At 28.9% G+C, this 72089-nt stretch overlaps 2 protein-coding genes and 1 non-coding gene across 3 annotated transcripts; 1 reads left to right on the top strand and 2 right to left on the bottom strand.

Moving 5' to 3' along the window:
- Positions 1 to 15391: 15391 nt before the first annotated feature.
- Positions 15392 to 22306, bottom strand: LOC107443624 (uncharacterized). Its single transcript, XM_016057559.4, has 3 exons — positions 22182 to 22306; positions 19665 to 19736; positions 15392 to 15799 (listed from the first exon to the last, which is right to left on the bottom strand). Exons 1-3 carry the CDS (start codon positions 22222 to 22224, stop codon positions 15636 to 15638), a joined length of 279 nt encoding a protein of 92 aa, XP_015913045.1. The 5' UTR covers positions 22225 to 22306; the 3' UTR covers positions 15392 to 15635.
- A 9483-nt stretch (positions 22307 to 31789) lies between these two features.
- On the top strand, positions 31790 to 45582 carry LOC110282427 (nucleoside diphosphate kinase). Its single transcript, XM_021145765.3, has 4 exons — positions 31790 to 32107; positions 40123 to 40224; positions 41969 to 42081; positions 45068 to 45582. Exons 1-4 carry the CDS (start codon positions 31841 to 31843, stop codon positions 45189 to 45191), a joined length of 606 nt encoding a protein of 201 aa, XP_021001424.2. The 5' UTR covers positions 31790 to 31840; the 3' UTR covers positions 45192 to 45582.
- Positions 45583 to 61834: 16252 nt separating this feature from the next.
- TRNAH-GUG (transfer RNA histidin (anticodon GUG)) lies at positions 61835 to 61906 on the bottom strand. Its single transcript has one exon. It is a non-coding gene; the product is annotated as a tRNA-His (tRNA).
- Between the last annotated feature and the right edge of the window lie 10183 nt (positions 61907 to 72089).

The raw sequence follows: 72089 nt of genomic DNA, 5'->3' as shown, positions 1-72089 counted from the left end.
CCAGGTTCGAATCCCAGCGGTGGTGGGTTGATACAAATTCTGCTCTCGGCTTGCACCGACCACAATGCTAACATAAAAATTGTTCAGTGGTAAACGGATCATGGGTTCGAATGCCCTTGTTGCCGTGCTGACCGTTTGAGGTTTTCGTGATTTTCCTTTCCATGTAAAAAGACAACGGAACAGAAGTGTCTTAACCATACAGTACGGTAATTATAATATAATTCATCCTATGGGATTTAAGGCGGAGTCCAGATTTCGAATTCCCATTTCTTGAAACCATGTCTGCGCAAATCTCAGTGTGTGAATGAAGCAGTTGTTCTGCTTGAAGAAAAATAGATTTTTCCTAAAATATTATCAAAGAGTAGAGAAGCAGTATTGTCCAAAATGTTACATACTTCTCAGAGTTTATGTTTCCAACAACATAGGACCCAAGCTAAACAAAGAAAAGCAACCCCCACCATGATTTTGAGTGTCTGTATACTTTTAACTAGATAGTATAAGTAGTAAAATTACGTTAGCTATTAGTTTTATAGTAGATGTGTATATTGGAAATATAGAGTAATAACCATCATGATTTTTGATAAACATCCTCATTATTTTGAAATCACACAGAGAAAACAATTCTGGCAAAATTGCCGCACTGTATGGTAATGGCATTTCCAGTAAAAAAAAGGAAAAAAAAGAAAAAGAATCATTTTTTGTTCATAAAACCAAAATGTGCGGCAATCGATGCAAAATGTGCGGCAATAATTTTTCCGTTTATGTGGAAACGGTATACCTCAAATTCTGGTTTTTAAGGAGCAGCTCTTTTTAGTTATAAATGTAAAACTGAAAAGTAAATTTAACCGAATAAATGATTTTATGCCAAACTCTATAGTGTCATGAAAAAATTACCCAATTTTACCACTTTCACAAATTTTTTTTCACATATTATAGCCGTATTTTATTGTAATTTCACTAAAATGATTATCAAAGCACTTCGATAAAAAAAAATACCGAGCTTTTTGGTGTTCCCATAGAGCTAGAAACAAGTTTAATTTTCTTCCGCATTCTAATGGTTTTGACCATTCTCTTTTTTTAAGTACAATATACTCCTCTTTAAGAGCACACCTGTCAAGAAAACAGAATTAATTTTTGCATACCATATTATGAAATACATACTCTTGAATTGTGTTAAAAGAAAAAGAAAAAAAACACTTTATCTAGCTATTTCATTTACATAGTTGGGACAGAATTTTAAACTTTTTAAGTGGCAACTCTTGCTTTTCTTCATTTACATTTTTAGCAATTTTGGGAATGATACGTATACGGTCAAGTGGCGAGTCTAGACAGAGGTAAGGAGTAAAACATACAACTTGCAGCATACAAATCATGGTGCTTCCCGTTGTCTCCGTAAGAATCTCCCGTTGTCTAAGAAAAAAATTGCTGACATTTCTTATTTTATTTTATTTATTTATATACTTTATTTATTTTATTTTATTTATTTATTTTTTTTTTTCTTGAAGAGAGATCTTTTCTGCATGCCTGCCTAGTGCCGACATTTTTCATGTTGAAATACAGTTCCAAATCAATTTTAAGTTTTTAGGGTCAACTTAAAGGGAAGCACCCTTGTAAAATTTAAAAAATTCTTATTTTTTTTCTTACTTTTGATAGTTTTGATATGGAAACTTTTATTAAATGATAAACTCCAGCTATTTTTGAAATCTTATTTAGTTTATCAAAAGCCGCAAATGTAATAAAAATAAAACTATGTGCAATAGAAACAGCATTAGTTTCATACATTCAGCAAAGTTCATTTCCTAAAAGTAGTTAAGCAGCGACTACATCTCGAAAGTAGTTTTTAATCACTCACTACATTTGAAAAAAAAACCTATCCTTAACGATTAGACCATGTTGAGGATATATATCTGAAAATTACTTCCATTAAAGACGAAACCCTCCCATTACATTACATTTCAAAAAATATTAATTATAATTATGATAATAATGATGATGTTTCAATTAAATTTTTTATTTCAATTTACGAATTCTATTCTATTGTATTTAGTGCAATTCTATTTGTATTTAGTATCAGTTTTTATAAAATCAACAATTTTTATTAATATCTAAATGTAACTATATAACATTAATGTATGCATTAATCAAAACAATATTAATTACGTGGCAAATAAATATAAAGAACATAATTGAAAACGCCTACAGTAACTGATGAATCTTATATTATAATCAACATTGCGTTTCGAAGTAAGATATTCTTTCAAAATAATAATTCAGAACATTTTCTCTGTTTACTTAAAAAATTTTAATTTCTAAGCAGTGCCGGATTAAGCGTAGGCGGTGCCCTAGGCCATTCAAGCTTTTGGAGCCCTTACATTACTTTTTTTTCTCGTATACTTTTTACTTATTCAAATATAAACGTATTTATATTTCTTTTTACTAAAGAAAGCATATTCAAAATAAAAATAAGTAATAATAAATTATATTTTACTTTATTTTGTTAAATTAGAACTAAAAAATAATCATAACATTTTATTATCATAACATATATATTTGAAATTGATTTTTTTTCAGTTTTTTTAAATTTATTTTCAAAAAATCATTGGGGCCCCCAGGCCGGCCTAGTCTGGCCTAATGGGTTATCTGGCACTGTTTCTAATTCATTCTTTTATCTCAATAGAACTCAAGTTCTTCAACACATTTCACTTTTTTCCAGAAAATTTGACTTGACAAAAAGTTTCATTATCGCACAACAGATGGCAGTGCCATGCAGCATAAACTCACTTTCTTACCTCACATATCATATCTCTCAAATAATCATAATTCGAAAATAGAATGAATTTTATATTATAAGGCTAAAATATAAAAAAAATAGGGATAAATTCATTCTTTAATCAGAAAATAATGCTACATAACGATTTTTTTCCTACTAATAAGTTTAAATCTTGTTTTTAACAAAGCTTAATTTTATAAAATAATTTTAGTATTATATTCATTCACAAGATGGCGCTGCCAAATTAAAGAACTAAAATTTTTGGGTAAAAATTTCTGTCTTAATTCGGGACGAATTAAAAAAATTAAAATTATTTTGTAAAAAAAAAAAAAAAATTATTTCTTTTTGATTATAAAAATTATAAATTAAAAGATATAACTAGGTGTTTTAAAACAATCTTGAACAAAATTTGAAGAAAAATATAATCGATTTTTCACAAAAAAACAAGCAAAAAAGCACATTTTAATGCATAGCACGAAATAAATGCAAAGTAGACTTCGACTACTTCAATGGTGCAATCAGTGTTTCTGAGTTTTCTGTAAATTAAAATAAGAATTAACTAAGTAAATAACACCCAGCATCTTATAATGAGCGTCTATGATCGCTAAGAATTTTTAATGAGGCAAAATACTTCTTTTAAACATAATAAGCGTCGAAACTAAATGCTGAAAAATATTTAAAAAAAAGGAAATATAAGTTGTTTTTCAATAATTAATAGTTAAAATTAATGCTTTCATAAAAACAGAAGTACGCTGTCTTTGTTTTGATTAAGTTTTCTACTTATTTTTGAAAATGTTTTAAAATAACCCTCAATGATATATTACCTTTCTCTTAGAAAATAAATGCTTCATTGTAACGAGTCTATTTTTGATAAATAATAAATTTGCGTTACGTGATTTTTGATGATTTTAAAAAAATAAAATTTCCTTGTTTATATTTTAGAAAATTTTATACCGAAATTTTACACTTTGATAAATAGTGGAAACATAATTTATTAATTTAAATTTACGTTAAACGCATTTTTTAATAGCTCCCAAGAAAAAATGATAATTAAAATAGTTTTTCATTCAATAAGAAATAGCTCTAGAACTATTTTTAATGGAATAGAACTATTTTTTTATGATACGTTGTAGAAGGCTATTGTCAAAATGTGGTCTAAAGTTTTAAAAGATACAAGGTACAGTTCAGAAATTAATTCTGCAAATTCACACAGTATAACTTATATATTTGTACGAAAAACACTGTTCTAGAAAAGTCATTCTTTAAAAATATCAAACATTTTAAACCAGAGATTTAATTTTTTCTGGAAATACAATCGCAAAAACAGAAATTGCAAAATTTATTAACAAAAATGTGACTGAAATTTTAAAAGAAGACAGTTTCGTGAGTTTTGAAGCATTTCGGACTTCAATACCAATGCAATTTCCTGCATTTTTAAAAGAGAACAACTCACTAAAAATTTCAACAAGAAATTGTCGTATTTATTTATGGTTCATCTTTTTAAGAATACTGTACCAAAATATTGTCATGATTTTCGTAAAAATGTAAAAGTTATAGCATAATTTGTCGAGAGCGACTCAGGAAGCACTGCGAAATGCAGGAACAAGTGAAGCGCTCAGTGGACTAATAGATTTGCTCACTCCTAGCACAGCATATTAATAAAATCTAATAATTTTATCTATTTTATTGAAGTAATTTACCTCAATTATGTAAGAAAAAGAATTAATGGTACTTTTAATATAAATAGTTCAAGCTTCAACTTATTTAGCGGTAATAAATGCAAATGAAATCTGCAATGAGTTGATGACATTTTGGAACAATTAGAAATTAATATAGGCCCATCAGCCAAATAATATGGTCAAAATGCAGAATTTTAATTGCTACTCTGAAAACATTTTAGTGAAATCTAATCATTTTAACTATTGTATTGAAATAATTTATTTAAATTATGTAAGTAAAGGAATTAATGGTACTTTCGATATAAATGGTTAAAATTTAAACTTATTTATCTGTAATAAATTTGCATGAAGTTTGCAAGGGTTAACGACGTTTAGGAACAATTAGAAATTAATGTATGCCCAGCTTCCAAAGAATATGGTTAAAATGAAGATGATCGTAGAATTTCAGTTGCTACTCTGAAAACATTTTAGTAAAATCTAATCATTTTAACTATTTTATTGAAATAATTTATTTAAATTATTTAAGTAAAAGAATTAATGGTACTTTCAATATAAATAGTTCAAATTTAAACTTATTTAGCTGTAATAAATTTGTGTGAAGTTTTCAAGGATTAATGACGTTTAGGAACAATTAGAAATTAATGTAGGCCCTGCTTCCAAAGAATATGGTCAAAATGAAGATGATCACAGAATTTCGGTTGCTACTCTGAAAACATTTTAGTAAAATTTAATTATTTTAACTGTTTTATTAAAATAATTTACTTCAATCATGTAAAAAAATAATTAATGGTACTTTCAATACATAAATAGTTCAAATTGCAACTTATTTAGCTGTAATAAATTTAAATGAAGTCTGCGAAGGGTAAATGACGTTTAAAACTAATTAGAAATTAATATAGGCCCAGCAGTCAAAGAATATGGTCAAAATGATCACAGAATTTCGATTACTACACTGAAAACATGTGAGGCGTGAGGTTATAGTTTGTCCAAAGTAAGAACTCCCCTAGACATTCGTCTGGACCCGTAGCTGCGACTATGGTAACGAGGTATAACTGTTTCGAGTGGTCGTGTGAGGTCACTGTTTAGGACAGGTATAAGCTTGGGTCGGCTAGAGAAAGGAAATATTTTTCTTCTATCTATTGTGTTAGCCCTAGAGTGAAGAGAAGCTACCCTCCCTGAAATGCGCTATTTTTGCTTCCATAGTGTTAAATACGGTGATATGATCTCTCAGATCTCGGGGTTTCAATCATTACAAACGCCTTTTAACATAAAATATATTTAATAACAAGAAGGATGATGATGATGTTACAGTGTTATGGNTAACGAGGTACAACTGTTTCGAGTGATCGTGTGAGGTCACTGTTTAGGACAGGTATAAGCTTGGGTCTGCTAGAGAAAGGAAATATTTTTCTTTTATCTATTGTGTTGGCCCTAGAGTGAAGAGAAGCTACCCTCCCTGAAATGCGCTATTTTTGCTTCCATAGCAGCAAACGGCCTCAGACTTTGTGGATGGGGGAGTTCTTACCACCAACAAATTATAGATCGACAAGAAAAAGAGCTAGAATAGCACTTGAGACTGCAGAATATGAAGGAGAAGAAGCATCTTCTGGATCTGGTAATAATGCATTATAGTTAGTTGCAAAATTTTTATGTGGATTATAGTTCTCAAAACTTTAAATGCAATTTACTCGAAACTATCTCTCTTACTCTACTCTCTTACTTACTCTATCTTTAACTAGCATATTTTTTAACCGATTTATTTCAAATTTCAATACAATGTTCACATAATATAATACAGTTTATGATATAGTTTTCGTTGCAAGTAAAGATTTTTTAATTGAGTGGACTAGTTTTGAGCAGTTCACGAAAATGTAACTTATTTTACGTCTTAATTGTTTTTTCAAAAAACCGCCTGATTATTAAAAGTATTATTTTTTAATAATCGAACATGTTATATAAGAACTACATTTATGTAGTTTTAAAATATCGAAACGGATTCAAATTTGGATGATTTATTTCAACTTATGAGTACAGTAAGGAATGAATAATTCAAAAAATATGTATATATAATATTGTATTGCATAAGCGCTATTTTTTTTAAAAAAAATTGTATTTGGAACATGATAAAAGGAAGTTTAAAATATGTACAATAGGATTAAAAAAAATACGTCAAGTAAAGTATATCACAATCATTACGAAATTATATAAAAAATTTCCTCATTTTTACTGACCTCTACTATGTTATTCCCTCTTAATATAGCTAAGTTAAACTATATCGTACTTCTTAACCTTGACTACACAATTCTATGATTTAATTAACTCGAACGAAAAAAAAAGGTTCAGTTTAACTACTAGTTAAGCTTACAGCAAACTTGATTCTATGCTATAGTTCACGTTAATGATATTGTGGTTCAATGCACTGATTATGTTTAAGTTGCCATTAATGTGGTTCAATGTACCCTTATTGTAGTTCCAGGTACTGGCATTGTGGTTTAAGGTACCAGTATTGTATTTCAAGTTATCGTTATTTAATTTCAAGTTATCGATATAGTGGTAAAACAATGATTAAAGTCTTTTGATAGTACACTAAAACTTTGATAACATCACTATCCACAGGCATTAATAATGTTACCAAAACAACCACACTAAGAATAATAAATTGTACACCAATTATCTAATAATAATAAACTTCCAAATTGTACACCAATTATCAATAGTTTATTCTTTGAAGAAACATTTCAAGAAATATTTATAAAAATCTACTTTGTGAAGCAGTTTGTAAACAGAAAACTATTTTCCTCTTTTAAATTTCAGAGGCCATAAATATTTTAAAACATTTACATATAAATTCTTACTCGATAAAAAATGTACCTGTGTTTGAATTATAAAACGGAAGTTTTCGGATACTTTGAAGTTTCGATTAAATTAAAGGAAAATAAATGCATCTGAATCATTAATTTATCGAAAACAGTTTTCATTTCTTTATATTTTATTCCCGCCGATGCGGCGAGAAGGAGTTTTTACTTTGATCAATCAAGCTCATTTAATTAAACTTTCCCAGAATTGAAAATAGAAATCACATACCGCTCTTTTAGGAAACAAAATATTAAAAGTCAAAGATTGTTTTAAAATATTGAGTAAATTATGATTGATTTATACAAAAATAATAAGGTAAAAAGAAATTGAAATAAGATTTTTAAAGTAAGCATTTAATTGCAATTAACAAAATTGACTTATTTTTTTCCTTTTCGGTAACTTAATTTTTACCTAAACTCGATAAAAAAAAATTCTTCTCTCAATTAATTTCAATGAAAATGTTAATTAAGTATACTTTTTTTCAGTTAATAAGATTTTACTAAAAAATATACAGATAGGATACTTCTAGAAAATATCAACTTATTTTAAGTATTTAATTTTTTTTTTTTATATTTCATTTTATAAGCAGCATTGAGCAGTTCAAAGTTTAACAGCTGTTCAACTATTACCTATTTTTGTAGAATTTCGACTTTCGTCAGAAAAAATAAGTTATTTAAAAGAATATCCTATTCTTAAAAGTATATTTTTTCTCAAAACCTAGGGTCAATGATCAGTCAATGAAAAAAATATACAGATTGAACAATTGTTTTATATATTTTTTAAACCTCTGCTCTCCATTATTCAACATAATCACTGTGTCAAGCAATGCTTATAGCGTTTACTAAGTTGCTAATCCCTTATGCATAAAAGCATTCCTTAAGCTGCATGTGATTTCTTCTTTATTATAATAGTATAAACGTTTTCACTACTAGCTAAATGCAGAGCTCCATGCTTCTTACTTCTTCGGAGCAGTAAATAGAGAGTAACAAGAAGGAGAAGGATTCCAGAAATATATGGTAAGGGTGTCGACTGCGAAACACACAATATTGCTAAATTTGACCCATTCTTATTCAGCTAAGTAAACTATTTTTATACTATGGAAAATCATTTGAACCTAACTAACTTAAATCGTTCGAATTAAACACAAGGATAGTACAAATGTACTACTGGATATTAAATATTTGTATTTTAAAAACTATTGCACTTACTACCATAAATAATACTCTCAACTAAAGATAAAATTTGTTTGTTTCTTTCTTAATTGGTTCGTTCTTTTTTTTCTTTTTTTTATGTGTGTTCCTTTCGACACATAGCAAACATCTAATCTGTATTTAAACTCGTTCTCCACTTCCTGAATTTCATCACTGTGAATGATTTTTTTATACTGCACAAATATACTCTCAAAATTTTTGTTGTGAATTTGGCATCGGTGGTTCATAAACAGTGCCTTCGAAGTAACCCCAAAAAAGAAATCCCATGACGTAAGGGATTTTGGCCGACGTGTGATTAAAGATAAATAACTTGAGCAACCGAGACACTATCTATGAATTACCGATACCGAAAACATTCATTTGTGTTGCATTAGGAACCACTGAGTTTGGATCGAAAATTTGATGTTTGTTCCGTATTAAAGGAGTTATAACTAAGTTTTGTTGTGTATTCAAGAGGTTATAACTAACGTTTTTTGCGTATTAGAGGATTTATATACACCGAAGAGCCATTACATTATGACCACCCTCCATCTATAACAATGGGCTCGCCCAGGTTTTCATGGGGCGCATAAGGACCCATAATCCCTGACGTCTGTAAGCTACTTGAACATAGTTGCAGACCAGGTTCACCCATTCATGGCAACAGTTTTTCCTGCGGGGATGGTGTTTACCAACAGGATAATGCACCATGTCATAAGGGTCGAATCATCGAGAAACATTCCAGATACTTTTAAGTCATGTCTTGACCCCCAAATTCACCTGACCTTAATCCAATAGAGCATTTGTGATCCTACTTGGAAAATCAAATTCGCGCTGCCTTGCTACCCCCTCGCAATGTGAGGGAATTGCAGGACAAGTTGGTGAGCTCTTGGTAACAGATACCTCAGACTACCTATCATCACCTTGTGGAATCAATGCCACGGCGGGTGCGAGCAGTTTTGAGGGCTAAAGGTGGTCCTACATGTTATTAGCAGGGTGTTCATAATTTAATGGCTCTTCGGTGTACATAACATTTATAACTAAAAAATACTTAGTATATTTTCCTTTAATTTCTTGTATCACTTAATAAATTAACTGTGTAGAGTTTTTCCGAAAATATAAATATTTAAAATCCTGTGCATCCTGGGCAATGACGTCCATGAATTATGTCACAATGTTTTTTTTTTTTTTTTTTTTTTTTTTTTTATTTAATTTTTATGCCTCCCTCCTCTAACTTGTCTTAGGTTGTCATACTTCACTTCACTTGTTACAGATTACACTTTAAACTTTAACTATGTATTTTAATGGCATTTGTGAGCGTGCCAATAATGGTGAGATGCTTACTTATTTTAGTAACAAAAATACAGTAACTAATTATGTAAATGTTACTCTGTATTCTATAAAAAAGGAAGTATTATTTTGCATTAAAATCAAAGACACCCTTTAATTTGAAATTAAATGCATACAAATTTCAAATATAGGGACCAATTAAAACAAATCCTTTTTATAAAGTCTACTTGCGAAAAATAACACATAGAAGCTGCAGTAAATACAAATGGTCATTATGAGAAAATCACAACCTCCCATCTACGAAAAATATCCCTAGACAAAGATTGAAAGTCTCAGTGGACATATGCTGTTACTTAATGTCAACTAACTACCTAACCAATGGGGGTTAACAGCGCGTAATGTCCATTCCACGATGCTTCTATCCACTTTTTGGTTACTTCCGTCTACCCAAATTGAGTTGCATTCTTTTCAAGGAAGTACATTTGCTGCCTTCCTGTGTCTACATTCCTTCCTTTAGACATCACAAATTAACGAAACCCTTTAGGGAATGCCATCTTGGCACGAAAAATGACATTTCGGATGCCAAAGGCGAGGCCTTAGTTGAGATTAAAACTGCCTTACTCTTTGTGAAATATTGGCTTGACATTGAAGGTTATGCTCTGGAAGATAACTATAAATCTTAAGGACAGGGGTGCTAAAAGTCTTCTTTCTTTGGAGAACTGGTAAATTTTCAGGAGCTTTTCGGGAGCCTCACATGATTGAGGATCTTCATTCTGCTATGACATATAATAGTAAATAATGTGTGTGTGTGTATAACCTTGAACTTTTATGGAATTTTAAATATTATTTTGAAGTTTCATTGGTGGGTCAATACTCTTCGTTTATACAAATAACAATGCGGCATATTTTTCTTTCATATTGATTTGGCACCGAAATATATTCAAGGAACAAATTTTAAAATATTAAATTTTGATTATTTTTTCATTTGTATATGTATGACACAATAAAACATGATATTAATGTATTTTATTTCAAAACAGTCGTTGAACAGCCAACCCAAATTAAAGTTTACGATTTTTTACTTTTATTTTGTAACCGTCGTAGCAGACCCAATTTTGGGTTTACGAGGACCCATTTTTTAAATCAGTAACCTTGAATTTTGAGCCCAATCCAGAAGACAAGAAATCTCTTGGATCAAGTATTGGAAGAAATTTGCCTTCATGGAGGACTTTTTGAGGAAACTAAAACGCATTTTCGTTACATGGAGAGGAAAACCATGAAAACCTCCCACGGTTAGCCTGTCGGAACGAGGACTCTGACCCATGATCCGTCTACCACTGAGGATACTTTACGTCCACACTGTGGTCATTTAAGTTTACGATTACCAGTGTTCCCCTCCGTAGCCTAGCAATTTTGAACGCAACCTAGAAGACAAGGTCTCTCCTGGATAAAATATTGGGAGAAACTCGCCTTCGAGTTAGACTGTTTGATGGAACTATCCCGCATTTATGTTAGATAGAGATGAAAATCATGAAAACCTAACACAGTTAGTCCCACAGCCTCTAACCCATGATCACTCTACTACTAGAGATATTTTAAGTCAGCACCTTGGTCGGTGCAAGCCGGGTGCAGAATTCATATCGACCAGCTATCACTGAGATTCAAATCTGGATCATCTCATTGCGGAGGGAGTGCTCTAGCTCCTAAGCCACCACGGCTCATGATATTTACATAGTGCCAATCAAAACAATTCTGTACAAATTGTAAAGGTTTTAGAACTAGTCAAAATTGATTAAAAATTACATTTTAAAAGAAAGCGCGTAATTTTTTTTCAGATAATTATTTTCAGCATTGCTTGCTCTATTGTGCTTAGAAATAATGAACTGGGCAATTTATAGACCAGAAAATAAGCTATTTAATAGGTATAATATTAATTTCAAATGTACTTCCTACGTAAGTGTACATATACTTCCAATATCGCAACTCGATCGGCAAAAATGGTCAAAATACAAGGGTTTAAAAAAAATTGACTGAAAAATATAGAATAATAGTTTTATATGTTAAAGCATTATCTATTTCCTAGGCACTTATAAAGAGAACATTTATGCCGGAAATTATGTTTAAAAACTAAACTCAACGGCGCGACAGCCCATAGAAGGCCAAGACCTACTGTGCCCATATCAGTTTTCTTAACCTTGGGCTCCGGGGTGCAGGAGCAGATGTTCCGGTCAGGTGGTCAGCCGAACGCGGAACCCCCAGTGTTTAATTCCCAAGCATGCTTGGTACTCATTTATCGACCCACTGAAGGGATGAAAGACAGAGTCAACCTTGCCCGGTCCGAGGATCGAACCAGAGTCCTGTGCCACGACAGCGCGAAGCTCTACCGCTCAGCCACCGGGAGTCGGAAATTTGGGATTAAAAAAAATTAAAGGGATTAATTGGTTAAAGGGATTAATAAAGCAATTAAAAGTGTAGGAAATAACGAGAAAACATGTTTTCAGACATGAAGCTAAATAGGCAAGTCGTCATATGTAGACCTATAGGTAAATGGTTTTTTTAAATGTCATGACGTTTGTCCTATTTGAAATAAAAATATTATTCAAAAATTTTTATAAAGATAAGATTTCATTCATTTTTGTTGTAAAAATTTGAATTTCGATGATTTAGTCAATATTGGCTTAAAATTCATTTCGATTTCCCAGTAAAAAAATTCTGGTAAACTCCATTTTACCAGCACATGTTGCAAAACAAAAAATCTGACATACACCGTAATTTTTACAGTCATAATTGCCATAAAATCACTGAATCACTCTAATTAAATAAATACTACTGTAAAAATAACAGTATAATATTTTACTGTAGAAATGGGTTTTGTGGTAGAAATGGATTTTATGGTAAAATGGATTAAATCCGTATAAATTAAATCAATATTTACTGGATCATGTTACGAAACAAAAAATCTGATATGCGGTAATTTTTACAGTAATAATATCCGTCAAATCTGGAATCACTCTAATTAAATAAAAATTACGGTGCAACATTTTACCGGTAAATAGATTTTACAGATGATGCACCCAAGGTGCCGATACTTTATACCGTAATTTGATCCGGAATTCATAAAAATGTCTCATAAAAATGAACGCAAAAAAAATATATAATAACAAGGTGGAAAACCAATTGGGAAAATTCTGAGAAAGGCAGGCATACATTTAAATTCATTAAGACCCCGTCAACTACAAGGTTGCAAACTAATTTCTATTTTAACCAATTTCTAACGGGGCACGGAGTGTNTCGCTTAGAGGCTATTACATTTGATTTTAGAAAGAACTTTGTAAGTATTTTAAAATTTATTTAATTTTCTAAAATCAGTGAACAATATACGTGATTATTTTTTGAAATATCAGAAAAATCAATTTTTCTTCAACTAATTTTTTAGTACTTAACTTGAAGAATCCATATAACACTTAATCAAATTTTTCCTATAATTCATAACATTAAATAATGAAAACTTTCACAATTTAATATAATGCGACATTATAGCAACGTAGAATGCTTAAAATAATAATTTTATCTTAAAGCTTAAAAAAGGTATTAAAAACTGTTACATGCATTTTGATTTTAACTTCAATTAACATTAAAACTAGTATAAATTTAAACTGACACTGTATATTGACTTTTAAAAATACAACCAATAAAGTATAATCAACATTTTTGATGAAAATTTACAAACAAACAAAAAATAAAAAAACTACAATTAAACTAAAAAAATTGCAATATTCAAAACTAGCCAAAAAAAATCAGAACATGCATCGAAAATTCATACTTTTTAATTGAACATGGAATTAACACTCGCTTACTGAGCCGAAAATTTTATTTTGTTAATAAAGTGTTATTTCAAATTTATAAAAAAAATCATGAATGTAATGCGTGTCTAATTATTAGATAGATGTAAATTAAGTAGATGCAATAGTAAGAGTTAAGATTTCTAATATTATGGCTAAACTTCAAGATATTTACTAGTACTTAAATAAAATATAGAAGAAATACATATCAAACTTCGAAAAGCTGTTTGAATATTTTTACACATGTTTGTGCGTAGGATTGTTTGTATTTTTGTTATTTGTTTCAATGTTTTTTTTGTGTGTGTTTTATTTTATTGTGTATTTATTTTTAAAAAAAAAATAATTAATAATATTTACAATCATTAACAATCATTAATATTGATATTAACAAGTTATGCATGCAGGTTCTATTATCAATTATTAAATTTGTTAATGGGATGCACTTTTTTATTTTTTACTGCATTACTTTTTACATCCTTATTGATTATTGAAGTTAATGCAAGGGTATTCTCTTAAGTTATTGGAAGAAATATAAGCTTGAAGTACGAACTAACATAGTGTAATCATGCTTTGTAATATAGCATTAACTTTAAGTTTTAATAAATATTAATTATTTTTTATTAATATCAGATAATTTTTTATTAGTATATGAATAAAAATATTCTGCAGAGGAACACCGATTATTCAAACTCCGTTTAACCGAATTGTCCAATTAACTGGATAAATCAAGAACTATGCATATTCCTAATCGATCCTGTTAATTGAGCAATTGACTGACAGAATCGATTCACATTGTTTTCCTGTCGCAAATTCGTCTTCTTATTAAGATTCTTGGAAAGTGGTGGAAAAATTACTTAGTTTGTCCCTTGATGTCTTTGGAAAGAGGATGAAAGGCATCGAATGAAAATGCAGGAAATTTAATTTGGGAACTTAAATATTTACTTCTATCCGAAAGTTATGTCAAGGAATTCATCTTAATTGCTTATAAAAGTGGGCTCAGTGCGAGATCTATGTCAAAGAATACAAAAGCAACAGTAAATGGGAACACGAACAATTGTCAACCCTAAATCTGAACTGCCAACCGTCAAAAAAAAAATTGCTCAATGAGCTGAGCTTTTTTATTACCGGATCTGCCTTGAGCCTTAATAAATCTATATAATCAGCATTATACGGTAATTATATGCACGAATAATTAGTTGTTAAGTATGCAATGAAAGTGCATAAATGCCCCCAAAATATTAAAAGGCATTGAGAGGACGCCATACCATGGGAGAAACTTTTCATCGCAAATTTTCTTTCACCTTTATTACTAATTTAAAATTTAAAAGAAAGAAAAAGTAAGTACAGGCAAACTTTGAGTAAGCAATGAAATTTCAATTGCTGAAAAAAAAATCGAAATATATCGAAATATCAAAAAGCAAACAAATTATTGGAAGCTAATATCACCATTCCGAAATCCTAAGTTATCTTCTCATTATTTGTTTTCATTCAGATACTTTAAAAATTTATTTTCAGTATTTAAAACTTTATGGCCATACCACTGGATGTCTGGATATTTCTGGCCACATAGTGTATAAATAATTACTTTTAAATTTTGTAACTTTGTACTTTTAGTTCCTCGGCCACAAAAAATTTACTGGTGTTCACGGCTATTTTGGGTATTCAGAAAGAGCCACTATGAGAAATTAATATTTGCTTTCTTTTTAAATGTGATTTTAAATAACATAAGCTGTTGGTAAATAATAAAATACTCCAACTTCATAATTTGAATCAATTTCCACTTTATTAATAAATAAAATAAACAGTAAACTACAGATATTCGTTCATTCAAATATCATTTTTCTTACTAAAAGTATACAATCGTCTACTTTAATCTACAAATTTCAATTCAGTAAAATATCATGCTTAAAGTTTGAGTCAAGGAGGTACGAATGTACCATGATTTATCGGCACATTCGTATCCCCTTGACTCAACCAGCACAGCTTGTTAGAACATTTTAATTTAACATTACTTTCTAATAGTGTTTGAAGCCAGAAATGCACCAGCCGCATACAGTTCTTGTCTTTGTTTTCTATGAACGTAGTAACAAAAGAGAATTGTAACACCAAGTCCAGCAACTACAGCCACAGCCAAAAAAGCAACACCTGCTATCGCTACTGGAGAAAGCTCCCCTAAAAATATTAATTGTAAACATTTTAATTGTTACTTTAATTATTAGTTGTCCTTTCCAGTAATTAAACAACGGCTAAGAAAAAGTTACTTAAGTCTTTTGATATCAAAACCAGCTAAATATCGATATTTTTAAAAAAAGTTGAAAAATAAAGACGAAAAACCTTTATAATAATAAAAAGTAATTTTTATAAGTTAACTCTTTTCTTTAACTTTATCATTGTTCAAACAAATATTATGTCGCTTGATAAAAAAAAATTACGTGTACCTTAAAAATGGTCTACGATTTGATAAAACAATCAAAGAAAAACGAAAGAAACTAGAAATGCACGGCTTGCTTAGGAAACTAGTTAATTCTCGCAAAGTTTCATAATTCGTTATAAAGTTCTACAACAGAAGGCGCTTCTGAATGAAAATATCTATAAAACTATTTTTTAAATAACCACTATTTCTAACTGCTTCGTGGGGCAGATTGAAGACAAAATTAAAAAGCACTCGTAAAAATATATAACTTGAAATGATCTGATGTGCATACTGCAAAAAATTAAAGTTCTTTTTGCAGAATTTCTTAGTATATTTGAAGGTTTAAAGCTGTTTTGTTGTCAAAATGACTTTTCTCTGTTTTTCATCCTAAATATAAACGGATTAAAACCGTCCGTTCAATTTCTAGTTTTTGCCATGAAGTTTTGCTTAACCACCGATAACTCCGAACCACCAGATAATCTTTTTTTTTCAAACCATTTTACGATAACTTTATTGTGAAATTCATATTTTACCTGATTATTATATTTCTTAAGATATAATTTCTAGATAAGTTAAGTTGCCAGACTCTTTCATATGGGAGAGCCACACAATAGTTTTAAGCGTTTTTACTATTAAATATTATCGCGATAAGTAAGACTTTTAACAGTTTAACAGTTAACAGTTTTCGTCACATTAAAACACAATCGCTGCGGTAGTTCAGGGGGCAGGGCACGCGCCTCCCACTGAGGTGACCTAGGGTCGATTCCTAGCGTCGATTGGTCATACGAATGTTTTTCTCGGCTTTTCACCAACCACAATGGTGACATAGTTATTTTCCAATTGCACCATTATTATTTAAGCTATTTTATTTATTCACTTGTAAAATATTGGAATTTCTTATAATAACAGTACTAAACAAATAATAACTTAAAAGTAATAATAATATACTTAATAAGCAGGCATCAGCCTTTAAATAACAGTATATAATATAATAATATTTCTCTGAAATAAGCGATTTTATATTGGCAGACCAGCAGACTGCTTTTTTCCGTAAATTTAACAGATATGCTTTTACAATACAGCAGTGAACTCTGTTTTACAGTTTTTTCCAGTCAGTAATACTACTTGTTGACAAACTTTGTAACTTATTTTTAAACTTATTGCGAAAAAACTGGATTAGAATAAATATCTCGTTTCTTCAGCAGAATGAAGTAAGTATTTTTTTTACCTCCTTCCATTTTTTTAAATCTTTAGTCATTTTTGGGGCACCCAGTATATCGCATTCCTCTTAATATATACAATAACCATTATGCTTCCTAATAGTTAGTTAATACTATTAATATAAAAATATATAATTACATTACGTATACCATCTGTTTGAGTTACATTTAATATAAGTTAAAAACAAGTAATAATATTTCATATTAGTCAATGTATTTTAGTTGAATTGAGAGAAATCGTATCGAATATTATAACCACTTCTATTTCACTATTATCAAAAACTAACGCAATATTTGCAAAATTTCTCTCTCAGAGTCTTTAGTAAAAAAATTTAATTAATATTCTCTGATGAATATCTGGCATTACACGATCTTTATGAGCTTATTAATTTATCAGATAAATAATCTCTAAGCCTGCTACAAAGAAATAGATTTTTTTTCCCCCTTTTCCTGCTCAATCCAATAATGCGTAAGATTATTTCACCTGGAAAAGGTAAAAAAAAAATAAATAAATGGCTAGAAGAATTGTGGTGAAATGTGGAAGTATTTTATCTCTTAGGATGAAACGGACTCAGCTTTGGACAAAAAGATTAGCCACTGATGCGAAAAAATATTTGATATTCTTTTTGGTTCATGTAACTTATTTAATGGTACTGAAACAAAACTTCTCATAGGCCTATTTGTTAATGAACTTTTTATGTAATATTATTAATATGTTAATCAGTTATTCATTAAATTTTGCATTTTCTGAAAGACTTTTATATCGATTTATGCATAGATTTATTTGAAATTCTTAATGCTTCGGGTAAAAAGTTTAGCTACTAATACGAAAAAATTTCTGATATTTTTTGGTTCATATGACTTATTTAATGGTACTGAAAAAAAAACCTCTCATGCACCTATTTTTAATAAACTTTCATTAAGTATTATTCTGATTAACTTATTAAAGTTTTAACTAATTAAACTTTTATTTTTAAATGTTTAATAGTATTAAACTTCTCATAGACTTATTCGTTAGTGAGTTTTTATATAGTTATTGTTAATTCTTTAATTTTTACATTTTCTGGAAAACGTTCGTATCAATTTATGCATATATTTATTTGAAATATTTAATGAAATATTGATTCAAAATAATTAAAATGACTAAGAACCTTATTGAAAATTTATACTTGCACTGAGAAAAACAGTATAGTAAAATTACTAGAATAAGGTAAAAATTACCTTGTTTCTATTTCCGTAAAAATATCAAAATGCTGGGTAATTTTGACCGAAGCACTTGGGTAATGAATTTGTTAAAATTAACAAAAAATATGACTTAATATATATGGATAAATTTATATGGAAATTAATTTATATGGAAATTTGGTAAATGTATTAAATTTTGGTAATTTCATCATGATACCTTCGAACATGGCATAAAAACCATTCATTTGGTTATAGTTATTTACTATCAATTCGGTACTTTTCAATAAATGTGGGGTAATAAGAACTATAATTTTGAAAACCAAAATTTCCTGTAAACCGTTACCGTATGAACAGAAAAATAGCCAAATAAATGGTTTAAATATCGTATATTTGGGGTTTATTATCCAAAATTATGATATTTTTACCAGAAATGTATTTACCATATAGTTTGATGATTTTGCCAGGAATTTTTTGTCTGCGTAGAAGGGCGAAATCATCAACATTTTTATTAAAAGTAGAAAATTTCAAAAAAATAAAGTAATTACAAATTTAAAAATGAAAATTAATATGAATTTAAACATTAAAATAAGAATTAACGAGTATTCTTTATATCATCATATTCACATACATTGCTACGTAAAATTATAATTTTTAAATTATCATAAAGTGAAAAAATTTCATAAAATATTATGTTTAAATTTATGAAATAATAAATACACTAATGGTTTTAGCATTTCGAAACATATGAAATGTGTGAAACATATGAAAACATACGAAGCAAATGAAACATATGAAAACATATTAAATAAAACAAAAATCATGTAATCAAAATGAAAAGTACCAAGCAAAGAAAGCCTAAATAGTTTTAAATCAGTAAAAGCTTTTGTAAAAATTTATGATTCTTTTCTTTAACTGCCGTATGAAAAAAAAATCCAAGGATAAATCGGAAAACAAAGAGAAAAAAATTCTGGTAAAATTACCGTACTGTAAAGTAATGACTCTGGTATTATTAAAAATACCAGTTTATTTTAAAAAAACTGATATTATTTAAAATAACAGATAATTATGTCTCAGACATATAATTAAAAATAGGTTATTCACTTGTGATTTATGTCCATTTTTTTCCAAAATATTAAATAACTGAAGCAATTTAAATAAGATAATGAAAAAATACTAAAAAACACATAATTTGCAGAAAAATATTCTTACTAAATATTACCTTCTCTCTCTCCTCTTGTTTGTTCTCCAAAATCATAAGGAGCTTGCTGTTGACAATGTACAGTAGATACACCTTAAGATTTAATAACAAAAATTTTATGATTGAATTTTTAAAACAAAAAATATTGACTTATGACGAAGAAATAACTTTTTACCTAAACCTTTAACCCAATGCGTAGTTTATTTTTAATGGGTCCAAAAATCATTCTTATTAGCATTTTATTAAATTATTGTGTTGTTGTTTTATGCCTAGAGTGAGTTTTGGAAAGAAAATTTTGAACGGCTATTATTGCTCTTGTTCCCCAGTGCACTAACATTACACTAGGGCAGTGTTTCCCAAACTTATTACTTTTGTGTACCCTTTCTAAATTTTTCGTAACGCTGTGTACCACTAATAAAAAAATGAATGCACCTTGTACTATAAAAAAATTGCACAAAAGTTAAAAATCACAACTGGCTGTTGACACCACTAATTATTAACTGTTAACTCTGCAAAAAATAGCCAATAGAAAAATACGTAATCGTAAATATTCATGGCTAGCTTTGCTTTTAAATGAAAAATTTTGAAATTTTTGTTTATTGCCAGATAATTCGCATAAGAACGCGTACCCCCGTTAAACTGTTCCCGTAGCCCTGGGGGTACGCGTACCACACTTTGGGAAACACTGCACTAGGGAACAAATTTCTTGCTGAATTAAAGCAAGTACTTGATCGTATTTAATTCAGGAGTGAGGACTTCAAATCTGAGATCGATTTTGTCCCAAAGGTCGCAGAATTTTTTCAAAATGGTATTTTTCTTTAGTTTATTCTTGTCTGAATATGCAAGTTAGATTTGCTCCTTTGACCTTATGATATCGCATTTAAAACGGAATTGTACAATCATCTCCTTGCTACCACTCCCTACTTAGCAGAGAAGTGGTGTCCCTTAGTACTCATGCCAGTAAATTTTAAAAAGATCGGATAAGGAATATATTATTAAATTGCTTAAAAACTGTAGCTTGTCGAGAGAAACTGATTACGGAATTGATATCAGCGATATGAAAATATCTAAGATCCGTCTAAAAATCTGATGAAACAGAAAAAAGAATTCCCTGTTGTTATTAAAAAGAGTACTTTTAAACGTGATCAAACGTGAAAGATAAAATTTTGTTTCAGATAACATTTTGTTTTTAAACAATCAGTTGAAAGATGTACAAAATTTAAAAGCGAATTTTAGCATTTTTGAAATGGAGGATAGGAATATTGAAAAAAAATTTCAGAAATTTACAGTTTTTAACTTCAACTGTAAGCAATGTACTAACTATAAATCCTGAAGCAAATATTTCAAAAAAATTATTTATGCTTAGAAATTTTCACTTGTTAACCTCAACTATAAACACTGTACTAGCTATGAGTTCTGAACCAAAATGTCGAAACAATTATCGCATTTAGAAAGTGGTATTTCAGGCCACAAAGATATCTTGTTCAGTTTAAATTTTTATTGAAAAAATTTAATATGATTGCTTGAAAAACGTTTTAGGATTTTCAAACTTCTGTCGGGTTCTTTTATACTAATTAAACTTAAACTTTTCGAACAAAAGCATCGAAAAAACTCATGCTTGTTTAGCTATTTTCACCAAGCTAAAATATGAAGAATTGAAGATTAAACTAAAGCAGATATTACGAGCTTAACACTAGAAAAAACACTAATGGATGAAATTTAAAAACTAATTTCAGCATTATTTTTTCATAAAAAATAATAATATTAAGAAACAAAATTTAAAATAATGCACACTTTTCAACATGTTCTGTAAACTGAGCGCTAACATAAATTCTTAAAATAGATATTTCAAACACATTATTCAATTTAAATATTAGTACTCAGAATATATCAAAACATCAAAGCTGTAGATATGTTTTTCAGTTTAACTTTTAACAAGAAATTAATTTTGATTGTTTAAAAAATATTTTTATGCTATTTAAATATAGAAAGAATACATAAAGTATAAATTACTACGCGTACTGCACATAGAGTTGTTCATAAGTTAGTACAAACTACTTTAAAATGTAGAGAAATAAGCTTATTAATATAAAGAAATAAGTTTATAAATGCTAAAATATGCGATATGAAGAGATATGCTTATAAATATAAAGAAGTAAGCTTATAAATATAAAGAATTAAGCTTCGATCTTATTTCTTTATAACTAATTAAATTCATCCTTTACTTAAATTACTACGTATAGTGCACATATAGTTGCTCATAAGTTAATAAAAACTACTTCAAAATATAAAGAAATAAGCTTATAAATGTAAAAAGATATGTCTATAAATATAAAGAAATAAGCTTATAAATGTAAAAAGATAAGCTTATAAACATAAAGAGATAAACTTATAAATATAAAGAAATAAGCTTTGATCTTATTTCTTTATAATTAATTAGCTTCTTCTTTTTGAATAGAACAAATCCTAAATTCGAGTTAGTCGCTATTTAAATCAAACTAAAATATAAAATAATTATCCTTATTAAATGCTACATACTTAACATCAAGAGAAAAAATGCAAATGTGTGTAACTCATTCATTTCGCTTATTTAGTATTTCATCTATATCGCCTTCAGTTTAACAATCTGAGTTTAGAACGCTATAAAAATATTTCTAGATTCATCATACGAAAAACCGAAAATTTTATTACTCTTGTAAAGATAGTTGCTAAGATACGCAAATGACGGTTTTTCGCTCAAAGAAAGAAAAAAAAATATTTTTCATGACTTTAAGAAAGTGAAGAAAATTATTATGATGTGCAATTTGAAAATTATTTCGAAAGGATTCTTCATATATTGAATCCCATCTGATAAATTGAATAATAAGGTTTTAAATGTCCAACTTAAGTAACTTCAATTACTTAACAAAGTCTTACAGAGAAACAAAAACCAGTTTATCCATGAAACTTTAATTATTTAACATAATGCTAGAGTGGAAGAAAAAACAGTTTATGAGGTAGATTTAGAAAGGAAGCAAATTTTATTTGCAGCATAATATTCGTACTGCAAAATGCCTAAGAAATATAATAATGAACTCTATTTTTTTTGTTTATGAAATTAAAAATAGAATCTAATTTAAATTCAGAGGAATTTTCAAAAATGTTTTAAGTGAAAGTTATAAATTTCAAATCTATTAAGCACATTTAATATTAACTATAAATATGAAAATGAAGAAAGATTTTCAACGAGTATTCTACAATTGAAATATATTTAAAAGAAATTGTTTTAATATTATGAAAAAAAGAACTACTTGTATACTTTTGTATTGTAAAGTAAACCTTTATCATCTTAAAGAACTATTTATATATATTTGTATGTTTTGCACCAGTATACTTTAGTACCAATATACTTTTGTACCTACACTTCTCTGTATAAAGCATATTCCTATTACACCGATCTTTTAGTATATTGTCCGAATTCCGGTCAAAAATGATGTCAAAAAATACGATTAGTGGTCGAATAATGATTTTTAAGTGAAAAAAAAGAAAAATATTAAATAATTATATAAATAATAATAAAATGCTCTGAACTTAGCGTGTTTTAGACTAGATAGATTTCTCGCAGAATTTCTATAAATATTTCTTAACATACATGCATGTTTCAAATATGTCTTCGGATCAACCTCTGGGATGTTTCCCAGACAGTCGCATAGACATATTATTATTATTAATAATATGACAGACATATTATTGTTATTAACTAAACGAGAAAATGCGTGATAGGCAAATCGAGAGTAGAACCCTTTAAATGTAGGGCTACGCTGACCTTAACAAACTGCCTCATACTATATTTGCATTATTGGCAGTTTTAGCTCCACCTACCATCTCAAGTGACTAGGTCAAAATATTATTATTATTATTTTGTGCAAATGCTCTATAAATGATTGGCAGCATATGTAGGTGTTTATGGAAAGTTTAATGCTCATTCTTTAACCTGAAATTAATATCAAAAAACTATCTCATAACAAAATATTATAAAAAATTAATAAACTGTTCGCCAAATGAACTCCTCAAATGCAGCTATTAATATTATCACTTTTAACTAAACAGGGAAGTGCGTGATAGGAAAATTGAGAGTAGAACCTTTAAATGTATTGCTACGCAGACTTTAACAAACTGCCTCATATTATTTTTTGCATTATTTGCTGTTTTAGTGCCATCTATCATCTGAAGTGACTAGGACAAAATAAATTTTTATTGCAAATGTCTTATAAATGTTTTGCAGAAACAGGAGGTGTTTTTGGAATGGGATAGATTTTTTAAATTAATTTCAAGTTAAAGAATGAGCGTCAAACTTTCCAAAAACAACAACATATGCTGCCAATCATTTATAGAACATTTGAAAAAAAAATTTATTTTGTCCTCGTCACTTGAGATGATAAGTGGCACTAAAAAAACAAATAATGCAAAAATAATATGAGGCAGTTTGTTAAAGTCTGCGGAGCTCTTCATTTAAAAGGTTCTACTCTCGATTTCCCTATCATTTATTTCATTGTTTAGCTAAAAGTTATAGTATTAAAAGTTGTATTTGAGGAGATCATTCGGCAGACACTTTATCAATTTTTTATAATTTTTTGGTATGAGATAGATATTTGATATTAATTTCAAGTTAAAGAATGGGCGTCAAACTTTCCAAAAACACAAGTATATGCTACCAAACATTTACAGAACATTTTCAAAAAAAAAAATTTTTTTATCCTAGTCACTTGAGATGGTAGGTGGCACTTTAACCACCAATAATGCAAATATAATATGAAGCAGTTTGTTAAAGTCTGCGCAGCTCTACAATTAAAGGTTTCTACCGTCCTGCCGAGGACTGATCGTTAAAACATGGTTCCCAACAGATCACCGAAATCAAGCATCACTGGCTGTGGTCAGTGTTCGAGCGTATGACTACTTGGATCAGTCTGCGTAGGACCGAGAGTGTGTGGTATTGATCCTCGTTAAACTGTTCTACCGTTATACCGCAAAGTTCTCGACTTCGCGTGCAGGTCGTTGGGCTACCGAAGCGGGGGGTACCATTCTCTACAGAGGATCAAAATTGTGATGGCTTGTCTTCGGATCATCCTCAAGGATGTTTCCCAGACCGTCTCCAATAGCCCATTGTGCAGCTCTAGTGCAACGTAAATGAACTAAAAAACAACAACAAAGGGTTCTACTCTCGAGTTCCCTATCAGGTATTTCCTTGTTTACTTAAAAGTTATATCAATAATAACTGCATTTGAGGAGATCATTTGGCGGACACTTTATTAGTTTTTTATAATCTTTTGGCATGAGATAGATTTTTGCTATTAATTTCAAGTTAAAGAGTAAGCGTCAAACTTTCCAAAAACACCTACATATGCTGCTTATCATTTATAGAATATTTGCAAAGAAAAAATTATTTTGTCATAGTAGCTTGAGATGGTATGTGGCGCTAAAACCGCCAATAATACAAAAATAATATGAGGCAGTTTGTTAGTCTGCGTAGCTCTACATTTAAAGGGTTCTACTTTCGATTTCCCAATGACGTGTTCCTTGTTTAGTTAAAAGTTATATCATTAATAGCTGCATTTGAGGAGATCATTTGGCAGACACTTTATCATTTTTTTACAATTTTTTGTTATAGATTTCTGATATTAATTTCAAATTAAAGAATGAGTGTCAAACTTTCCAAAAACAGCTCCATATGCTACCAGTCATACGTGGAACATTTGTAAACAAAATTTATTTGTCTTAGTCACTTGAGATTATAGGTGCTGCTAAAACCGCCAATAATGTGAATATAATATGAGACATTTTGTGAAAGTTTGAGTAGCCCTACATTTAAATTGTTCTACTATTGATTTCCTTATCACGCATTTCCTTGTTAAGATAAAAGTGATAATATTAATAACTGCATTTGAGGAGATCATTAGGCGGATACTTTATTTATTAATTTCCTTGTTTAGTTAACCCTCCGCGTACGGCTCCCGCGATTTGAGCGGGATATCTGTTTCGTCCCCCACTACGGGTCACGTGAGAATCGCGGGCGAGGAAATTTTTCCCCTGATTTCAATGCGGAAACCGCCATTTCCCCGTGTACGATCATCATCAAAAGCCATCATCTGATGCTTATTTTCGCTACTAGGTGGCACTAGAGGGTCCGGGAATTTCGTGTTCTTCTTGTAGTTCATTTACGTCGCACTTGAGCTGCACAATGGGCTATTTGCGACGGTCTAGGAAACATCCCTCATGATGATCCGAAGACATGCCATCACAATTTTGATCCTCTGCAGGAAGGATGGCACACCCTCTTCGGTAGCCCGACGACCTGCACGCGAAGTCGAGCACTTTACGGTAGAACAGTTTAACGAGGACCAATACCGCACACTCTCGGTTCCTACGCAGACTGATCCAAGTGGTCACCCACCCGCACACTGACCGCAGCTAGTGATGCTTGACTTCGGTGATCTGCTGGGAACCGTGTCTTAACGATCTGTCCACTGCGGGGAATTTCGCAAATTATATGTATAGAAAAATTCGTTGAAGGAAGATAGTAACGCCTACTTTTTAATATGATAACCAGTAGATTGATGCTTTAACGTTGCATTTCATATCATACTTATAATTTTTGATATTTAGTGGTGAAAAAATTACTCAAATACTAAACTAAAAGTAACTTAAAAATCATTGTATTTCAGGACCGGAAAGTATATAAACTGAGCCGAATGCAAGGGTTAAAAGTTATAATATTAATAGCTGCATTTGATGAGATTATTTGGCGAATACTTTATTAATTTTTTATAATCTTTTTAATGATAATGATATTTGATATTAATTTAAAGTTAAAGAATTAGAGTCAAACTTTCCAAATACATGGCTAATTTACATCGACTTGCAATAATACCCTGCTCGTGAACCACAGTTAGCAAAGATTCCCAAAGACAAATTTTCCACCTTGGTAGCCCTCATATCTTTTTTACCTTCTAGGCAAGAAAAAGCGAAAAAGGAAGTAGGCTAAACGTTGAAGCGATCCTGCACTGCGGATCAATAATAAACGAACTGCTGCTATCCTTCGGTTTATAATCAAAAAGGAATCTAAAGCGTACTGCGCTAAATTGTGCGGTGAGGGCATGCGTACTCAAAGGCGTTTAGTGGCATCAGGGGTGCTCCATAGGAATAAGTTCTGTCACCTCTCCTTTTCTTCATTTACATGTACGATATGTTTAATATTCTTCCAAACGGTGTCATCTGTTTTGTGTATTCAGACAGCACTTTTCTTATTTACTCCCATAGCTTGCACTATGTGCTTCGGAAATTACAGTTAATTCTACTACGTCTCCAGAAGTGGCTAGTGCAAATGCATCTAACGGTTGACCTAAGCAAATGTCGCGCAATTGACTTCTCTCACCGTCAGATCGAACCTTCACCCGCCCTTCTTTTTCAAGGAGAAACACTGAAATGTGCATCCCATATCCACAGTTTAGGTACTAATGTTTCATCTAATATCTCAGCTATCTCCTTCCATTTCCAACAAAAACAAGCATCTATGCTGAAAGAGCTCAATACACTGTTCCACATATATAGCAAGAAATTTTTGGGGCTCACTCTGCTACCACTTACTTCGCATCAATCCGTCCTCTATATACCGCCCACTCTCGACTGTGATTGCCACCTTCATTATCCCTTTCTAGCAACAGTGAGCGAAAGATATTATACGCGGCGTACCGTGCAGCACTACGTTTTGCAAAGAGCTCCAAAGTGGGCACCATTACAGCTTCTTTATCAAGAAGCGGGTTGTCTGAGCCTTCAAGAACGCCACAATATGCTTTTTATGTGTTTTTATGTCCGGCTGGTCAACTACCAAACATTAAATGCGATAACATACCGTATCCACCATACCATACCACCCGAATACACATAGGAAATCAGCTCTCCCCCTCAAAACAATGAACTGCCTTAATCAACATCGATCACATGATTCATATGCCCCACGAAACTCTTCAGTTGCCTTCAAAAGTCCGCATACACACATCTGTCAAACCTCTCATTCCAAGATAAGAAGCTACCATCAAACACGAAGCTATCTTCTGCGATTTTGTCCTCAAACGCTGCCCTTACCGCACTCTACTTTACACAGATGCTTCCCGGGTGTAGACAAGACTGGAGTGGTAATTTACAATTCCCGCTCCGATTCTGCACTGTCTGGATCAGACCCTTCCATTTGCTCAATATTCACAGATCAGAGTTGGCCAAAAATGTAATCGATTACATTTTTTGATTACAGTAATCAATTACTTGTAATCATGATTACAATTTTCAAAAATTTTGATTACAGCTGTAATCATGATTACAATATTAATTACAGTAATCAATTACTTGTAATCATGATTACAAAGTTTGATTACAGGGGTTTGATTACATACATTGCAACGCAAGTACTTGCGTTTGTACAAGTACTTGCGTTGCTATGTATGTCCCATGCATGCATGTGCAATTTATTTATGAACAGTATAATATATGTATGCATGTACAATATAGGTATATCTGTAGGATGTACAATACATGTATGTATACATGTGCATGATATGCATGCCCAGTGTATTTATGTACATATACATAATATGTTCATGCTCAATGTATGTATCCAAATATGCATAATACATTTGTGTACGATTGTACGTACATTGGGCGTATTTATATTTTACATATATTCATACATACATTCGACATGCATAACGTACGTACATACACACATTTGAGATGCATATATTGTACAGATGTATATACATATAGCGTACAGATGTATATTCATATAATGTACATATGATGAAATGAACATATAATGTTCATATAATGTACATATGTGTGTACATATACAGTACATATGTGCATAAATATATTGGGCATAATTCTTTCGTACAAATTTTACATGTGTACATGCATGCTATCCCTATCTATGCATATGGTGCAATGTATATATGTACAATGAATGTATCCACACATGTACAATACACGTATGTTCCATGTATGCATATCCATATGTACTATATATGCACGTACAATACATGAATGTATGTACATACATTGTACATGCGTACATACATTACACGTATACATATGTACATTACATTTATGTCTAAATATGTGTACAATGCAATAAATAAAATGCATGTAAGTTAACTTTTAATGACTCAAGCAAGTTAAATGACAAAATCAAACGATATTTAAATTTAGTTTTCAGCTTTAATTGTTCTATATCATTTTGAAATTCTCTGAATAAAAAATTATTTTCAGGTATTTTCATGAAATGTTTGACAATACAGATTTATTTTTTTTATAACATAATGCATGATTCATAGAAATTTTTTAAATGGTAAGAAAAACGGTAAATTTTATGTGTGGAATTAATATTTAGAAATTCCAAATAAAATTATCGTTTGCTTTCTAAAAAATATGAGGTCGAGTTTCATATACCTTAGAATAATTTTAAAACAAATTTTAATAACTTTACTCATATAAATTTTTTTAATGTATGCACAATGTATGTGTATATTGTAATTACATATATTTAAATGTACGCACGTATTTGTACATTACTTGTAATTATGTACATGTATACGTTGTATGCACATGCATACATTGTGCATATAACTATTTTTTTGTACATCCATGCATTACATGCGCATAAGTATTAACAAAGTATGTAGTTATACAAGTACATACGTAAGTTGTACATAAGTACATACTTTGCGTGCACATATATCGATGTACATATAAATATGCATGTATACATGTACGCATTTTATTTACGCAACTATGTGCATATATTGTACCTTTAAATAACATTTTTACATATTGTACGCAAATACGTACAATTTTATATACAAACGTACATTGTATATACGTGCTATTATCGTAAATTTATACAATATATGCACTTAAGTACATAAAAGCATGCAAACGCATAAACATTATTTTCATATACGTTCATACATACATTGTCTATGTATACAAAGATACAAAACATTGCCTTTTTGTACAAACTAACATACATGCGTACATGTATCATAAATGCATAATTATATGTACTAAGCATATGCGCATTGCATTAAGTATATTACAATATAATTATGAATATTGTACGTACAAACAACGTTTGTGCATATATTGTATATATAGGAATCGCAAATTGTACGTTCATGCGTGCGTACATTCTATGTACATAAAAATATGTAAACACATGAATACTTACATAAAAAATTTGACTATAGTATACAATCGTAATAACTTGCAATCGAATAGTTTGATAACAAGAAATCACAATTACATGTAATCAAATTACATGTAATCGTGATTACATGTAATCATATATTTTGATTACTTGTAATCATAATTACTTGTAATCGTTTTTGTTGTGATTACTTGTAATCGCAATTACTTGTAATCATGATTACAAGTAATTGATTACTGTAATCAAAATTGTAATCATGATTACAGCTGCAATTAAAATTTTTTGAAAGTTGTAATCACGATGACAAGTAATTGATTACTTGTAATCGTGATTACAAGTAATTGATTACATAGCTGTAATTATCTGTAATCAATTACAGTTGTAATCGATTACTGTAATCAACGGCCAACTCTGTCACAGATGAAGGGAGTCGCTATCCTACTGGCGATTCAAGGATGTCACTCAAACTCCCAACATGTTGCTTTTATCCGATTAACTCTCAGTCCTGACAGCACTCGGATCCGCCACTGTTTCCTCACAAGGAATCATTTACATTATTTTATCTTCTTTAAACATTCTCAACAGTCAATCAATAGAACTAGCGTAGGTTCCTGATCACGCCGTGATTCTCGCAGCGAAATAGCAGACAAGATGGCCCAAGCGACGCTAGCCAAACCTATAATCTATAACAAATTTACTCCAGAAGACTAATACCGCGTGATTAAAGAATAGTATCAACAGACTGGACTATTTGCCTTTGAAAACAGCAAATACTATGCAGACTTTCCACATATGGCCCTTATTATTAAAGAACACCGTCTTTCTCTCTCCTGCAGACATCAAGACGACTTTTCTCGAATTTGAGAAAGAAAATACATAACAAAAGCTCTCCCATTTTGGCCTCGCCACAGATAACAAATGTTGACGCGGTACACCAGCTGATATTGATCACATCATACTCATGTGTCCACTTTTGGATCAACAGCGCTCCATACTCCGAAGACAACTTGGCATCGGGGCTCTGTCTTTCTCATCACTCATGCTCGTCGGGCTACCGAAGCGGGGGTGCCATCTGCCATCCCCTCTGCAGAGGATCAAAAATGTGATGGCAAGTCTTCGGATCATCCTATGGGGTGCTTCCCAATAGCCCATTGTGAAGCTCCAGTGCGACGTAAATGAACAGCAGCTCATCACTCTTGGATATATCAGACAGTCACAAGCTTCAATCATTTTTTCGATTCTTAAAAGCTATTCATATGGATGGTGTTTTCAATATAAATGTAAACAATAACAATCCCGAGTTCTATACCCGCTCTTGTTCCGGTTAGAAAGTTTGCAACGGCTTACTTCTGCGAGGCGATATTTTCAAACGGATAATTTTGTTTTCAATAAAAGAAATGAATAAGATAATTTCTGAGCTCAAATCTGCCGTATTTCATAAGATATTAATGCTATTAAGTAATTCTGGTGAGTTTGAAGTGAAAATTTGTTTCAGTTATTTATAGATATATTGTTCAAAAAGGTGGCATAGTGCTAGATTTTGAATAGCTCGCTTTTTTTGCAGTCCTGATTTGGCCTCTTTCCTTATGTTTATTACTGTTTGTTCTTGTTGCAAGCTGTGCACCATCTTACGTTAGTGTTAGCACCTTTATCATTGTAAACACGAGTATTGTTAGCATTGTAAACACAATTAATAAGTAATCAAATACCACGTTTGCAAGAATCTTAAAACACAATGATCACGTTGTGAGCCAAATGGCTTTAAAATACACCGGAGACAGTAACACGGAAGTATAGGCGGTATAGAGCTTGCAGCGTTCCCTAGTGTAGAAAGCACCAACCATTCTGTAAACTTCATCCTATCTCTCACTTTACGATAAGCGAGCTAGAAGCGAAATACTGCAAAGAGCTCAGTTCCAGAAACGCCCACCAATCGTCATCATCATCATCATCGTAATCGAAAATGTCATTTAAGATTCGATTATTTTTACAATGTTATTGTATAACTTTCACATCCTTATCATCACTTTGTTCCTCCGTTGCTAGCCAATATTGTCCAATAAAGGTCACAACTGAAAGTTGTACTGACAGTTTGGTTTGTGCTATGGCCCATCGAGAAAGAACTTTTGTTATGATTAAGCCTGACGGAGTGCAAAGAGGTTTAATTGGAAAAATAATATCCAGGTTTGAAAATAAAGGTTTCAAATTGGTTGGAATGAAGTTTGTACAGGTATATTCTTTGACATTGTCGCTCTGTAATTGTTTTTTTTTTTTTTTATTTCATTTTAGATAATTGGGCCTATTTATTTGTATTTTTTAATAGTATAACTGAAATTTCGATATCATTTTAAAACACTGATAAGTTTCTTACGAGAAATGTGCTGCATTTTGCTTTGTTCGCTTACAATATAGCAAAATGTGTCTCTAGAGTAATTGTAGGCAAAACATGAGTTGATAGAAATGAAAATGCTTTCGTGAATTCTTTTACCTTGTTCTGAAACATATATGGGTCATTCCAAAAATACAGTTCACTAGGCTGGTTAATTACTTAATCAAAATAAAGTTTTAGCAGCAAACTCTTAAAAAATTATTAATCACTATACTTTAAAACTTAATTGCATAGACTGAAAAATGTCATCCGTGTTACCAAAATTTAAACTTATCATCCTGTTTTTAGATAGAAAAATGAATAAGGAATTTTGCCCTGGTAACACTTAGCAGTGAAACTTCTTTTCTACTAATAATGTTTTCTTATTTATGTATGTACATTTGTCATTAATTGCAAATTCTGTCTCCTGTGTTACTATTTTAATATTTTTAAAACTTAAAAGTTAGCATAATTTCATTAAAAATACATTGATATGGGAAATTTGAAGAATATATTTTTGATACCTATTGAAGACGTTGAATATTTCTTGTTATTGTAGTAACAAAGTGGGCATACATATTTAACACCAAGATTTGAACAATTTGAAGCGTGGTATTTTTTATTTTTCATTAACATCAACTGGACCATTGAATTGATAGAAAATTCTATATCTTCTCACTTTTAAATTTTACATTACTGTGCAATTTGCATAGCCATGTATTTCGTGTGCCAACTAAAAGTAGCATAACATAAAAGGGATGGTTTGATTTGCGGCAAAAAAAAAAACATAAATACACTTTCCACCTTCAAGGCACTTTTCATGCAAGTTTTTCATCAGATCTATTTGGTAACTCATCTGATTTTTTTTCTGATTACTTTGTTACAGTTTCCTTCTTTCCAGCAGTTGCTCTATTCAGATGTTATCTCTTATATGAAAATTTTTTATTAATAGGGTGACCCTGGGTAATTCACGATCACTCTGTTTCTGGGGTAAATAATGATCACCTAAGTTTTATTTTAAGAAAATAATTTTTTTCTAAATTTGAGACATGGACAAGAATGCTTGTACACTTTACTAAGGTATAACTACATTTACTTAATAATAGTTTTTTGTTTAATCTAACAAAATAAGTATCTTTTAAACTGCTTTCTGTATTTTCCATTTCAGAGATGGGTTTCAAAAAGTGCACATTTCTGCAAAGATCTCCCTCCTTCTCTTAATAATAAATATTTTGAGTTACTTTCTTTTTCTTTGATATGAAAATAGTGTAAGCTCTTGTTTAATTGTTTCACATCTACTGTAAACATTATACCTAATTGATTATAGGAAACTATATCAAATGTTGCCCCCTACAGATGGGGTCATTATTGATCACTGGGGTAATTCCTGATCATTGTCATTTCTTTTCATAAATAGTATTAAAATAAGCTAATAAGTAGCTAATTGTCTTTTCTTAAGTAACAGTTCATATTTATCAAGTGAAACGACTTTAAAATATATTTTAACTCAATTTAATCACAAAATTTGTTTTTAACCGTATGCTAGACAAATGTGTTCCAATTTGTCATACCTTGCTTCTATCTTAATTTTATGTGTGTACATTGTTAGAATAATTTTTAAGTTTATAAATTAGTCTAATATAAATATGGTGAGAAATTATAAGCCTAAAAAGGATACTAAGGTTCTAGAAATCAAAATTAGTTCTAGTAATTAAAGTTTCTTAATTAATAAATTTCTTTTAATGATTGAAAATGAAAATTTCAGTGTGAGAGCTGTTGACATACCTTACTTAACTTTACATTCTCCCTTAATGAAGTTACAAAATCCAGTAAAAGTAACCCATGTGGAAACTCTTTCTTATATTCCAGCAGAACATGAGAATGAGTTGGCTGCTTGCCTAAAATACATGGCATGATACAAAGATTTTTGGAAAATTTAAAGTGCTAACCTTTATTTTTGCTTTTTAAATAAATTGTTTTATTGGCTGCTTAAACATATATTTTTGGTTCATTTGTTTGATCTTGATGTCTTATTTGTTAATTACCACTGTATAATTATTTTTAAACAGCCCCTTTATGATTAAAACTGGTGTTCAGGAATTACCCCAGAAAGGATCAAGAGAAGGGGTAATTCCTGATCAGTGAAAATTTAAAATATTTTAAATTCTAATTAGATTTTCAAACAAATCAAGGTAGCCTAGGACTCATCTCATATAGCCTCTAACGTCCAGTAAATATTATAATTCTATCCTGAAAAGTTTTCTTACAAAATAGATGTTTGCATTTTTTGATCAGGAATTACCCCAGGTCACCCTACATTTATTTATTTTTTGCTGAATGGATTTGCGAATTTTAGATTTAAAGCCTAAAGCTTCTGAAACATTTTTTTCTCAACCTATACTTTATCACCTTTTTTGTCACAATATTCCTTAAAAAATTTTTCTTGTTTCTTTCTCAGACCTTTTGTACTACAATGGCGTGCAATACCAGGAAAATCTTTCTCATAAATTTAGTTTTAGAGCGTGAAGTTAAATTACAATCCCAGAGTCTGTTAGCTATCTTTGGTGTATACTCTTTTCCTACCCTCAGCTTCTTTTTTTTTTTTTTTTTTTTTTTTTTTTTTTTTTTTTTTTTTTTTTTTTTNTTTAAGATTTATGTTTTCCTTATAGTTCTATCCCATCTCATTTTTTTTTTCTTGTCTCTGTCAGGTTACTCTTTTTTTAAAATATATTTTAAGTTAAAAGTGGTGACTGTTTTGCTTTATGTGCTGTCTTTGTTCTGCTTTCGTTGTACACCATTTTTTTCTTGCTAATCTATGTTCTCTTGCTGACATATATCACTTGCCAATCTTTTTGTTGTATGATATCTATCATGATCCTTGTTCTTGCATTATTCTTTATTTTTATGGAGTTTTCTTCTTTCTCTATGTTGTTGTTCCTCCGCAGCTGTTAATGGCATAATCTAAAAGAACTCAACATAGAGTATAATCTCTCTATTATAGAAATTGAATTATTTATGGAAGAATTGGTAAATTAAAACTTAAAGGTCTTTTATTGTAGCACAACCAATTATTACTTTAGAAATTATGTAGTAGTTAAAAAAAAAAATTTGTTTCTTTTATATTGATGTAAATTATGTGTATGTGTAATTCTAGTTTGTATTTTAAAAATTAAGTAACCAAGGTAAGGTGGCAGTAGCCCTCAACCTTCTAACCAAAAGAGCCATATCACAAAGTTAAAATTATGTTTCCAAAAGTATAAAATTTGACTTTTCTAAAAAAATTTATAATTTTCATTAATCTCTTCAAACAGCAAAGATGTAAACAGAAATAATTTCAAATATACATTAGCCAAATTGGAATTGTAATTGTATCATTCTATTATTATTTTATGGGGAAGATTTCCTTATCGAAATCTGCACTAAAGTAATTGCTAACGTTGGCAGTAAACTTTTTTTAAAAATTCAGTGCAAGTAAAAGACCAAATTAAAAAAATATTACTCTTAGACACCCTCTTGCAAACCTCTACATATTTCATTTATTTTTAAGCTGCGTTTGTACGCACCAGGAATATTGGGAAAACCGGAAATAGTCAGATAAAGTGAGATTCCAAACAAATGAGGGAACTAGTTACCCTATCAAATTGTGAGTACTTCACTCTTCTGTTTTCAACCGTAATTTTTGCATGTGCAATAGAGGATTTAAAAAAAAAAATATCAGATATTTATTATTCTTAAGATTTTACAGATTCTATTCTAAGACATTTCTGTAGTTTGTCAGTTGGGTGTCAGAGTTAGGCAATTGAAACTTAGCTTAGAGAATATTGACATGTTAGGTTTTTTTCTTTTGTTTCTCAATTTTTGTTATCCTTTATTCATTATGACATATTGTTTTATAATTTCAGAAAATGCAGTAGTTAATGAAGAGAAATGTTTTTTTATCTTTTGCTATTTTTATTGTTTTGGTTATCTATTAAAGAAACAATATTTTTTAATTGTATGAATTCTGCTTCCTCAGAGGTGTGCTATCATTTGCAAATTTTACCTGATGTGGAATCACATATGCTTTCGTTAAAAATAGTCTGCTTTTATAAATATAAAATTGGCTGCTCTTATAATATTTTTTCTGTTCGGCAGAAGAAAAAAATTTATATTGCACAGTAAATTCCCTTAGTCTTATTTTATCTTTCAGTCAAGTTTATAGTTTTTTGACAATTTATTATTTCTAATCAGAGTTGACATTATTTAAGTCTCCTAATTTTTTTTAAAATAAAAAATAGCTTATTACTGTCTCTTTAGAATTGCAATTTTATTTATAATTTTAAGTTACATTTTTAATAAATGTAAATTTTGATTTTTTATTTTTTTTAAAGATATCCTGGAATTTTACGTAACTCACCTGGAAAAGTCAGGGAGAAAATTTCTTTTTAAGTATAAACCTTGTTAAAGCTTGCAAATTTAAAATTCATTTTGTGTCTTGGCTACTGTAGTTGGCCTTGGCTTTCCAGTTGGTAATTTCCATTATGGTTACATATTTTGTTAAATCATCTAGTTACCTCTTTTGGGATTGAAACATTTGTTCATTGTTTTCAAATTTCAGATTTTTTTCAACCGTATATTTTCATTTGTTCTGTCTGTAAGATCAATGTGAAGTATCAGATTTTGTTAATCAAAGACAATATTCTTGTCTAATTAGATGGTCAAGTTCACTGCCGTTTCTATATCTCCCTCGCGATTTGTTTATTTGAATTGTCTGAATGTTTTCTTTAAAAAATTATTTGAATCTTTATTCATTGAAGTCTATGTGTCATTACCTAAAGTTGCTTTAGGCCTGATTTCTGTTTTATTTTGTTTTGTCATTCATTGTAAAGTAATCACCAAATAATGAAATTGGTTGGCAACTATTTTCTTCCCTTTTCTACTCCAAAAAATTATGAAGAGGCACATTGAGCAGTTCCATATTCTTTCCTGTTTTTGCCTACTATAATCACCAAGAAATCAAGCAGTTTGTGTGCAACCAAAAACTTTGGAAAAAATGGTGTGTAGCAATTTCTTCAGACAGACTACAAGCTATTCTCTCTAAATTCATCTTTTTGTCTGCTGTTTTGTTTTTTGTATGCCTCTGTCTAAATATCACCAAAAAATCTATGACTACTAGGGAAACCTCGCACCTTAATCTACTTTAAGTTGAAAATTAATAATAAATTGTATTTGATAGTAAGCAAGATACTTACAATTCCGTAATTATAAATTATTTATTAAAACTTTAAATCTCCATTATTTTTCTTTTGGAATGATCTTTCTAATAGGTAAACAATGATTCCGCTAGACTTAGGAAGAAAGTACATGTTCTTCGGAGATAGGACTTCTAAATTCCTGTGTCCTTTTTTGCTTAAAGTGAGTTCATATTAAAATGTTAATCCTTTTGTTAAAGATTTACATGAAAAGTAAATATTTTGAAATTAGAAGAAAAATAAAAATTCAATTAGCAATTTTGCTATACTTTTACAAGGAATTAAAACTAAAATTTTTATATCAGTTGCCTTCTAAATTTTAAAATCTGGAAATATTTTTCCATGGCTAGTAAAAGTTACATTTTTCTTTTCAAATCAGCATAATATATATAATATATAATGCTAGTTTGATCACTAATCTTTCTCTAAGGGAAGGATAAAACCATTGTCATTGAATTTGAGTAGTTTGGTACTAGTATATATTTAAAAAAAATTAAAAAGGAGTAAATGACATCAGGCAGCTATAGCTTAATTTTAGATTTAATACAAATATTTAAAAACTGTAATTCCTATAAAAAATATTTAAAAAAAACAATGAAAGTTTTAATTGTTAACAAGCATCAATCACTAAAATTTTTAATTTTTTTACGCAATAAGCGTCTTAGTTATGTACAATTTATTTCACACAAAATTTCATAGGTAAATTCCAACAGATTATGTGATAAAAGATCAAATCTTGATTTAGGTATTAACACTTTTATCTGTTGTATTCAAAGTAAGTTGGTTTTTTTTAGATCAATTATTTTATTAGAGAATGGGTTTTGTTAAGTTTTAAGCCAGTATAATTTATTACTAAACAGCGAATATTCTATAACAGTACAAAAAAAAGAGAAATATTCTTGATTTCAACTAGCTTTTTAAGTCTCTAATGCATTAAAAGTAAAATTTTTAAAGAATTAACTAATTACTAGGTAATATAAAATTTTCAAAATTCTGCATGAAAATAAATTAACTTACGCTATAAAGAATACATGAAAAATTAGAACAAAATTTGGAGAAGGGAAAGATGAAAGTCTCCCTGGTGAAAAACAAGAAGTGATATTGAAGAGATAAATTTCCCACTTCTTCCATCTATTAATATACACATTTATATATTTGTCTTTTTTGATTGACAAACAAAATATTTATAACTAGAACGAAGAATCAAAGCTCTTAATTACGATTGATTAAACTCCTGCACCAAGTGAGCACTCATGCAATTTGATTTTCTTCTGCTGTCAATGCAAGGAAACGGAGAACAAAAATTTTGTTTTTGTTTAAAAAAATTATTTAATTTAATTTAGCCTTAGAACAACAAAATTAACATGTGCTGATTTTGTTCATAGCCCTGAAAAAAAATTATGCATTATAACTTTCTTTCACATCCCATCTATGCTTTTTGCTATATTTGCAGCAATTTAGCATGAAAACAAAATCACTGGCTTACCAAAAATATTTTATGATAAATGTAATGTTTTTCAAGCAAATTTAACTATTTATTTTTATGTCATTGAAATAAATAAGAGATAGATCATGATTGGAAATAACTTTTTACGGTATAGTAATTTCTACTTGAATGTTAACAATGAATTAATATAAATAGATTTGGTTTTTTAATAAAATATGTTTTTCCAATGTCTAAATTATTTTTTATCTATCCCTTCTGGGGATTATTACTCATTTTTCAGGGACATTAAACCAAAGAGTTTTCTGCTGGTACCCTTCACCTCTATACACCGATGAGCCTGTTCTAAGCTATCATATATCTCCCTCTTTGAAAACAGAAAAATATTTTTCTACATTTATCTGTATTTCAAAATGCAAACTGGAAAAACCTTAATTTCCAAGAAATTACCAATCAACTCGGAAATTCTCAGAGTATTAACAGTATAGGGACCACACAAAACCTTACCGCTAGTGTTTCAATCTGTTAAAGTTTTTAAAACTTTTTTTTTATGAAATCATTATCTTAAGACTTTCCAGAGGAACTGTCATTTATTTATCTTGTCGTCAATAAATTTTTAATAGAAATTTCTAATTAACAATTTTATTATTTGTATTTATACTAATAAGCTATTATTTCTTTTAGTTCAAATCAAACTTATAACTATCATAAATTTTCAAAATTAATTCATATCTGGAGTTACAAAATTCATATCTGGAGTTATAAAATTAACAAGTGTATCTCTCTTATAAATACTAATATATCCTATAAATTTTAAGTTGAATATGTGAATTTGTTATACAATTAAATAAAAGTTTAAAAATTTTTTATTGTATTTAAAAATATGTAATTAAACAATACTGTTTTAAATAAGACTTTTTGTGAAACATTTTGTATTTTACTCTGGAGATCTCTGAGTATTTGTGTGGGCAGTGATCACTGGGCTTAATTCTGAGAAAATTTTATTACTTTGATTGCAGAGTTTATGCTAATTTATTTAAAGTAGAATGAAAAGATGGAAGTTTCTCTCTGAAGACGACTATTGATAACTTTAGATATTGGTATTTCAAAGTTTCCTCTGAGTTATTTATAAACCTAAGAACTTGTCTATTTATTTATTTTAGGCATCAAAGTATAATGTAATTTATATTTTTATTTTACAGGCTTCACAAACACTTCTTGAACAACATTATGCTGAGTTAGCTGGGCGGCCTTTTTTCCCAGGCTTAGTCAATTATATGCAACTTGGACCTGTTGTTCCAATGGTACTGCTTTTGTAGTATTGTTTTTATTTTTATTATTTTATTTATTGACTTCATGATTTTTTGCATATCAAATGTGTATAGTATGTGGAATTAAATTTCACTAATTATTTACGTTTAAATTTAGGTCTCAATTATTGAACTCTGTTTATTCATTGATATTAATAAAGAAAAGAAGATAATTGTCATAGATTATATTTATGGTTCTATTTTAATATAATAAATTTGTTAGTTTTGTAAAGCTCTTATTAAATTACATTTGTAATACGAGCTATTCTTAAAATTTTGTCTTAAATATTTATTAATTATGTATTTATTTTAAATATACTCATAGAATCGAAAATTAGAAACTTGTTATGCAGAAATCGGGAGCGTCAAGCTCCTTCCAAAATTAAATAATGGTTTGGGTGACACCAAGACAATGAAAGAAAAAAATTACCTGAAAGAAATGTCCGTTTCGAAAAAGATTTTTTAAAGTTTTTATAGTAATTGCTGCCTAATTTAAATAATATTGTTTTTGTCCAGGCTATTTAATACATCGTTTTTAAATAGATGAAAACTGAAAAGTAACAATTTGGGAAGAGTAAATAAATTTAATAAAATTCTTAAATATAGAAAATCAACTGTAGTTTATTTCAATATTTTACATTGTAGTAAAACCGAATTCTATGTTACTCAGAACTATAACAAGAATCAAACAATAACACAAATCCATAGAGAGTTTGAAGGAACATAAAATCCATAAAGAGCTGATACAGTCAATACCTAGGTATACAAAATCCATTTTGTGCTATACCTTGAAAAAAAAAAACATGGATTTTTTAAAAAGGGGGGAGCTGAATTTTTTTTTTTCTTTACCATACTTAAAACTTTACTTTTCTTTTCTTTACCATACTTAACAGCATAAGTACCATTGCCATCAGCATTAGCATGATTAAATCATTGATATAAATCAACTAATTTTTTATCATTAACCAATTGAATTAAACCAGTTGAATTTTTTTTAAAGATTATTAAATCTAAAATATTTTTATACAATATAATTAATGAAAGGATGATGCATTTAAAGGCTGAAATTTTTTTTATTTTTTATATCATACAGTTTTTAAAACTTTTCAATTTTATTACTTTGAGTATTTTCCATTAAATTTGAATTCAATCACTTAAAAAAAGAATATTTTTTCAAAGAAAGTCATTTTATGTTCGATACACAGAAAGTCCCTTTTACTTTTTTCCTTGGATCCTTTTTTCCTTTGAAAAAAATCCTTGATATCCCTCAGACTGAAATGAGATATTTTTAATACATTGCTGACCGGCAACATTTCTGAAAATTACCCCATGTGCCCGGCTATTGTTTTGAAAGCGGATGTGGAAGTAAAACAATATAAATAAACTTTAAAAATTTTTAATGCCGTTTGATGAAAAGTTAACAATCACCATGCGTAATGGTACACCACAAATTTTACAAGTATATCAGGTTTCGTAAAGTTATAATAAATTGGTATAGAATTTAATAGTAAAACTTGAAAAGTAAGGACAATTACGCCCCCTTTTTAAAATAGTCGCCACGAGATCACTGATAACAGAAACACGAGTTAACTCGTGACCAGTCAGCAATGTGTTAAGCAGCGTTATTTTAGTGTTTCTATAAATTTAATTCCATTACAATTTCAATACTATTTTTTATTTATACATTTTATTGTTTTAATAGAACTTTATTAGAAGCAGAATATTGGAATTTTTTCAGGTGTGGGAAGGATTGAATATAGTTAAAACAGCTAGAGATATAATTGGTGCTACAAATCCTATGGAATCTGCTCCGGGTACTATAAGAGGAGACCTGTGTGTGCAAGTTGGCAGGTAAATTTTAGAAAAAATTACTTTCAAATGAATAAAATTTCTATTTCATTCTTTAAAAGATAATTACTTATTTATATGGGGGCTGCCACCTGCCATTTTCTCAAATTGCAAGAAAATGTTTCATTTAGGGATTGACTATGCTTGACAAATTGTAAGAGCTGAATTTCTTTTTCTTCCCAGCTAATAACTTGACTACATTAATGAAGGTTTTTGTGACATAATGCAAAAATCATTACAGTTGATGCAATAAATTAAGTTTTAAAATTGCTATGCCTGGTACAACCAATCAGCTAATAGTAATGAGAAGCACTACTCTAGTAGGCATTGTTAAAGCAGTATTAGAAATGCTTAGTTTTCGTATATTTTCTAAAGCAACTACAACAAATACTAAATTTTTAGAATTCTTAAATACTACAGCTCTTAGTTGCAACCCAAAACTGTTATTAGTGTGATATGCAGGTGTCCAGGAAATCTTTAGGGGGGGGGGACAAATGTTTCATGACATTGTTAAAAATTTTAAAGGTTTTAATTTTAGGAATTAAGTGAGAGCAATTTTTTTCTTCAGTCTTTCTCTAGCACATATTAAAATTTTCCCAGCTGTGAACAACTTGGGTATGAGAGGAAAAATATATTTTAAGAATAGAAAATAGCTAAATGTTATTGCCATTACCATCATACTAAGTTTTGTCCTTGGGGTACATTTGCTTTTGACTGTACTTTATGCAATATCTAGTTATGAATACCCATTTTCATCATTAAAGTTTATGTTTTTTTTCTGAGAAATTGGTTGTCACAAATCTGATTTAACTTTTTAAGTGTGGTGTATATTCATGGGGAGATTAATTAGTCAGAAGACATTTTAACTCCCTAGCTAAAGAAGCAAGCAAGATAAACATATTATTAAAATTACTTCTTGCTATCAGAGTTTGTATGCAAAGTTTTACTAGGTGGTAGTAATATTAAGAAGAAAAATAGTATTTTATATTTGAAACTGCCAGAATATTTTAATAACTGTTAGTAAATATACCTAAATCTTTGGCCTTGAATTATAATTTCTTCCTCTATGATGAAAGCTAATTCTGAATCTTTCAACTTCATTATTCCACTATTGATACATATTAAAATTAATTTTTACCAGGTGCCTATGAACCATGTAGAAAATTAAATATTTTTAATTTCAGTATTTTTTTCCTAATGTATTGTGATTTATCATAATAATATTTAAAAATTTAATTATTGATGTACTATAATTAGTTATTTGTGGGGAATTCAATAGTAATTATTAAAAGAATTTTACTAATAAATATATAAATGGAAAATATTTGAATTATGTTGAAAATTTCTGTATATTATGATATTCATACAACTGTTATTTATGCTGGACCCTTTTGTAAATTTTTCTTTATAAAACATATGATTTTTGCAGGGCCCACTAAATTCATTTTTAATGAAGCATTTATTTTTAATTCATTAGCATTAAGCATTCATTTTTAATTAAGCAAATTAAGTATTTCACCTCGTGAAATTCGATAAAATCACAAATTCAGCAAAACAAATTGTGTTTTTGCTAAAAAAATTTCGTTTGAATAGAAAAATATATCTTCCCCTCGATTCTTACCATTACGTCAGTATGAATTTTAATTAGAATTATATTAAGTCCAGATAATGTAAGCATAAAAAACCCATGTAAAATACTGATTAACATGTTTGTTGCCTGAGCATGCAATATCATGTGACAAAACTTTCTTGTGGCTTGCGACATTGAACAGGGATGGGATATTTCTGCTTTTTAGTGGGTTTCCTCCTTTTATGCTTTTGTCTCTTAAATTTCAGCCTTTTTATCAAAGACTCCGATTCTCTAAACGAGTGATTCTGAAAATTAAGTCGTTGAAATAAAATAATTATATTTATTTCTGATTTGATATATAGATATAATCAATCGCATAATATATCGAAAGATATATAGAAAATTCAAACTACATAGCTGTCTACCCTTCCACATATCTACTTATTTTAACTATTAGCTTTTGCAAGCAGAAAATAAGATTTTCCTCATTTTTACCCTTCTGCTAGATAGCTTGGGTTTTCATAATCCAGACATCGCTGCATTTTAATATCAAACGTCAATTTTTGTATTTACCTGATTTCAAAGTTGCGTGTTGCAATTCTTATTCACGTGATTTCAATATCCTTCATTGCAATTCTTATTTACGAGATTTGTATTGAGGCGTTTTTAAAATTCTGTGTAACATATCGTAGTCATGTGAGTTTATCCAATGTCGTGATTTGTTTTTGCACTTGTAATATCTAACATCTATTTTCGTGTTTGCACATGATTTGAAAATTAGGTTTTGGATTCACATTCATGCCATTTAGAAAATATGCATCGTAATTTGTATTTACGTGATCTGAACATTATGCATCATGATTTGTATTTTACATTTTTGAAATCCAATATAGAGTTTCATTCCCATGATTTCAATATCGCGATTTATATTCACGCGCTTTTGAAATCCTTTATCACAATTCTTATAAATGTTAAGTTTTTTCTTGAATTAGTTACTATAAATGTGGCAGTTTTTCTATCGATGATTATTGCTATATATAGGCATTACAACATCAGCGAAACTGGATGAGAATATGTTACTCATATTTTTGCTATAAATCATGTAAGATATACTTTCATGAAAATCCAGCTTTTTTGCCTTTTGGCCAATCTCATCCCTGATTGAAGTAGTTAGATGCATATTCTCATCCAACTATTTTATGTACTGTACTGAACTATATTTTTTGCTTAAAATTTTAGCTTATTTAATTACTAACAATGAACAATTTGCCATATAATATGCAATAAATTTTTGACTAAAATTATACTATGTTGTATTTTAAAGTTTAATTTAATCTTGTTATGTAATCTTTAACAATGAATTTTCTAAAATCTTATAAAATTGAATTTTCATGTTTGCATATTTTTTTTTTTTTGCAGAAACATTATTCATGGAAGCGATTCCCTTCCTAGTGCTGAGAGAGAAATATCTTTATGGTTTACTGAGGATGAACTAACCAACTATTCCCAAGCAATGGATAGTTGGATATATGAAGAGAATTAAAAAAGGAAATGATTTTATTTAACTGAAATAAGCTGTCCTGAAAGTGTAAACATTTTTAAATTAAAATTCATTGTTTCTTCATCAAACCTCTGCATAATTGAACAAGAAGTGTTTTTTTTTTTTAATTTTTTTTTTTGCACCCTTTGCTTTACTTTTTGAAATTTAAACAAAAAATTTTTAAGAAATTTATTTAGCTGATTTTAGTATTTTGATTTCTCTTGTATATATTTTTTCAAGTGCTCACTCTTTAGTTCTAGTCACATTAATTTAATCTTGGTATTGTTTTTTTTTGTTTCTGCTTTGTACTTGCTGAATATTTTTTTCCAACTACTCTTATTTATGAACACGTATTTATTCAAGCATTCCAATAAATAGATATTAATATAAATGATCTTTATTTGTGTTTGATTGTTATTTACATTTGGGAAGAAAACCTGATGAACCTAATACTGAGAATTTATTTTACTTAAACATTAAATGCTGTTTTTAAAAAAAAAGTTTCTTTTAATAAGTGGATTTTACTACTATTTTTGATCTAAGAATCAAAAAATTTAACTGATAATAATTTAATTATCAAAATAAACTGGCATTGGTTTAACTTTTGTGAGTTTACTAATTAAAACTAAAGCTATTTAATTTGTGTTCTGTGTACCTGCGAGTCGTTTACCATATACAGTTTAACTTAATAACTTAAACAATTAAGTGAAAGATATATTGTATAAAAAGTATATATTTTCTATAGTATTTAAAACAATTTTATACAAACAGTGTAGTTATAGACATTTATAAATGTTTTATAAATTATACATTACAAAATTCCTCGCATTATTTCTTCAATGGAACATCATTTCTGAAAATCAATTCGCTGAAAAGAAGAAAAACGTTTTAAATGAGTATTCAGAGAGTTACATGTTATTCCTTAAATGAAATTTCTTTCAAATTTATCATATAATGAATAATCAAATTATAGTTTGAACATCACTGTAAAATTATATTATTCTATTTACTTCATTTACATTCATAGTTGAAAATCTTTCATTGAAAGTATAAGTTGAAACAGGTGAAATAAAGAGCAACATGCTTTAATAGTGAAACTGCAAATAATGAATTAAAACACATCTTTAGTGCGAAATACAACTCTATTTGGCAAATGTAAATAGAAAAATGCCTGAAATTCTTAAGTATCATATTTTATGGGTCTTTAAACCTAAGCATATAATTCAACTGCTTATAATTCATAAATAAAAACTGCTGATAATTGATTAGGTGCTTTCCAAAGATAAACTAATCAAATTGTTTACCTTTTCATCTTCCACTGTGTAGTATATATATTCAGGAGCATTGGATGTTGATCTAAAAAAAAATTAAATATAAGAGATATAGTGCATATTTTGTTTAAATCTATTTTTAAGTGTGAGGAGTTTTTGAAAATATTACAGATGTTTGCAAATATTTTTTTTCCTAATTACCAGCAATGTAGCATATAATACTATTTTAGTGATTTAAAGAATTCACAATTTACATTCCTGTGGAGTCTCCTGTTTTTTAAGAAAGACTCCCATATTTTACTTCTGTCTCCCGTTTACCCGTGTATTCTTAAAATTCTCCATATTCTTAAAAGAAATCTTTTAAAAAAAATAAATTTTTAGCTATAAATATCCATTAATAGAAAAACTACTTTGCTTATTCCTCAACAGATGTGCTATTGCCATTCCGGGACGGCTATGTCGTTTATTCAGACAATCATTTTTTCTCCAATAACATGCTTCAATTTTTTCCTATAGGAATCTGGCAATGACTTCGTTTGTTTGCATTGTATATTTACCAAAAGTCAAAACATAAATGTATTTCTTTTTTCAGAATTATTTATTGTGGGTGTGAGTTTGGCCTCTAGAAAATGAGCTGTATATTTATTATTTCCAATTTTTTTAATTTCTTTTTTTGACTTCATGATTATGCATGATGTATCAAAACTGTACACGTATCCCAAAGAATTTTGCTAGTAAAATCTTCATTATTTATTTCTCCAATGTTGGCAGGTATGGCATTATAATATTGTATTCAATAATAAACATAACTAATATGGCAAGGTTTAAAGAAATTTGTGAAAGCTGTTAAGGATGAGTTGTCACTGAGGTTATTTTATTTCTTGGTTTTTGATAAAGCCGAACATGGCAAAAATATTGAAAGCTCAAATCAGAAGATACACAACTAGTCCAAAATATCGTAAACAGGCTTTTAATACAAAACTCATTTTGTATGATTGCTCAAAAAAAATTTTTTTTTATTCATTAGAACAAAATTCCCTTTAAGCTAATTGCTTTCATTCTCTGAGGCCTGTTATTCAAAAAGGTTGTCTTTTGTCGTCGTGAAAAAAAATTTTTTTTCTTTAATGTTTTCTCAATTTTTTCTTTTTTTGCAGAATTTTTAATAGCAAATTTATACTTTTTTTAGGTATCACAAAAGGTAGCTTGAAATATCAGTAGTACTCTTATCTTGGAAATTTTTAATTTCTGTCAATATTTATAATGTTTCAAAAATAGATTCTTACTTTTTACAAAATTTTCAATTAAAGAGCAAAAAGTTGTGATCAGCAGTATTTTACTTAAAATTTTATATAAAATATATGTTTTCTTAAAAATTACTTGTTTTTACTTTTGTTTGATAAGGTATAAGTTATATGAGTTTCAATTCACAATTTTCTTTTGAGAAATGTTAGAAAAGATTTTCGAAAGTATTTTTTTTTTTTAAAAAAATTATCCTGCTGTTATTGTTTTTGTTCATTAGCATGTCTTAACAGAAATATATCACTTTAGCCTGGATTTATATGAAAATTTTCAAACACTGAATTTCACTTTAGCCACATTTATTTGAGGTTTTTATTAAGTGACCTTTGAAAATGAAGTTTCTATAAAGTTCAAAAAGCAGTTTTTTAATATTAAGATTTTTGCTAGATCGAATCATGTTATGGAATATAAGTTTTTTCTCTAAAAATTTTCACCAACATGTACTGAAGGAAATTAATGTCTGACAAACAAAGGTTGTAATAACTAAATTAAAAGTGCAACAAAAATTAACTGAATGTGACAGTGTTAATTTAATATTATATATATATTTTGAAGTTATATTGTCACTAATTAATACATAGTTCGCATATTTTTAAGAGGCCTTTTCTTGTATATTATATATATGATGGGTTTTAACTGTTACAAATCTCATCATGTTTTATCTTAAAAATGAAGCAAAATATTCCTTGGGCATGCTTCGTTGTGATCAACTCTCTGCTAGAGGAAGAGTCTATCATATATCCAATTATAAGAAAGATATGAAAATGGGTCAGCTAGCGAGGTTGATTTTCGGTCACTAGTATTGAATTTTATAATTTTCTCACTAGTGTTGTTGCCATTTAATTGTAAGTCTACTCTGAAAAGGAGTGCTCCTCGAAGATAGGTTCTTTCCTGCCCATTTACTTTTTTCTGGGGTCATAGCATACATGAAATCTGGGTAAATATGCTGAAGGTCTTAACAAGTTTAAATGAATTCTGTGGTGTCTTATTTAAATTAGCCAAACCTGAGTCAATAAATTGCAGTTATTTCTTTTAAATGTTTTTATTCATTGATGTAACTAAATTATACATTTGCATAAATATTTAACATTGATGCATCCATTAATATTGACTTTTCAGGGCAGAATTTTATAGGATTTTCTTTTAATTAAATAAAGCATATCGCATTATTTTCAAATTTTATGGCTTGCTAAATGATACTCAAAATGCAATGCAAAGACCTATTTTAATTAAATTTGAATTTAAAATCATATGAATTAAATGTTTAAAAGGCATAACAACCAATTTTTTTAATATTTTTAAAAACTTGTTTTTTCTTTATAAAATAAATACAAAAACATCTTTCTTAAATGCTTTTAGGATCAAAATCTTTATTTACCGAGTGGATATGAATTCTATTGGACAGAACTTAAATCTTGTTAAAATAACTGCAGTGTTCTACCTATTTTTGTATGCTGCCAAAATGCTAAATTATAGCATCAGTTTTCTAATCAATNATAAAATAAATACAAAAAACATCTTTCTTAAATGCTTTTAGGATCAAAATCTTTATTTACCGAGTGGATAGGAATTCTATTGGACAGAACTTAAATCTTGTTAAAATAACTGCAGTGTTCTACCTATTTTTGTATGCTGCCAAAATGCTAAATTATAGCATCAGTTTTCTAATCAATTAGTTATATTCATTAATATGAATTGAAACAAGCTATCTAAAAACGGGTCAAAATTGATTCTTTTGAGCTTTCTAATCTACTAAACACCATGAGGCTATATTTAAATTAAGCAATTTTAAATTTTATTTCAAAAACTCAAATGCATATATCAGCTTAAAGAGGACATTTAAATTTTCTAAAAATGAATTTTTTTTTAAATTATTAGTTTTATGTTTAAAAAAAGCAACAAAAGTTTTTTTTTTTCAATTATCGGATTTGAAGTGAAACTTTATTTATACATTTATGCATATTTATATAAATATTTTAAAGTTCTATTTAAGTATAATGCTATGTATAGTTAAACAGAAAATTTGTTATTTTACTGTTAAAGCTTGAATTGAAAAGTAAAAAACTTACTCATTAAATGGTTCACTACACAATGATTTGCATACTTTCTTACAGACCCACTTTTTTATGCAGTATTTCTTGCACACTTTTTTACATAATCCTGCTTCAGAAACCACAGCATAAACAACAAGTATCGTCAAGAGAAAAAGAGCTTTCTTCATCATGATGTCTAAAAAATTTTAAATAGTAATAATTTTAGTCTAAGTTTGATAAAAAAAAAGCCAAGTTTGCTTTGATACCTTTAAAAATATAAAATCATTTATGCAAATCGTTTTTATAAAGAATTTTTATGATTCATCATGCACACGAGTCGTTCGAAACTTGTCTTATTGTTAATCCTTCGTAAAAATGAAATCCATTAAAATTTGATCACTTCTTCCTCCTCTGTAATTTTGATGTTTATTCTTTCTTTTTTTTTTCTTTTTTGATTAAAAAAAAAGCCTTCTCATCATAATCAGATTAATATGATTCTGATTACTAATAGTATAATAACAAAACATTTTTGTCTTTCAAGATTTATTAAAGTGTGTTTCAATACTAAAGCATTTAACCGGGACTAGCTTTGTCAAAGATACTGCATTAATTTGCATAAAAAAATTTTTTTTTAAATTGTCCACATATTCATTTAAGGAAAATGTTAGTGTGGATTAATAATGATCTAGTTTCTAGAAATTGAGGTAATCTTAAAACGTGTTTGCTAAATTTTAAAGGATGTTTTGTGATGTATACTTGTATGTCGTCGATATCAGGCCTTCGAATGTTGGATACGACAATTATTTACCTATATGGTAATATTTCGAGTACTATAACAATTACAATCGAATACTCTAAAAAATACTCAACCAATAGACAATTAAAATTGATGAACTTAATTCTCGTTAATAAATTCAATGTTTTAAATATAAGTTGTTTTTGAATACATAAAGAATTGTTTAAAATTGAATAGAAAATAATTTTGAACAAAATAGATGTTCCTTAGTGAAATTCAAACTTAAAGGGAATATCGAAATGTAGTTTTCTTAAAGGTTACCTGGAGTCACATTCTGCTTCCCGTATTCCCCATGTAAGCCTATGGAAAATTATATGAATGCAAATTCCCTACATATTAAGTCTGTAAATAATAGTTGGGATTTTTTATTTCATTTTATTTACTGAAATTTTTTATGGAGAACTTGGGTACAAAATTCGTATTTTTAATGTTTTCATTTACATTAATTATTGACACAATAAGAGTTAATATAATTCTTCTTAGGTTAGCATGGAAGGAGGGCGAAATAGAATTTGGCTCTGGAGATAAGTCAAAGGTTTAAATTTTGGACTAAAGATAAAAATAAATGCTTGAAATATCAAAAAATCGGAAACCTAGTGGCAATTATACAACTTCTTGTTATTATCACTGAATGGCAAGGGTAATAACTTCATTCATTTATAGTTTTGGACTATAATTTCTTTATACTCTAAAAAAATTTTATATTTTATGGGAAAGTTGTGGAGAGCCGAAGTTTTTGTCTACCTTTAGAACTGAAATTTCATGTCTCGGCCTAAATGCTTCACTAAAATAAACCAGATTTTCACGATCTAAAAAAATCCTCATAATTAAGCTAGAGTTTAAATCAGAGATATTTCTTTTCTAAATTTACATAATCAAAATATGTATATTAATAGAAATTGAGATGCAATTTAATTGAAGTTTGAAGTAAAATTTGAATGGGAGGGGGAACAATGTTCTTAAAAATATTGAGTGTTATGCTATAAAATGCAGAAATATTAGATAAATTTCTGATACGAAAATAACCAGATGTCAAAAAAAACTTTTAAATAGAAAAAAATGCCCTAAAATGTAAAAAAAAAATCATAATTAAAAATATATATATATTCTAAAATTGTTCTAAATGCAAATGTCAGAAAAATCTGGACTATAAAAATTCCTTATTAATTTTAAATTAGTAGGAGGAACGATATTAACTTCCTAAACTGAACCTATAACCTTTTTAACGTATAAACATTTTTATATTACCTATACAAAAAATTTAAAGATGTTGATTAATCTGTATGATATATTTATAGATAACGTATATAAACCTTAACTGAAGGCAAAAGATATCTTCTCTCACCTCTTCGGATTTATATTTAACCGTTTGCGGTTGTCTGTCTCTGTCAACTATTGGAGATCGAAATAGGCTACAGGTGGCGTAGAGCAGAACTCTGCCTATGGCAACACTTCGCATGCTTTCACCATTAGCGTGTGGAAAGTCGTAAAAGGAAGTGCGTTAGTTTCTGCCTTGATTTTCAAATAGATTAAAAACTTTTAAGTTAGGAAACTATATGGAACGGAAAACTACATTGAACATGGTTCTAAAAGAAAACTTCGTGGAAATTTAAAAAAATATATTTAATAATTAAATACAGAAAATATTAAGAAAGGGGAAAATAACGTAGTATATCCCTATAAAACTGAGAAGAGGGAGATAATCAAGACATGGAACCAAGCATATTCGAGCGTTGCGATTACCAATCGGCTTTATCAACACAAAAAAATCAAACATCTTATAGTAGTGAACAAGACAATTCACTTAGTAAATAATTTTTAGAAATATATAAAATTAAAATAATACTTAATAAATTTAGTTTAAGTGTAATTTGCGATTACAGCGCTCGAATACATTATTTGGGGAGAAGACCGGTTCAATGCCTTGACCCTTCCCTCTTCTCAGTTTTATAGGAATGTACTATGATATTTTTCGTATTTACTTGTCAAAAATATTTTTTTTTAATTTTTACGACGTTTTCTTATAGATCTATGTTCATTGTAGTTCTCAGTTCCATATAGTTTCCTAACTTAAAAGTGTTTAATCTATTAGAAAATCAAGGCAGAAACTAACGTACTTTCTTCTATGACTCTCCACACGCTAATGTTGGAAGCATGCGAATTGTTGTCATATTTAGAGAGTTCTGCTCTACGCCACCTGTTGCCCATTTCGATCTAGAAAAGCGTTTATCCTTCTTTAAAGAAAAATTCTTTCTCATTTTGCGTATTCCATTCGTCCAATAAAAAATATTCTGCTTGACAACTATGTATAATTTTAAAACGACTGCAAAAGGTTGATCTGAAATACATTTGCTTTGAAATACACTATTTAAGTCAGATTTTTGTCTTTTTTTTAATATAATGCTGCATATTTTCGAAATGTTGGGTAAACGAGTTGAAAAGAATAATTAAGGGGATTAGGGACACAAAATATAGATTTTAAAATATAATCTTTCCTTAATACTTAGAAAAAACAAACAATGTATTTAAATATATTTTATGTGGTGAGATAAAATATGTTCTTATCGCAATGCTTGATAAGACATTTTTTTTTCTTCAGTGCATTGAACTTTAAGTTAAGATTCAAACTTTTAAAGTTCATTTCTATAAAAACATTTTTTTTACAACTTAAAAATAATATAGTTCAACGCCTATTGAAGACAGTTGCATGAAACTATAAATGTGCATATATAAATGTCTTAGTTTGTCTTAAATCTATAAAAAAATGTTTAGTTCTTATAGGTCTTTAAAAAATGATTAAAAAGGAAAATAACTTGAAGATTTTTTTAAAACCATAATACGAAAATGCTGATGACAAAGTATGGATATTTTTATTAAAAATGAACTGGAATTTTAATATTGAGTTAAAATATTTTTAATCATATTAGAAACCTCATTTTTTTTAAAAAAAATTTTTGAATTTACGTACTTTTATGAATTTTATCTACTTTTTTGATAATTTATGTACTTTTTGAATGATACGCGAGTTAAAAAAATTCAAAGCCGCTGAGGAATTTTAAAAATTTTCCGGGGACCCCTCTTAGAATGCAAATTTGAAATGAATTCACCACTGATTTTGTAAACCTGTGCAAGTTTGTTATAATATACATCAGGGTTAGTAGTATTTCTTATATTCCTGATTTAAAAAAAAAAGATTTGGTCCTGATTTTTTTAGTTTTTTGTCCTGATATTCCTGATGAGTTTATGACATTTTCTAAGAATATAAATGCAGATTCTTAAAAAAATTGATTTCAAGAATTGGAAGATTTGGATTTTTGAGACATCTTTTTATTTTTATTATTAATCCTTGTAAAAATTGCGAAATTCGAACATTCCAATTTAGGAACCGTCTACTAATTATGTATAGTGCACAAAAAGTTAAAAGAAATACCCTAAATAATTTTTTATCCTAATGACCGGATTTTCACGATTTTATCCAAAGATAACAATTATTTATAATTCCTTAATATTCTATTTAATGGTAGTCGAAAAAAATTTGAGTTGTAAGGTAAACAAATTTTTACACAGTTTTAAATAATGTAGTTTTATGTGGCAAAATACAAAATTTGGACGAAATCGGTCGAGTAATTCCCGTGATTGAATTTTAAAAAAGTCAGATAATTAAAATATGATTTCTCAGGAACTATTCGACCGACTTCGCTCAAATTTTATATTTTGCCAACTCAAGATTTTTTCGAATTGTTTCGAGAATACCAGTGCCTGTAATATTTTAATAAAAGCAAGTGGGTTGCATTATGGGCCCGCATGCAATGGAAAAGATTACTTTTAACAAATATGGAAGGAAACAATTAATGAAATAAAGTTTTGCTAGAAAAGAAGCTAAGTTTGTTAAAAATAAAAGAAGATAACTCACCTTTTTAAGTTTGAAATGAAGGTCTGAGGAGATTTCAAATAGGGTGGATATGCTTTCATGCAGGGCTTCTTGGTCTAGGGGTTTATATTGTACTACAAATTATCTTGTTTGATAAAGAAAAGAATAGAATTCTTCAGTATCTATGATGTAAATTGGAAAAACCAATTTCAATTTATCGAGTGGGGAAATTCTCCACAAACACTTATCGATTATCTTATCCCGGATTTTGAGGTTATCATTTTGTTTCACATTTTTATCATTATTCATACTTTTGTGTAACAATACTTGATTTGCATATTTATGCTCAGAAAAAAATTATTATTTATTTATTTTTAATATTCAATTCTATAAAATATATATAAGGAAATTAATGCGAATACTTTAAAAGTGTATTTATTAGAACAAGATTGAATTGTAACTTTACAGAAATAGTTTATGAATTAAATCAGCTAATTGGTTGACTTTTAGGACCTTAATTTTTCCTAAAAATGTCATTTTTCAAAAAGTTAATCTACATACACTTGATGGGTTTCATGTTTAATTTGATTTTATATATGAGGATTTTATGTTTAATTTGATTTATTATATTAAAACAAGACAGGAGGAAAGAAAGCAGGGGGAAAAAAATAGGTGAAAATTGAGACGTATTATATCATCTTTGAAAATTTGATTGAAATTTGAAATGTTGCTAGCGATGGTTTAAAAATCACTTTCACATCATTGTAATTTGAAATAAACATTTTTTAAACGTAATTAATAATTCCAACAAACTACTTTCGTAAAAAAAAGCCATACACGTTAGAATAAAGCTTTTTTTTTTAAATCTATTTATTTATATATGTATGTGTGGAAATGGCAGATAAATTGAAACTGTTAAAACCAGTTGGAAACAGTTACATACATAGGAGAGTTAAGACAAGATAATATTTAGAACTTGCACTATGAAACCTCGATTCTTGGGACATTAATTTTTCCTAAATATGTTATTTTTCAAAAAAGTGTTTAAGCTTAAAAAAGATAATCGACATACCCTTGATGACTTTTAATCTTCAATATTTTCATTTTTTTTAATCTGAAAATGAAAATCCCAACTCGTTTAATATATTTATTTCAGTAAATGCCTTTGATACTGTAACTTTACAAAACCAGTTTATAAATTAATTCACCAAATTTACACTTTGAAATATATAATTTCCAGACAAATATTTTCTAAGCGAGTCATTCCTTTATAAGGGTGTTATACGCATACCCTCCAACTATTACGAAGTTTCTTTTGTTTTAAAAAATGGATTTGCTATCGGCAGTAAAGTAATTTAATATAATATTGATAAATTATAATTAAAATAATTTTAACTGCCACTAAATATAAATAAGTTATACAGACATATAAAGGGTCCTGTTCCCTAGTTCTGATAAAAAAAAAATTAAAAATTTCGTTTATTAAAGTTTCTGCTTTAGTTTACTACCCTCTAGAAAAAATAGTTCTCAAAAAACCTCTATTATTGGACGGTATGTATACGCTTTGAATTTGTGACGAATGAAAATTTCAGACGAATATAGACTTCTTTGAAATCAATTTAATAAATTTGAATTGCTCTAAAGGCAGATCAGAAATGAATTATAAAAATTGTCACCACAAAATCTCTTTCTTTTTTTGACAAATATTTTATAAATTTTTTTATTAAAATGGTTTTACTAAGCTCTACATATTAATCGAGATGACAGTTAAATCAGAATTTACTATCTAATTATGAAGAAGAATTGATTGTTCGTAGCAAACAATGCCTAAAGAAACATATTGATGAAGTTAACCAAGCGTTTAACAAATTGTTTGTCCTATTATCCATTTTTCTTTTTACAATGATGAAGACAAATATTTCTAAAAGCAAATTATTTAAGTGACGTGTTCAATTGGATAATTCATCAACAAAAAAAGATTTATAATTAAAAGCTCTAATGATTTCTTACTAAATCGTAGGAGCTCCAGATTAAAAAACAATAAAATGATTAATTTTTAAAATGGCACTGAGGGTGTGGCTGCAGGCAAGCCCCACATGACACCTCCAAATATGATGAATTCAATAATGCAAGTGACATGTAAATATGTATTAAAATTTTTTTCACCAAGGAAAGTTAAATATCTCATGTATTGGGTATTCATCGTTTTAATTTTTGCCAAGGTTCATTTTCTTAGTCTCGCATATTCAAATGTGTTGGCAGAAAAGAAAGTGTGAGAAAAATAACAAATTTTAAAGAAATTAACACTGTTATCAACCATGTAACGGTTTCAGAATTCTATAGAAGTGTATAAGGCAGATGTAGAGATAATCTTTAATACTGCATTTTATTCTGCACTCAATTCAAGGTTATTAAATAAAATGATCACCGATTATATTTATGATCTTTATGTATTGAGAAAAGATTAAATGAAATGATAATTTAGTTATAAAATATTAGGAAATATACTATGCATTCTTTTGCATGACATATTCAAAGACCTATTATTTCGAATGAAATCGGGAGAACAGTTTTTGAGTAATAAAAATTTAAAAAAGTGCATATTTAAATTTCATTTCTCAAGAACTTATTGACTGATTTAGTTTTGCAAATAAATAATTGAAATAAAGGATCAAGCGAAACAAAGTGAATGAACTGCAAATAAATGTACGAAAATAGGCATCTGTAGTTTTGGTTTTATAATCAAGAGCCTTCCTCAATGTCGAAACACAAAATGACAGAAAAAATTAACGAGACAAATATGCTGCAGTAAGAAAAAAAGTAGTTTGGCCAATAGGGGAAGAGGAATAAACTTAAACAAATTGAAAAAATTAAACTCGCAACCCAAAAAACTTTCTAATTTGAATTTTAACAATTTAATTGTCGTACTTTTTTTCTGATAATCAGTCTCCAAATTGCTAAGATATGGTTTAAAGCTGTTTTCTCTCTAGTAAACAGACTAAATTTCCCCTTACTTAAAGGCCCCATAACTGATAACAATAGCTTGGGTATTTATCATATTCTTTGTCAGCATGGTCTTGCATAGATTGAACTATCTAAACGTATAGTGCAGCTTTGAGGAGAACTCCTACAGACTAAAAGTCTGGGGCTGTCTGCTGCTATGGTAACAAGCGAGAGCACATTTCTAATGGGAGTGAAATGGAGGAAAGAAGGTGTTGATTGGTTTAATCACGACGACCTACGCTAAGATTAAGACAAAACTATTCACCCCACACCTCTATTCGAAATGATCTTTCCTCGTAACCATAATACCCGCCACGACGGGTGTCTAGTGGAGTTCTCTTGAAAGCTGCACTATTTCCTTAAACTTTGACTTGAAACACATAAAAAAATATGATCAAACTCAGAATATTAAACAACATTCCATTGAGCTACATTGTTCGAATTCTTATCTTACATTTGAGTTTTCTTCTATGCTAGCAAGCGAGAGCACATTTCTAATGGGCTTTCGCTTGTTAAAATGGAGAAAATGGGATTGAAATGGAGGAAAGAAGGTGTCGATTGGTTTACTCACGACAACCTAAGCTAAGATTAAGACAAAACTTTTCACCCCACACCCCTGCTCAAAGTGACCTTTCCTCGTAACCATAATACCCGACACGACGGGTGTCTGGTGGAGTTCTCTTGAAAGCTGCACTATTCCCTTAAACTTTGACTTGAAACTCATAAAAAAATTATGATCAAACTCAGAATATTAAACAACATTCCATTGAGCTACATTGTTCGAATTCTTATCTTACATTTGAGTTTTCTTCTATGGTAACAAGCGAGAGCACATTTCTAATGGGCTTTCGCTTGTTAAAATGGAGGAAATGGGATTGAAATGGAGGAAAGAAGGTGTCGATTGGTTTACTCACGACAACCTAAGCCAGGAGTCGGCAACCTGTTTGTCCTTAAGGGCGCAATACTAAATTTGAAAATCACCGAGGGCGCATATTTTACAGATAATCATGCACAATCCTAAACTCAACTGACTACTTGCTGTATATCGCCGTTTGACAAGAGTTAAGTAAATCGCTCTGGCTATCATACATTTACATTAGTCCAGCGAGGGCGCATTAAAAATCGATCGGGGGCGCCATGGCGCCCGCGAGCGCCGCGTTGCCTACCCCTGACCTAAGCTAAGATTAAGACAAAACTTTTCCCCTCACACCCCTGCTCAAAGTGACCTTTCCTCGTAACCATAATACCCGCCACGACGGGTGTCTGGTGGAGTTCTCTTGAAAGCTGCACTATTCCCATAAACTTTGACTTAAAACACATAAAAAAATATGATCAAACTCAGAATATTAAACAATATTCCATTGAGCTACATTGTTCGAATTTTTATCTTACATTTGAGTTTTCTTCTGAAATCATTCAACACTACTCTTTTTCTATCGACTTTGACACCGGGGAATTATTCCGCATTAGAAAAATTTTAATAATTCAATTAATGATTTTTTCTTGGATTTTTTAAAAGTTAATGATTTTTCCAGCATTTTTCAGTTAAGGATTTTTTATTTCTTAATGTTTGGAGAACTATTCTAATTGAATTCCTACTTCTTGCAAATTAGGGTTCGCAACCCACTCCCTCTCACATGCTTCTTATCCCTCTTTTATTATTTGGTTCAAGCTTGCTCCTTCTCCTTTATTGGTTAAACCACCTTCTTACCTTATTGCAATGTAATTGTCTCATTACTATCTCCCGTCTTTTTTTTTTTTTTTTTTTTTTTTTTTTTTTTTTTTTTTTTTTTNGTTTATAGAACAGAACCATTTTGTGTGCCTTTTTTACGCCTTTATTCGTGCTTTATTCACGTTGTCTTGCTTTACAGTTTTCTTGGGCATTGTATTGGAAGCATGTGTTGCAGAGGCTACTTCTTTAATCGTATTCGTCCGTATCCGTTTTCGTTAATCCGTATTCGCTAAAAATCCGTATTCGCTAAAAATCCGTATTCGTTAAAAAAATGTGCAATTTCTCCGAGAGAGAAAGTTTTTCCTTTTTTGATTTCTCAATTTAAAATATCCTCTGGACAGTTTAACCAGCATATTTTGTTCTTGGATTACTAACTCGCATATTTATGATCTACTCATTGAACTATTCAGATTTCACAGTTGATGAGTGAAAATCCAACGAGTAAATGAAATGTTATTCAGAGTATTTATTTATTTTTATTTTTTTTATAATGCGTATTACTTCTTCAACATAAAATTTAAGAACTCAATCAGTTTGCTATTAAGGGTATTCATTTTCTGTGCATTTGATTGAAGTGATCTCATCACTAGCATTAGTATAAAAATTTGTATATTAATTGTATGCTTGATATTTTCACATAATACACCATATCTGTTCTAAAATTTAAACCGTATAAAAAATACTGAGAAGACCTAATTGGTTGTTTAAGGAATAATGTAGCAATTAGTAATATAATAATAATAATAAAATATTTTTTTAAAATTATATGAAGTAAACATTCAACGGAATATATTGCTTTAAATATTTATTTATTACAACGTATTCCAAGGAGAATTATCCAATTAAATTTTGCAACAGGACCCTGTAAGTTTTGCTCTCATTCTGCTTTAAACTGCCGTGTTAATTTTTTGCGTAGAGCATTAAGAATTTTGTGTTTGTACGTTATTATATATTTTTTGTGTATATTATGTACGCTACCCTTGAAATCAAGTAATGTTTTCAGTAAAAAAATATCTCTTAATTTTATTTTGAAAAATTGTTTGTTATTTTAATTTCTATTAAGAACTATATATTACAAAAGGACTTTAAACGTAAGTCTTAATTTTGATTTAAAAAAATAAATTAATTTTCGTTATGTACGCACAGGATTATATTTCGAGACTAAATGACAGTGACATGATATGATAGTTCTTTATCATATGTATGTACTTTTCTTTTATTATTTAAAAAATTGCCCAATTAGAAACTTAACTAATAACTCTTTTCAGTTAACTAGGCGATAACATTTTCACATGATTTATTGTTTTTAAAATAACTCCCTAGATGGCAGCACTAAATTTCATTCCTCGAAGATATTAAAAACAAATGGTAGAAATAATAAACAATAAATTAAAGGAAAAATATGTAATCTACCAATTCTTTTATAATAAATTAAATTTTGTTGAAAGTCAGTATTTTATCATATTTTATGAAAAATCTCATTTCGATAAAATTGTATATTTAGTTCAGGACTGCATGAAAAGGAATGAGAATAAGTATTGCATTCAATGTTTACTTCTTCTCTTAATTCCAGGTGGTCCCGAATCACACTCCTTATGAATTCCATACTTGTATATCTTAAAGGATTTAAACATTAAATTTACTACTATGTAATATAGACTATTATATATTATTTATTTCATGTCACTTTTAGAACAAAAAGGTGTCAATCATAAATTTTTATTATATTTTTGTCAATTGACGGAAAAGTATTACTAATAAAAAAAGTTTATTAATATTTCATTTGCATCGTATAAATTACAAATATTATTATCAGACCAACAAATTTCATCTTCTGCCTTTATTTCTTGAAAGCAGGTGCAATACGTTAGGAATATTTTGTTTATTTCACAACAGATGACGCCACCATATTCAAAATTTTTTTTATTTGATACATAATGTGAAATAAACCTTTCTTCATTATTTAAAGTATTGCCATCTATAAATCAATTAATTTACTTTTAGTCTGATTTTAAATTATCAAATAGTTAAACAAACAGACAGGATATTTATATAAAAATTTATATCAGATGATTTTTTTTATATTTGAAAACTAGTTAAACATAAACTATGTATAATGAAGTTTTATTTTAATTTAAATTGCATTTCTTTTTCACGGTCACAAACTTTTGAGCTTTAAGTAATGTGACTTTGAAACCGTAGAAAATTCTCTGTATATTGGTACATTTTATGGTTTTTTCTTACAAAAACTTTGAAATTTTTTAAATTTAACTCTAGTAGTTATATCTCAAAACTTTATTTGGTAATAATTAAAATTTATTAGTTTTGTTTTTTTAAGAAAATTTTTAAAATATTTATTTAGTCTTAAACACTCTATAAAGTATTATGGAGTGTATATATAGTACCTATACTATATCTATAATATAAAGTATCTATAATTTATAGATATCTAGATTGTATTAAACACTTATAGTATTATTTAAAATTAATTTCTGTTGAGTGAAAAGATAAAAATAAATAAATAAAATCAGAAAAATAATTTTTTCCAATAAATAAAAAACTTTAAATAGGAACAGCAAAAAACACTTTTTTGATAGAAATGTAAGAACCATTGTCATACGAAGGAAATAAAAATTTATCCTGCCGTGACCAGGATTCGAACCTGGGTTATTGCGGCCACAACGCAATGTACTAACCACTATACGATCACGGCGACGAGCATCAGGCGCTTATATAAATTGTTCTTCAGTGCGCATGTCCATAACACATTTTTAAATTGTGTTTTTATTTTTGAATCTAACTTATATCATTGATTTGTTCAGTTAATTGACTCTTAACTTATTGATATACCTTTCCTTCAAATGAAAAAATTTATTATTTTCTAAATCTTCTTTCTGATTTCTGTAAAATAAAACAAGCTGAAATATTTTTATGATTATTAAATTTGGTATGTCTTTAAGAAATTTTCTTTTATATAAGTTATTTTCTAAAATAACGAAATTAATTACTTTATGAAGTATGCAGTAGTAAATATGTATAAAAATAGATATATATGTAAAAAATTGTTTTATTTTTTTTCTTCAGTTTAACAACAGCATAATCTATTTATTTATGTTTTTATTTAATTGGAATTCGTTAATTTCTTTCCTTATTTAAAATTAAAGAGTAAAATTATAAAATTAAAATTTTGATAAAATTTCTTTCAACTTTTCTTCCCAAATATGTTATAATTAAATTAAATCGGTTCTCAGGGGGCAACGATCGCAAGTATTCTATCCAATAGACGCCTTATTAGGAAGATAAAATTTTAAATGCACATAAATTACTATTATTGCAGCTATTACTTTTATTGAATCCATTACTATTCTTTTTATTGTAAAATAAATATTTTTTGTTTCATGCAAAATAATTTATGATGAATTAAATATGGTTTTAAAATAAATTTAAGAATAATGATATAACGGAAATTAGAATATCACTTAAAAAATTTAAATGGTCTTTGTTTGTAAGGAAAGAAATCAGAACACTTGATTCGAAATTCATCAAAATTCTTTATATTAATTTTTATCTTAATGACAAAATTTCACAATTTTACAAAATACTTTTTTTTCAAAAAATTAAAATTTTCTTTGATTTCAAATTTTTAAAAATTTTAAATTTTAAGCTTTGTATTTTTTAAATCTGGGTAATATTTTTCAAAAAAAAATTTTTTTTCTTTGATAAATTTGAAATTTTGCTTCTTCTTTTCATCAAAGTTAATCTAAATCACTTTAAATTAAATCTTTAAATTCTTTGCTATTTTTTAACTACTTCAACTAAGCTAAATATTTAATTTTAAAAAACTCTTTTTAAATAGCCTTCTTATTCTTTTCATTATTTTTTTGTTAAAAATGAACCCAATAATGTAAATTTATGCTTATTTAAAGTTGAGTTTTTATTTAATATGGAATAGTTATGGAATAAGAAAAAATTTTATTAGTGTTTGCAAATTCTTCTAATGTTTTTAAGAATAAATTTAAAAACAAATAAATTAAGCTCTCGAATTTTTATCAAAAACATGTTTTTTCAATATTAAAGTTCCAAAACTTGCCCATTTTATAATGATAATTAATTTTTAAATTTAAGACTTGTCGCCATCTTCAATTTTGGAGATTAGGATCTTCATTCTACAATAACTTTTGCTTACAAATAGTAGATACAGATGGCGCTAGATGTATTTTTCGTTATACATAATCTGTTCTCTCTTTTTTTTCCCCTCTTCAAGTCTGTCTATCATTATTATCGGTTTTTTACTCAATTTTTTTAAAAGCTTAAAGTTTCCTGTTCATGTTTAATATTGTTCTATTTGAAGTTAAGGAGTCATTTGTAAATTAAATATATGAATTCTTTTATAAGTTAATATTGATACCCTTACTAATTAAATAATTCAAATCTGAAGACTAATAAAACCTAATAAATATTTTTTCTGATTTTTTTCTGTTTTATTTTGTATTTGTTCTATTATTTCAAAAATTCTGTAAATGCAAGTTATCAAATTAAAAAAAAAAAATTCGAAAATTTATTTATTTTTCCAAAATTTATTTATTTTTCTCATAAATAGGTAATTATAAATAGATTATCTTCCTTATAAATAGGTATTTTTTTTATCAATAGTTAAAACTTACTAAAATAGAGTAAACTTTCAATTTAAAGAATATATATTATTTTAATTGTCATTGTACAGATTGACATTGTTATTGTTTATACAGTTTATAAGCGTTTACCGTACATAAGGAATATATTCTTTTTAGCATTAAATGTCCAAATCTACTCGTACTAAATTACGCGATGAACAACTTTGTAATTTGCTTTTTCTTTTCTATCACCATGATAGGAATGCTAACTACTTAATTTTTCAGCAGACGGTGTTGATATCGTCTCATCAAGTAAAGCATAGCCGCTTTATTATATCTAAACACCATTTTGATAATTATAGCTCACGTTGTTCGAGTCTTAAAAGGAATGAGTCCCGTAAGTGATTTCGTGTTAAAACTATTGTTTTTGGTTTCCATAAAATTTAATGTGCAAGTCTGTATATCAGCGTTTTTGTTATTATTTTTACTTAGTTTTCAAATGTGACTACATTTATTTCGGAGCTATTTTGACAACTTTGTGCAATTCTTTTTACTGGATAGGCAATGTGTAAAATGTTTCATAATTTCACCCTTTGCCTGTTTCTAATTTGGCATTCTATAGAATACCTAGACAATGAGAGAAATGTTTAGTCCTTTCGTATTTTGTCGGCCTATATCATTTTTTAGTCAATAGTTTTCTATAAAATGCCTAGATATTCTACGGAATGCCAGATTTCAAACTTTAACGGTATAAAATATTCCATAAGAGACGGGTTAATATAATTAAATATAATTCTGTTTAGTTTTCCCTTAAATACACAAATAAACTTAATTACAATTGTAAGAATAGAGGGGCACTAGAAGATTCCTTTATTTCTGATTCCCCATTAATACCCCTGTACAATAAACTATAATGAAAGATTAACATACAGTTCATAAAACTGGAAGAGAGCAACTGAGCCAAAAAGTGAATGCGCAAGTCTTTATATCAGAGATTTTGTTATTATTTTTACATGGTTTTCAAATTCGACTACATTTGTTTCGGAGCTATTTTGACAACTTTAAAAAGCCCCTTTATACTGCGTAGGCAATGTGTGAAATGTTTAATCCTTGCCTGCTTTACCAGTTTGAAATTTGGCATTCTATGGAAAAATTTGGTAATGCATGAAATGTTTAATAATTATAGAATGCCAGATTTCAATAGAATGCCACTTTGAATAGACTGTAAAATACCAGATTTCAAACTTTGCCAGTAAAAAATATTGAATAAGAGCAGGGTTAATTTTTTCAGAATGCAAAATGTAATTCAGTTCAGTTCTTCCAAATAAACTCAAACACAATTCTATGAACAAGAAGGGGGTTCTAGAAGACTCCTATATTTCCAATTCCCCATAAATACCCCTAAACAATAAACTATAATAAATGATTTACACTTAGCTCATAAAATTGAGAAAAATCTACTAAGCCTAAAACCTAAGCCTAAAACCTAATGCGCAAGTATTTTAGAGATTTTGTTATTATTTTTAAATGGTTTTCTAATTCAACTACATTTGTTTTGGAGCTATTTTGACAACTTTGAAGAACCCTTTTTTACTGAGTAGGCAATGTGTAAAACGTTTAATCATTGCACATTTTGCCGGTTTTTAATTTGACATTCTATAGAATATCTATGTAATGCGTAAATGTTTAGTCATTTCACATCTTGCCGGTCAGCCAGTCTACAGTATTCTATAAAATGCTAAGATATTCTACAAAGTACCAGATTTTAAACTTTGCCAGTAAAAAATATTCAATTAAAAGGGTGAATTTTTTTTTTCAATGTAAAATATAATTCAGTTCAATTTTTCCTTTAAATACACAAGAGAACTCAATCACAATTCTATGAACAGGGGAGAGGGAACTCCTTCATTTCCGATTCCCCATTAATACTCCTACGCAATAAACTATAATGAAGGATTAACATATAGCTCATAAAACTGAAAGAGAGCAACTAAGCCCTCTTATAGTACACAGTGGCACGCGCCCATCTCACTTTTAAACACAAAGCCCCTCACCATTTGCTTACAAGCACTACTGTTGAGCACTTTTGGCCTAAAGAAGTAAACCGAACAGGGTTAAAGGACCATATGAAAAAAAAAATCTACCTCCAATGAATATTCTAATCCGGGACTTTGCAAGAAGAGGAGCGGGATATGGGGCGTTAGAGTGCAAAATCCAAACTTCCGGAAGATGGGCAAAAGATGAATTTTGCCCCTGGAAAAGAGAGATTATCCCCCCTTGTCCGTGGGAAGCAATAAATACCGGATTTCAAAAGCTATGTATTATCGTACAGACGATATATACCTATCTTTTGTGAGTTTTATCTTGCATTTTTGAAATAGTGCTTGGCAAAAAATTTAAAGATAAATTTCAGTATAGATGTACAATACACAAAAAGAAAAAAAAAAGAAAAGGAAAAAAAAAAAAAAAAAACTGACTGACTTGAATAATTTTTGGTCTACGGATTGGATCATCACGTCTAAAGACTCGATATTAATGGTGGACTCTACTAACTAAGTAGCCAGTTTTTCATCGAACCTAATGAGCCAAGTCGTGGTGGCTCTGGGAATAGAGCGATCGCTTCCTAGTTAGGTGACTCGTGTTCGAATCCCAGCGATGGCTGATCGATACAAATTCCGCACTCGGCTCTCATTATTTTCTAGCAACTGGTTATTTTGAGGTGTAGTTCGAGAGGATGACCTCAAATATGTTAATTAATTAGAGCAGACGATGTTTCAAGTTTCGAAATCAGATACAAAAACGCACTTTCTCAGAGTAAACATACCCCCCTTTTTTAAACGGATTCAGTTTTCTGAGCCCCAAAATAAAAGGGATAGCCGCAATCCGGGAAATATGGTCCCAATAGTTTGGGCTGGAGAGCGATCCAAAGTATGGATCCTTTAACTGTTGATTTTACTTTTTGCTTATTTCACCATTCTCGAGATTAAGCAAACTGAAAAATTTTTGCATAAAATTATAAAATTCGTTTATCCAATGGTTGCTCCACGTAAAAAAACATGTTTTAATAAATATTTATTTATTTTTATTATTTTATTTAATAATAGTCAAAGAAGTTCTGAATCGTAAGGTATACAATTATTTCCATCTTTTTAAAGAATATAATTTTACATGGCAAAATAAAAAAAATAAAATTTTGAATTTGTTGAGTAATGAATCAAATTTTAAAAAAGTCGTATTTCTAAAATTTTAATTTTAACTTTATTTATGTCCTTCGAAATTCGCACAGCATTTTCATCATCAGCAGCAAAACCATTATTGTTTCAAAATATATTACATCAGAAGATTTTGTATTTGTAAGAACGGGTAGTAAATAAATGTTGATAATATTAATGGTAATATTCATAATATTAGCAAAATTTATGTTTATTTAATTATTATTAAAGGCATAATAAGTTGTGTTCCGATGGACTAAAATACATAATTTAAAGATATTTTGCCATTTATCATAAAACTATACTTATAACAAAACGAAACTATTGATTACGAACTTTCAAAGTATCTACCTGGAAACAATACTAAGGAACAATCTAATGTAAGCAAGTCACATTTTGCAGAAATGTTGTTTATCACCATGATACCCTAAGTCCTTCAAATGAATATTTAGAATACTGCTATTAGCAATAAAATGAGCAATAAATGTTTCTTTAAATGTAAAAATCATCTTTTTCATTTAATAATAAAAAATACAACTTATTATTTTTTTATTTCTTTTCTCAACCCTGTTTTGCTGATTGAAATTTTTTATTAGAAAATAATGTTTTAAATTAATAGTAAAACAAATTGCTAGAAATCTGGAAAGTAATTTAATTTCTATGTTGATAGTTGTAATATTATTCTATGTTATTCTAAGTTTTATAATATTTTTTGTATGATTTATATTATTTTTCTATGATTTATATTAGTGTATCATATGCTTCACACAGGCAAGTGGAGATTCTTGTACGAGAGGGCTTTTGAGATACAGAATGTTTTGATTTCAATGCTGCTAGCACTTTTGAGATAAGGAATGTTTTGACTTTTATATTGCTAGTACTTTTGAGATACAAACTGTTTTGACTTGTTTTATGCAATTAGAGCTAATGAGATGCAGTATATTTTGAATTGTTTTATGAAACTATGAATTCAATTCCATATTTTTTAATTTCATAACTATATTCCCAATTTGCTTATATGTTTACACAATTAAAATTTTAAAAGAAAGGTTTCTGAAAATATTTCCGATAAAAATGAAAAGATATTTCAAATTTGTTTATTTACTATGCACAATTTTCCATATTTTTGTGTATTTTAACATGTATTTATAAACATTTTTGCACTATTCATTTATTACATTTATTACACAACAGCAAACCAGAAAAAATCCATGATTTTAGAGTTGACTTAACCGTTCCAAGTTGACTTAACCGTTTCAAAAACAAGTCTAGATTTATTTTAAACATTTTAAATATCATTCTTTATTGTATTTTACAAATATTGCTGAATGTTTTATCTTTCAGATTTTTCTTTCATCAACAGAAACTGTTTGCACCATGATTAATTTTCATTGGCACTTGTAACAATTAAAATGACTGGCCAATTCTGGTGAATCTTGATCTTCGATTTACCTGTAATTCAAACGAACAATTTATAATTAATAACAACAATAAAGAATACAATTAATTCAGAGATTAAGTTATCTTATTTTTCTAAGAAATAAGACTAGTTTTTTTCGCAGCTGAAAAATTGAAAATTTATTCGGTGAGCTGACATTTAAATTGGAGAAATTTTTTCTTGCACTAAAAATAAACCAAACAGAATTCAGTTTCTACAGAGAAAGAAAATCATTTTTAGATTATGAATTAAAGAAATTAAACTTGTTGAATTTTTTTACTTTTAATAGAAATAATAATATTTTAATTATTATTATTAATAAACGACATGATTTGAGAGTATACATCTTTGAGAACATTAACATAAAAGAAAACTCAGAAAAATGAAAAAGTTAAAGCACTTTTTTAGATGATGCGCATATAGATGAATTAAGCTTTCGCAATTTTTAAATGACGATAGGAGCTTTCACAAATGCAATACGCAGTCACAAGCACCATAACTTATTCAAATTTCATGAAAATTCATTTTAAAATCATATAGAACTAATAAATAAAATTACTAAAAATTGCTAACACTAAGAAGACGAATCTTTAATACATTTGTGACTACCAATGCAGATTACTTTTCAAATAAAACATACCAGTCTAAAAATTCTATCTTAACAGACATCTAAATGTTAAATATATATCTTAGAAAATAAATTCGTATTAGTTTTAGCGTAACTACTAATATATTATTTTTCAACTTATTCTCAGAGTGGAGAGTAGATAAATTCAGCTTCAAAATTACTTCTAACCGGAATCGTAATTAAATTCCATAATAACAGAGCACAATACTTCCGATTGCGTTCTTCTGAAAGTTTCACGTCAAGTTAAAGCTAAAAGTTAAGTCATCTTTTGTTTCTTCGTTTATTTTATTTTAAAACCGTCGTTGAACAGCCAACCAATTTCGGGCTTACTACTCCATAGCCATGTAATTTTGAACCCAATCCAGAAGACAAGGGAACTTCTGGATCAAGGAGTGAGAGAAATTTGCCTTCTTGGAGGACTTTTAGATGGAACTAACTCGCATTTGCGTTACATGAAGAGGAAAACAAAGAAAACCTCCCACGGTTAGTATAACGGCAAGGGGAGTCTATCTCATGATCCGTCTACCACTGAGGATATTTTGTGTCAGCACTGTACTCGGTACAATCCAAGTGTGGAATTCGTATCGACAAGCTATCTCTGGGATTTGAACCCGGTACACCTCACTGGAAGGCGAACGCTCTATCCCCTGAGCCACCATGGCTCATATTCGTTTATTTATTTATTATTTATTTCATAACCGTCGTTGAACAGCCGACCCAATTGTTGGGTTTACGACTACTAATTTTCCACTCCGTAGCCATGTAATTTTGAACCCAATCCAGAAGGCAAAAGAACTTCTGGATCAAGTATTGGGATAAATTTACCTTGGTGGAAAAGTTTCAGAGGGAACTAACCCATATTTGCGTTACATGGAGAGGAAAACCACGAAAATCTCCCATGGTTAGTCTGACAGCAAGGAGACTCTTACCTATAATCTGTCTACCACTAAGAATAGTTTACGTCAGCACTGTGGTTGGTGCGAGTCGGGTGCTGAATTCGTATCGACCAGCCATCGCTGGGGTTCGAACCCGGTACACCTCATTGGAATGCGAACGCTCCATTCCCTGAACCACCACGGCTCATATTCGCTTATTTATTTTTTTATTTATTTCATAACCGTCGTTGAACAGCCGGCCCAATTATTTAGAATTTACGACTCCTAATGTTCAACTCCGTAGTATTGTAATTTTGAACCCAATTCAAAACACAAGGCATCTCCTGAGACATCACGGCTCTTCGTATTTTGAAATTAACTTAGTCTCATGGAAATTAAAAAGTGGTGGTTGACTTTCTCCAAATATGATAATATGTTCGCGGCGCCCTAAAGGATTCTCGGCATTCAAACATTAAAAAGTGATTGGATGTGGTTAACTAAAGAGTCAAAAAGTAATAAAAGTAAAATAATCAAAAATTTTCTTGCGTTTACTCATGCTTTTGACCCACTATATGCAAATTTTTATTATATTTTTTATTTATTTATTTTTATTTATTTATTTATTTTTATTTATTTATTTCATTTATTTATTTATTTTATTTATTTATTTTATTTATTTATTTATTTATTTATATTTATTTATTTATTCTTAATCCTAAGGATCCTAAAAGTACGTACGGGATGATTCAATCGAGTGGTTACAATTGAGGGTTCATAAAGATTGAGACTTGCAGGGCACCCTATGCTCGGAAATGTCATTGTACTCCGCTTGGAAAGCCTCCTTATTATGATCTGGTTGATCTTGCGCATTTGATATGGTGCTTTTATTTACCTAAATTATCCTTAATTTATAATTATTTTATATATTTTCGTAATTATTGCCCAAAAACAGCCCTCTAACAGACCCGAAATAGCTGTGTAAAGTAATTTAGTAATTTGGAGATTAATTGTCAAGCTCGGCAATTTAGTGGTCAAATCTTTAAATTATGATAAAAACAACTACTTTTGAGCCTATTTCACCTCAATTTTTGACAACGATTACCAAAAAACGTAAAACTAACACAAAATTAAGATGATTTAGATGTATTAAAATATCGATACAAATGCGCATGTGCAATCAGTCCATAACAGGAAAGCGCTCCTAGCGGCTTACGATGACATTTCTGACCATTGGCTGCTAAGCATTTCTGATTTCTTATGATGTGCCTAACCTCTCCTCCAAGCTTGTTATTGCCGTACTGAATCTTCCTGTATTAACTGTGCTAATTATGGAATATGTAATATAAAATTGAAATGACTGACTTTATTGGATTCTGCGACATAATGAGGCATAAATTATAAAAGTAATTAATAATTTTTCATCAGAAATATTATATTTTTTCTTGTTTAGAACCCATGTGATAGTAGTCTCAGGGAAAAAAATTTCTGTTTTGTGGCACAAGCAATACTTTAATTGCTTCTAAATTAATACTATTTCTTAATACGAGCCTATTTAACCACATGCAAATTTTGAAAGTCTGTAGGATTAGATGTACATTATCAACAAAGTTTAAATCATCTTTTTTAATAGAACAATGAATCCTATAACAACTATGTTTTTATTATATTTTATGGTTGAAAGTAATAAGATAACATAATATATTGTTATAATTACTCTCCCTTATTTGTCATTTTCAGAAACTGTTAACTTAGAAGAAATTTGCTCTTAATCTTTAAGTCTTCAAAAAGTGACAGATTACAGAATGATTCTGAAACTGACAGAATATATAAAACAAAATAAACATTGAAGATTAAATGAGAAACACCGTCTCATGGTCACTTTTTTCTTTCGAAAAGAGCTGTCTAATAGCTCAAATATTATTAATTCAGGACTTACAAGTGTACAATATACTGGCTTGATTTTTGGCAAAGATTCTAAAAAGCGTATACTAAGGATGCTAATTGTTAAACACGATAAATAATGTAAAATTAAAATAGACGAAATTTTGTGATGCAGCCTTGAGAATATTACGGTATAAATTTGAGAATTAACTTCAAAAAAATTTTAAACAAAAATATTTCAGTTTCTCC

This window comes from Parasteatoda tepidariorum, chromosome X2 (assembly GCF_043381705.1).
Source record: "Parasteatoda tepidariorum isolate YZ-2023 chromosome X2, CAS_Ptep_4.0, whole genome shotgun sequence".
NCBI classification, from domain to species: domain Eukaryota; kingdom Metazoa; phylum Arthropoda; class Arachnida; order Araneae; family Theridiidae; genus Parasteatoda; species Parasteatoda tepidariorum.
Note: the sequence above shows the minus strand (reverse complement) of the source record. Positions and strands in the feature narration are given on the sequence as shown.

Excerpts from the sequence above, each read along its gene's own strand:
- LOC107443624 (XM_016057559.4), bottom strand. The coding sequence starts at position 22,224 with ATGAATGAGTTACACACATTTGCATTTTTTCTCTTGATGTTAA. Across the intron at positions 19,737-22,181 it reads ATTTTTTCTCTTGATGTTAA|GTGTATCTACTGTACATTGT; the intron begins GTATGTAGCATT and ends TTAAATCTTAAG. Across the intron at positions 15,800-19,664 it reads AACAAGAGGAGAGAGAGAAG|GGGAGCTTTCTCCAGTAGCG; the intron begins GTAATATTTAGT and ends TAATATTTTTAG.
- LOC110282427 (XM_021145765.3), top strand. The coding sequence starts at position 31,841 with ATGTCATTTAAGATTCGATTATTTTTACAATGTTATTGTATAACTTTC. Across the intron at positions 32,108-40,122 it reads TTGGAATGAAGTTTGTACAG|GCTTCACAAACACTTCTTGA; the intron begins GTATATTCTTTG and ends TTTATTTTACAG. Across the intron at positions 42,082-45,067 it reads CTGTGTGTGCAAGTTGGCAG|AAACATTATTCATGGAAGCG; the intron begins GTAAATTTTAGA and ends TTTTTTTTGCAG.